General features: G+C 36.9%; 2 protein-coding genes and 1 long non-coding RNA gene across 3 annotated transcripts; 2 read left to right on the top strand and 1 right to left on the bottom strand.

Annotated features, from left to right (window-relative positions):
• Positions 1–2,425: 2,425 nt before the first annotated feature.
• LOC140148737 (large ribosomal subunit protein uL24-like) lies at positions 2,426–8,573 on the bottom strand. Its single transcript, XM_072170784.1, has 4 exons — positions 8,549–8,573; positions 4,666–4,838; positions 3,987–4,127; positions 2,426–2,810 (listed from the first exon to the last, which is right to left on the bottom strand). The coding sequence occupies exons 2-4, from the start codon at positions 4,831–4,833 to the stop codon at positions 2,688–2,690; spliced, it is 432 nt and encodes a 143-aa protein (XP_072026885.1). The 5' UTR covers positions 4,834–4,838; positions 8,549–8,573; the 3' UTR covers positions 2,426–2,687.
• Positions 8,574–8,742: 169 nt separating this feature from the next.
• Positions 8,743–56,069, top strand: LOC140148736 (short/branched chain specific acyl-CoA dehydrogenase, mitochondrial-like). Its single transcript, XM_072170782.1, is given in 10 exon segments — positions 8,743–8,849; positions 31,906–32,193; positions 33,633–33,839; positions 34,347–34,517; positions 35,795–35,920; positions 50,438–50,530; positions 51,682–51,771; positions 52,936–52,980; positions 52,982–53,174; positions 54,456–56,069. Coding segments are annotated over 10 exon segments (1,335 nt in total). The 5' UTR covers positions 8,743–8,810; the 3' UTR covers positions 54,539–56,069.
• On the top strand, positions 40,133–42,903 carry LOC140148734 (uncharacterized). Its single transcript, XR_011858518.1, has 3 exons — positions 40,133–40,598; positions 41,719–41,837; positions 42,860–42,903. It is a non-coding gene; the product is annotated as an uncharacterized lncRNA (long non-coding RNA).
• Positions 56,070–59,548: the final 3,479 nt, after the last annotated feature.

Below are 59,548 nucleotides of genomic sequence, written 5' to 3'. Positions count from 1 at the left end.
AAATCAGATACCCTCTTTCAATTGTGCGCAGGCAAGTGTACAATGATTCCTGTACAGGTTGCTTCGGGCCACATAATAAGCCGATACCATGCATTGGCTTTTGTGTGGTCATTTCGTAATTTGTCATTTTTAAAATTGCACGAATTTCCAAACAACGGCTCCTATGCTCACAATGATTAAACTTTTGATATCAAATTTGGTATCAACCTTTGCAGGAAAGTGTAGAGAAAATTATTATATAAATTATTTTGCCATAAACTCATGAGACTCTGATTAAATGGGGATGGAACTAGTGGAGACTTTTTAATTCGGCTGTGTTTACAAACTGATATCTCGGCATCCAGCATACCTCATACAGTGGGTCTATCCTTCATGCAAGCACACAAAACTAGCCTATCGTCAAAACTTCATTGAAGGATTAGACAGCTTTATTCTGTAAGCTGTATAATCCCCGTCTTGATACAAGGCTAAATGAGTTTGCTTACATGAAGGAATACACCTCAAGTGTAACTTATTGGCATGATGAATGAATAGATAATAGCATATTCATTTTATCATGTTTATCGTAATGATTTGCAAGTTGATATTGTTCTATTTGGGAATGTTGTCAAAAAATGCACAATAAATGCAAATTTGTTTTCAAATGTGTCATTGTGTTGAACTTTGTGTAGCGTGATTTTACAACCAGCTTCATATTTGTATACTTCTTCATACTTTATCAAAACAGGAATTGTCATTTAGTCCTATTACTATGCACAACTTGCGATTTTCAGAGTCATTTGGGAATATTCAACCAAAGATGCATTTATTGCCAAATTATCTGTTTTCTAGTTTACACCCCATTCATGTTCAATCCATGTCATTGATAATCAAAATAGAAGATTATAGACTGCTTTGCAGTCTTTATTTCTTTATGTTAAAAATTGACTAGCCTGCCAAATTGAAGATGGCGCTAACACTACCACAGCACTAACTGCATTGATTATGCAAGCTGTATATGCACAGGTCTTGGAAAGTATAACATGGCTATTTCATGCCTGGGTTTAGTAAACATCCTTTTGATACACAGGGCCTAAAAATAAGTTGGGAAAACTGCCGTATTGGATATGCAGCGTTCGAATCGGGAGTGCCAACAATTTTTTTTAAGGATCAAGATTAACAAAATTCTAACAATGCATGTGAACAGGGGTTTTGTTCTCTGTACCACTGACATATTTGTGGTAGCAAGTGTACTGGGTACATTTTACAGCAAGGCATCTTTGGAGTAGCAGACTTGCTGCAAGCACACAGAGTGACACTCTAAATAGTATGGATTGTTTTGGCCCTAGTACTGCAGATTAGTGAATCGATTGAGCCCTAGGTGATACAAGCAACAGAATAGGCAGATTCTCTTTGTAGGAAAAATATGTTAGCCAACATAAAGCCGTTATTTGTGCAATCCCATGTCAAAGTTTATACAGGGGTCAAAATGCAAAGTTGCTCAAATTTTGTTAAAACCAATTCCGGAACATTCCTGCGGTCAAATATGGTTGATAAACCATAGTTTCACCTTTCCATGACTTATCGTTCTGGAGTTATGAGCTCCACATGGGTTAAAACAGAAAATTTCCTCCGTTGTTCATGAAAATGGTCTCAAAATGTTGATGTTGTTATATAAATTTGAATAAGCAGGGGTGTGAGTTGGAAAAAGAGGAACTTTGTTCAAAAAAGAGGAAAAGCACTGAAATATGCTCAAAATGGGCTGAAAATGAAATTAAAAGCTTAAATTTTGCCTCGAAGAAATTTCCAAAAAAGAGGAATTCAGCTTAAAAGAGGAGATTTCACAACCCTGAATAAGGAATACTTTGCAATTAAGATGTTTTGATACCCAGGTATAAGGTAACATTGTGAAACAGGTCAAAACCTATCAGTTCTATTGGAACCTATTTTAACATGTTTCCTAGGTAAACCAAATGCCCTAGATAGTGCAAACCTTTCTTTTTCTGGATTACAAGATGAACAATTTTAGACTATTTTCATCAGAATCTGAGAAAACTTTCTGTTTTGACCCATTGTAGACCAAATGTTGACCTCGACCTTTTTGCTCGTAACTCAAGAATGATAAGCCGCAGATAGGTCAAACTATACGGTTTCTGAATCCTTATGACTTGAGGAATATTGTGAAAGTTTGAACAAAATTTGAGCAACTTTGTGAAATTTGACCCCTGTGTAAACTTTGACCTCCGAATTCAAATTCTGGGATTGCACAAATGGCCCACAGACACACAGAGAGAGCATAGTGCCAATTCTGTTCCTTGTATCACCTTGGGCTCAATAAGGACACCTAAATTGATTAGTCTTCAGTACTACCCGGTTTCAAACGGGAAATTTGCCTACCTTTGATCTAAATAAGACTACAACAATAAATGTAAATAACAGTAACAAATTATTTTGTTTGTCATCTTCTGATGGCACTTTTATTTCCTATTGATCAGCACATGATGTTATTATATTGAATGGTCAGAGCCACAACGCCATTTGAAGTGCATTTGGCCATTTTGAGAAACGTGAGCTTTGGAATTTTTTGTGTGTTTCTGGCCCTTGGTACAGGAAACAAGCAAGTTTATATGAGTTATAATCTTGCCTCCAGTAACTGAATAATTTTATATATTGGTTCTGATTAACACAAATCTAAAGAGTCAAATGATCTATTCAGTTGCCATAGCAACTGACTCCTGAGTGTGTTTTCCTTTGTCATCAGCCCTTGAACGTGCTTTCCTGTCCAGGATCTTCTTCCTGTCCTTGTCCATCTTCAGTTTTACAATGACTACCTGTAATGGGTGATAATAAAGCACAAAATGTCCAATTAGAAAACGATGATTACAATGGCCGTTGAAGCACTTTATAAATAATTATATTAATAAATGGATGCAAGTAACTTGGAACCTTGTTAACATAAAACACCTGTTACGGTGAGAAACCTGTTCTACAGGCCTAACCAACCCAGATCAGGGGTGTGATTGGTGCTTTAAGAAAAAACCCCCAAGGCAATGAAATTGCGAAGCGGAGCGAGCGGAGCTGTCGCCTGTTGTGGCCGGGGTCCAGGGGCCCGCTTAAGGTTTTACACACTTGAGCACCACTGGAGATGCAATTTCATGGGGTAAAATGCAAAAATGAGAAACTGTTAAAATATTTCACTTTATAGTATAAAAACATTTATTATCTGTGAATACATACTTCCAGTATCATATCATTCACATACACATGAGAAATTGCATCACCATTTTTGCACAGTACAGTGTGTCTATAAATCATCCAGTCAGGGTTCTAAGGAATTTTCATTTTAAAATGAAAACTGAAAATTCCGGAAATGTGACATCTCTTAAGCATTTAGCTCTTGGTCCAGGGCCACTCCAAAAGCGACAAAAAACAAAACAAAACAAAAAAATCCGGAATTTTTTTTTTTTTAATCCCAAAAATCTGGAAACCGGAAAATCACACCCCTGCCAGATTTTGTGTTTGGGAGGGGGGGAGGTTTATAAAACTTGCCCAAAGTGTTAAGTGTATACATTTGTTGATTGAAAAATATTCTCAAAATTTCCAAGATGTTTGCCATAAAAACAATGATGATTGACGACTGACCCTACATGGCAAGTCTATCCACCCGTAGAACAGGTTTATTTGTTGCTTACAAGTTACAGCAACATTCATAGATCTGTTACTCCAAGCGACACTGTTCCCCGCACACGTTAATTTTTTTGCACTAAAGAATATTTACTAATAATAACCAATGTCTACAATGAGTAAACTAGACACTACAGGTAAAGTAATTCTTGGCCAAGCTGGTGCATTGCGTCCATGTAGCGTACCCAATGCATAAACACATGTGTGCATGTGTTTATCGCAGAGCCGCTAGCATTGATAGTGTTCGAGCTTGGCCAAGAATTACTTAATTTACCTGTACTGTTCATCATTTGCAAATGTTCATTTTGGCTAAATGTAATTACCTTTGAGGGGTGGATGCCAACGTAGACCTGTGCTCCATTGGCTTTCTCACGTTGAATTCTCTCAATGTACACCACATACTTCTTTCTGTAGCACTGCACAACCTTGCCTACTTGTTGGCCCTTGTAGTGACCCCTTGTAACCTGTACGAGTGGGAAACATTCAGAGAACAAAATGTTAGCTCATATTGCAGGACATCAGTATTTCAACCGACTTATTTTTCCACCACAAATATATTTATCTCATTGTTGATGAGATTTTGGTATCATATACTCAATTATATATATCTCATTACCATCCTGAAATCTTATGTTCCAACTCATATGTGTTTCTCAAGAAATCATGAAAAAACAGTCGATTTGTGGTTACCACATAATAGCGAATTTGAACACGATCCTGTCCTGTTTTGTTTTGACAAAATGTTCAGTGTAGGGCCTACTATTTGAAAAGTAGAATAATCAAAAAAGGCTGAAATGTACAAATGAACAAGAGGAAATTTCACACGCACAGCTGCACTGGTGCATGTATGTGTGCACGAAGTAAACCGAGCACTGGCCAAACTAGTCTATCAATGGGTGGGGTGGGAAGAGAACTCCCAAGCTTTTTCCCTTCCTTTCCTGGTTAATTTATTCTTATCCCACCGGACATGTTTCTGCAAACCACTTTTACCCTGGTCCTTACCTGCACTTCATCATCCTTACGGATTGGCATGTTCCTGACATTGTATTTCTGTCTGAGTTCCTTGGACAAAGGACTACTCATCTTCTTACGCCTGATGTGTGATGGCGCATTGAAATGACGTTTGCGCTGCTTCCTCCTGGAGGATGACACAAATGGATTGCGCTTCATGATGTCTGCAACAAAGAATAAAGAAGAAAATCGTGAAAAAAATAGACATTTAAGTTGTTTTTGTTAAACTTCCGTGGTCGGGGTACACGCTGGTGAATTGCGATCGCGTAAAAGTGACAAGGTCGCCTACTACGTGCCGAACAGACAACCAATGGGTCAACCCACTTGTTGTCAAATGCGTTGACCAGCCAATCAGCGTGATTGCTTATTTTTTCTGTGTGTACGCTCGTAGACGCTTGGCGCACAGCTCGGACCACGGAGGTTTAAAAAAATTAACTTTGGACAAGTTTGAAGGTGACACACCTAGACTCGAGATGGATGGATGGATTATTTTGACGAATGCGTGAGATTTTTAATATTTTGTCTTTTGACTATTAAATTTTGTGTTAGTACGTACGTATAGTACGAGGAACCCATACCGTAGTAGCTCTGCACAACGGTATGGGATGAAGTGTATACAAAAAGCTAGTGCAACTTAGTCTGCGCACTAAAAAATACAAGGCTCCTGTCATGCCTGTAGCTAAAATAGTTGCATGTTTGTCATAATATTAATTACACAGCTTCTTGTACTTCTTGTCTAAACTCTTATGCTTGTAATTGTAATTAATACCCCATCCAGAATAAATAAAAATTCATTAACACATGATCCACATCGGCGCACCAAAACTGAGAATGTGAGATGGCACTTCAGTGCAAACTTAGATAGGGCAGCACCAATATGAAAATGTCATACCGATAAATGATGTGTCTGTTTTGCCTAGCCCTAGAACTCTGGCCATAGTATCCGTTTTTACTTCCACTAGGGCCAGAGGCACTTACATTGAAAAATTGTTGGAGATGCTTGGACGATCCAGTACAAAAAATCAATGCTTGATCGAACCAATACAAATGTGTGTCAGGTCACTAATTAACATGATAAAACCCACTTGAGAACACACAATCGCCAGTCATTTCTAAAGACGCATTTATACTCAATCGCTTTTGCAGAAATCTGAATCGCACGCATGATCAGCGATTAAATCGCTTGTCGATTTGCCTGCTGAGCATGCGCATGAATCGCTGTTTTTCAAAAGCGACACGTAGGCCTATATTGACACCCTCTGTCGGTCAAGGATTCAGTCTGATGATGAGCAACCCATGGGTATAAACACAGCTTTACACAATGACTAATTTACATAGGCACAAAAGACCGTGTTCATGTACGTTACTCAGCCAAACATGGCAGAGTAGGTCCCGGATGACGGTACATGTTCCTATCTCCTCAACGTTATGCACAAATCAATTGCAGTCCCGGCCCCCCAGGGGCCGGGGATAGCGGGGACCTACCCGGGGACTTGGCCAGGGATGTAACAGCTCAAAGTGTCCCCGCAGTGCGGGGATGTAGCGGGGGCGTGTACGGGGATGTAATGCCTCTCAAACAGGCCGGGATCTACCCCGGGAGTGTACCCGGGACGTAATAGAAGAGTACTCACAACTGTGCCGGGTCCTATGCGGGGGAAACACTAGCCTGTTCTAGCGATTTACCTGGGGAATGTACGCGTTTTCGATAATTTTGTTTTGAGCTCAGTAAAATACAGGCGATCGCCATTTGGTTCATTTCCTATCAAAATAGGAGCACCGATTCACGTGGTTTTGTTTTTCAGACAGTGGCAGACAAGCAGACAACACAGCCAGGGTTGCCATAGTACTAGCCTACGATTTTTCCGTATTTCGTACGGAAATGGTCAAGAAAACGGGAGTATGGATAATGGATTTTTGTCCTAAAGTATGTTTTTCAAAAAGTTATTAACAAAAAAAATATTAAAGGCTATTCAGAGATTTTTACTGCTCGTATTTGGCGTTGAAATACAGACCTGCACTGTACCACTGTCCCGCATTCCATGCAAAGTTTTTAAAAAAACGGGACGTGCCCTATTTCCGTCATTAATAAAAAATATTAATGTGCATGCGCGATCCGAAAACAATGTCGGAAACCGATCTTATAGGCCTAATCTTTTGCACAAATAGAGCTATAATGAAAAAAAAAAAAAAAAATATTAATGTGCATGCACAATCCGAAAGTCAGGGAAAAATATGTCGGAAACTGACCATCTTGTAGGCCTATTAAATAATTTGTTTTATTTGTATTTTATGTGTATTTTTTATTAATCATCTAACTGCTACATATTAATGCTATGTCTTCTGAAGGTATTTAGTCCGAACTATTTAGCTCTACTGGTGCAAAAGAATGGGCCTATACAAGATGATTTCTGTTATTATTTTTCATTAACCATCTTAAGGCTGTGTCTTCTAAAGGTATTTAGTTAACTATGTAGCTATATGGTGAAAAGAATATTTAAGCCTATAAGTTGGTTTCAGAAGTCGTTTTTGCTCATGACTTTGGCACATTGATTTTTCTTAAACCATAAATAAATAAAGAACTCCATTTCGGTTTATATAAAATTATATTAAGACAGCAAGGAGAGGAGCAAAGGTCTTGTGGTCGTCCCATGTATACGTGGAGGGACCCGGGAGGGACTCTCCGAGAGGGTTTCCAGAGTTTTTAAAAAACATGACTTTTCCACCAGTATGAAACCCCACCGCACGATACGCAACATGTTAGATCACCCGAAAGACAAGCGTGACCCATTACAATCAGCAGAAGTGATCTACGAGATCAGCTGCCCCAAAACTTACATCGGAGAAACAGGCCGCTTGTTAACAGAACACAAGTCAGAAAGCGAAAAAGTAAGCGCCAAGAGCTTCACCCGGTCACAACGAAAAGCATCTGCTTCAGAAATTCATAAATCTGCCTTTGCCGAACATGTTGCCAACCAAAACCACGTAATTGGGTGGGAGGAGGCGCAGGTTATTGATCAAGAATCCGACAAAACTACACACGGGCTAAAGGAAGCAATCTGGATCAGGAGTAGGCCTAGAGGAAAAGATACTATGAATAAAGATGAGGGGCCATCGGCAAGTTGATGATGTTCTTGCTCGACACAATCACAAGATTGAGAACCTGTCCCAGCCCCTTAGGGCCGGGGAGTATGCGGGGACTTCGAACATGGTGCCCGGGGCTAGGGGGCGGGGACTTGGCCGGGGATGTACCCCGGGATGTACACGGAAATAGTGCCCCACCCTGCGGGGACCAAGCCGGGACTGTACATGTTTGTAACAGTTTCCAAAATTACATCCCCGGGTAGGTCCCCGCTATCCCCGGCCCCTGGGGGGCAGGGACTGCAATTGATTTGTGCATTATACCTTTCCAACAAGGAAAGAGATACGAAAAGCGAACGTCTAGTTTTGCCCGTTAATTTAACTTAAGTTTGTGTTGCGAACTAACGTACGTAGCAGTTTCGCATGTTCGTCCGTCGCATTTTATGGAACATTTGGCCCTCAAAGGCTCATTATCGGGCATGCGGGTGATGCTGAGACTTTTTACTGATTGCGATTGGTCTGCGTTTGTTTTTCCCCCCATGCTATTAAAACTTACAGGCGATCATACTTTTCAATACTGAATAGTGAATACACGTACACGGGATGAGTGTTAGCTAGGTTGACAATGTTTGAACCCCTAATTTGGGCATCCAAATACCATTAAAAATTGTAATAAATACATATTCAATCTCATTTATCTATTGTCTAGTTATGTGATTCGGATATTTTGTTGGATGGTAAATCAATGAGGGTTAAAAAGGTTGATTTTAGTTGTGCTTCGCATAGGTACACGAACCTGTGCAGATCAGATTGACGAAAAGGTCGTTACATCCGGGATATTGGCTGACCTTAGTTGTTGAACTTAGAAAAGAAATGTCTAAAACTTTGCTTCTAAACTCATATAATACCAAGTTGATCACCAATATAATATGTTTACTGACAAACACGTATAATTACCTTTATTAATACTAGTTATGAAAATACCATATTTTTCAATTTTAGGTAAAGAGATTTCTGTTGGAAAGGGACTAGAAACATCACTTGTAAAAACACGAAACATGGCGGCCCGCATGATGATGTCCAGCAGAACTCTGAGTGTGAGTATTTACTATTATTATGATCTAATAATCCATTCCGAACCATGACACGGTAATATAATGATGTTTGTAAATGTACCTTGTATTAAGCTAGTATATTCATTTAGATTTCTTGCTTGTTCAACTAGCACTGTTAGTGTTCTGAGACTGTGTTGTCTTGTCAAAACTCTCCATGTCTCAGACTCAGTCTCACTCATCAGGTCACTGCAGTGCAGTGCAGGTGAACTGCATGACTCATGATGACTGTAGCCTATTTTTGCCAATCATTGCTTGGCCTTGGCTTCAGTGTTTGAAGGTTCTTTATTCATCATTTGGTGTGTTTTTTTCTGCTTAGTTCTACATGAATGTATGAAAGAGAGTGGGGGTGTTTGTATGTATGTATTAATTGTATTTTATTAGATAAATTTTTATTAGATAAACCAAGGCTTAGCTTAGCTTAGGTAGACACGCTCACATTCGATCGTTGCGATGGCGCCCTAACGATTGCCAAAGTTCGTCGACCTTGACCCCCGTGTCCCGTTCAGACATGCAATACCGCGGAACTCAAGTGCGAAATCCGAAAAAACAACACGGATTAAAAGGCTTGGTAAGTGTTACCTTTAACTTCTATTGTAGTATTTTTGATGTTTGTCGATAAATATATGTCTAAAAAACATGTGTAAACCTTATTTTTCGTGCGGGGTATGAAATTTGAAGCAAAATGACTTTCGGTACTTGTTCTTTTATTATGTTTCAATATTTAAAACATGCCATTCATCAAACTTAAATTTCAATCATGTCCTTGTAAAATCGACGCCATCGGGTATGTCACGTAGCTATTTCGACTTGGGCGCACGCCATGTGCATGCTGTACGGTTGGGTGCATTCAACTTTTGCGTGTGCACTGGCAATTGAACATGTACATGTACATGCCCATACAACAACACGGCGCGCTGAATGGGTATTGCCAACTCTGTTTACACTTGTCAAATAGCGCACGGATTTGTTTTTTTATTGGTGGGGGGGTAAGATGGGAGGGGGGGGTAAGATGGGAGGGGGTGAGGATGGGAGGGGTGTTAAATTTTTAGCTTCCATTATTATTTTCATTATTTTGTGTTGAATAGTTAGCTGTGCTATGTGGCACCTATATTTATTTGTTTTTTAATTTTTTTGTTTTTTATTTAATATTTTTAAATCATTTCCAATAATTGTATTATAAATTCAAGACTAGGTGGTGTAGTCAAGGTGGGCAGCCCCTCCCCCTCCCCCCGCCTGTGCAAAGTCTTGTAGACTAGGCGGTGTAGTTTTTTTTTGTGGGGACATATGGTGGTGAATTGGGGGGGTGAATTCCAGGGGGATCAACCAATTATGCACAAACTTGCCACAACAAAATTGAAAGGTTCATATTTTTTTAGGGGGGGGGGGAATGGGGGAGTGGGTGTTTATATTTTAATTTCCATTATTATTATTTGGTGCTGGAATAATTAAGAGGTAAAGGTAGACCACCCATTTTTTTTTTTTTTTTTTTAATTTAATATCAAAATCATTTACAATTGTAAAATACACGCGGTGGTGTAGTCAAGGGAACAGCTGCCCCTCCTTCTGGGGGGCAATCTACCAAGAGTTACGACTGGGGGTTATTTGCCCATACCACCCCACCAGCACCACCACTGCTTGTTAATTGCTTGGATTAGGACTGTTTTTTTTTTTTTTTTTGGAAATTTTTCTAAACAGTATTCAAAAGTGAGTATACAGTTCAAATAGAAACATTTTAGCCTATGATTGCCTAAATAATTTTCGTACATCTCGTACATTGTATCTAGTGATGGGTAATATTATTATGAAGCTAAATAATCACCCGGTACAATTTTCTTGTTTTCCTTGCAGTAACATTCTTGAATATGAAGATAACCTGCTATAATGAGACAACCTTGGGGAACAACCTGCAGACTACATACATCGAATGTATGGAGCCGGTATATAAACCATCTCCATACAAACAAGGTAATATAAAAGTTCTCCAGAGAGTGTGTACTAAATGTGTATACGTTAATATAGGAAGATTGTCATCACTTTTTTTTACATCTTACCTCATTCCTTTTTTATACAAATGTTGATTTAACAGGCTCACTAGAGTGTTGGGAAGCCACCTGCACTAGGATGTAAAATTTAATGCAGTTAAAATGAGTAAAAAATTGATGGAAATCTCTGCATCTCTCGACAGACACCTACACGAACTGTTTATTTACATAGCATGTTGTCTTCCCATCATACTTTATTCTTGACCTCGGAGCTATTCATAACTCGTATGCTTTCGTGACATATCGTCATTTAAATACAATATCCTTACGCTCAGTAAATTGCTCGCAGTGAAAGCATGATTTATATTCAGTTGCAATATTTTTAACAGAACCGATTGTTTCTATGTGAAATAATGTGATTTTGTCTACAATACATTTCGATTTTTTTTCCTTTTAGTGACTGCACTTACGAGATAATGTAGATCTACTTTTCTAGTCGTATTGACATATAGGTTGTTATGTTCAATCTCGGGGTTAGCCTTCTTCGCCGCTTAACTCTTTGTAATTAATTATTTTATTTAAATGGTCGACCGCCAGGGGTCGATAGACGGGATTTCTTAAATTTATGAAATAATTGTATTTTCATAACCATAATATTTGTGTACGCTGTAAGAGCTGGTAAGACATAATTTGAATTGATTTAAATGATAATAATTAGGCCCTGCATGCTTTTAGGACAAACAAACATTGTTCTTCTTCCAAACATTTTTATAACTATAGGACAATGTTCGCACGGTTGCTGCTATCATGCTTTAGGAATAATTATCTTCATGTTATGAATATAGTGGTCAATGAAAATAAAATGTCATTTAAAATTTGTCATATTTAGTGAGGACGATATGACATAACTTCATGTTAGTATTAATTCATTAATTTGTATTAATTATACAATAAGGATATTTATAAAAGGATTGTCTATATTTCTTGTAGAAGTTCGAGGGCCACATGCAAAATGCGTTTTGGATCATGGAGGCTATAATAACAAGATCAAAAACCCATCATACATGCGGCTGCTCATGCTCGGCTTGGCTTGGTTCTCAGTCGCTTTTTTTTTTTTTTTGGGAATTGTAGTCATTGTGGTGGCTAAACTTGACGTTGTTGTACGCCTACTTTGTTACCATCCTCTCGAGGTCTAGGTTGGCTGCGTGCAGACTTGTACCGGTTGGCCAAATTTTGGCACCAGGTTGTGTTGACGTGTCATCACCAAAGGCGAGCGGCATTTGAAATCTTTCCCTACCCCTACTCCCCGACGCTTCTTCTTGCTGCAGGTGAATAGCCTGGAATCGCGATATTTCGCCAGTAAATTCCTTCACCCTCTCTCTGTATTTTTGTTTCTTGGAGATATCCTCTTCCGTGAGGGTGGTGCTGGCCTACTAGAAATAGCGCACTGATACCGTGCTGGAAAGACCCATTCATCTGGGATATACGGGCCAGTTGCTGTTCAGTGTAATTGCCATGAATGGCACGCAAGCCGCCTGTGTATTGAACAACATATTGAATTGTTTTATTTATAGGCCTGTACCACAAAATCGCGCCATTTATATAATTTGTTAATATTTCTAATTTAACTTAGTCCATTGTCTTTAAAAAAACATTTCCCTCACCTTGGAATCCACGATTCTCCTTCTCCATGGCATGTAGTCCAAAGACACGCTTTTTGCCTCTGCCACCCGTTATGTTTGCGGTGCGATTCCAGACCATATTGTGGTGTAATCTGGCAGGTAGCCAGCCGTTGACACCTATATCGTAATAGAGTAACATGATACAAATTTCAGTTTTGTGTCATATCACTCTCTTAATTCGCTGTTCATGAATTTGAAAATGTAAACATGCCCAAAATACATTGTAAGCAATCAATATCCTTCTGTGTAAAGTGCGTTCATGGGTGAATTTGTGAATTGGGTTGCAGTTGTAACAAAAGAGTCAAGTGCGCCTCCTTATACACAACCCATTTGCGAGTTCAATTTCAACATTACTTTATCACCAATTCCATGTGCAAACGGCGGACTTTGTTCAAGTCTATAAAGTTTTTAGTCATACAGCAATGAAATGCAGCATTTGCTCCTTACAATAGACTAGGTGCAAGACTTGTATAGTAGCCACTGATACTTTTGATACTTTTTAAATGTAGGAGATACGGGAATAAAAATTCCTTTAAAAGGGAAACAGGCGTACTCAAAGAAAGTGCGCATGATGTAGGATATTGTGAACGTTTGACATAAATATTCGAATTAATAGTAGGAATCTGTGAAAAAATAAATTATAATAAATTTGCATATCGTATAAATGGGATTGAATTTTTTTAAATTTAATTTATTACATATTCATGTTATTAGTGTGCATATACCTGCTAATAATCGATGAGCTAGGGTGAAGTAATTGGTATTATTGTTATTTACAAAGCCAATCTGGCGCCACTTTCCATATATTGATCAAGGCAGGGCCGTCATTGTGCCTCTCAGCGTCTTGGTGACACAGTATCAGCAACCCAAGCCAAGTGGCGAACCGGCTGTATTCCTGCACTGCGCCTGTATTGTTGTTCTGCCCATAGTGCCTTTCACACTGCGGTGAGCAAAACCATTTGCTTGATGGTTCTATTTAAGAAAGTGCCATTAACAAATGTGTTACTTAATGGTGACACTATTAATTTGTATACCACCTTATCACTACTCATTCTCTAAGAGATATTATCAATTATTTGCTAACGTTTTGGTTAGGGCATGTTATTAGTTCTTTATAGAGGAAAACGTGTTTCGATACTAACTTGGCACGTTCTGGCTATATTTAACAATACACTCCATGTGAAACCGCTTGTAGCCAATGCAGTTACTGTTGCTACATATGATGGCAGCACTTTTGCCATGGGTGTATGTTTGGCAGTAGCAGTAAATAGAGGAGTGGTGACAGCCATCTGAACACCACCACTCCTCATCGCCGCTCTATGGCTGGATGGTCGATGGCAACATTAACGCACTGGAGATGAAACCACCATCCGTTTGGGCATAACTCCCCTGCAGAACATTCGACCATGGTTTGGTCCACTTTAACAAAACATAAAGAAAATTTTGTTACTTAGTGTGATTTACATTTAATTATTACAAATCTGCAATGTGCAATGGAGTAGAGTTAACAGCATCTATGTCACATAACATTTTAGACAATGATTTGCGTCATCACTTTACCTTTTGACTTCTTGCACAGGCAGAAGTCTTTTCTAGCGGCTGCCGCGATGATTTTTGCCTGGTTGTCGGCGGTGTTAGGCCATATGGCGTTAACTAGCCTCTCGGAGGTTTGGTTAAGGAACTTTAACTTTCCTTCTGCCGACTCTGGTAGGTCTTTTGGATCTTTATCTGTAGACCTTAAGTTCCACAATTTCATATAGTGGACTAGCAGATAGCCTTCTGTTGCGAAGTTGGTAAATTCCATCCACTGGTGGACACTCTGTGTCGGGTCTCCTAGGTTTAAACTCCTAAAGTGGAAGTTGTCTTTTATATTAAAAAGACTTCCAGGTTGCCTGGCCATGTCGGGGTCACACAGCTTACTGTAATGCTTAAATTCATCACAAAAGAGTCGCCAATCAAAGGCTTCTTTGTTAGTGAACCTGTTAATACCGGTGAATTGCGTGAACAAACATTACAAAAGACAAAATCTGTATAACAAGTGGATGTAACATTTTCTTAGTCATGTTAGTACATATACATAGCATTCTTACCTTGCATCTTATTTTGAATCACATACATTATTGCCATCAACTATGTCTTCAATCATCATGATCATCACACAAATGGTAGTCATTCAAAGGCTTCTCTGTTAGCATGGTTAGTGGAGCTGTTATCGGTGAATTCGTTACAAAACCTTACTACAACATAGTGTATGGATTTCAAAATTAAACATACACAAATGCCGTAGCAATGCTTAATTCACGGATATTGTGTTCTAGTGCAGTGTAGTGATGTGCAGAATGTCGTTTTCCATGACGTTTTCCATACGAACAATCACCAGCAAAATACGCGTAACACTGAAAACTGTGATTTGGTGCAAACATATAATTGATACACAAGACAAAACGTGTGTAATGTTATAGTTATGTCTATTTTCACAAATAATTATAGTTTTTGCTATGTGAAGTTTGATAGTAAGAAAATATAAATGATATACCTGCAACAAAATATTTCTCATATGCCACTCCTGTGGTGTTGGCTCTAAACCCTTAAGCCGTTGTAGCTCGTCTTCTGTGGTAGAAAAACCCATTCTGGCTTGTATCATCCGCCACACACTCATTTGATCTCCGTTGGTCAGTAGTGGCCAGTGCATGCCACTTGGGGTTACGGGCACATGTGGTGATAGCCACCCACTTATCTCCATTACGCCTCCCAACTCGATGGGATTTTTCTCGACAACCCCCAGGTTGACCTGAAAACGTGTAAGGCCATTAATTACACACATAATATGTAACAAAGTATATAAAATTAACAAGTATACACCATTTGAAAATAGTACTTACTATTTCACTTTTTTTGGATGACTCCTTTGAGTATCTGTGTGGAATGTGTTCCACAACTTCGGTTTCTTGGAAACACGGGATGAATTTGGCCAGTGTCCTTGATGTGAGGGTTACCATCCGTTGTTTGAGCATATACCAGGACGTATGGTCGGGTAGCAGGTTTTTGAGTGGGATGTCTCTCGCATTTTTGGTATCATCCCAATCATCAAGTGCACACCGATGTGGAATTCTGTCAAAGACAGCGATGGCATTTGCCCAGGTTCGATATTTCTTCCCACCCTCTTTTGCTTTGCTGTCTACTTGGTGTCTGGTGCCAACACTTTTCCCAACGTTGTCCCACGTAATGGAGAATGTTTTTATATCTGCATAAATAATTTAAAAACACAACCAAGAAGAACATTATAAACACCATTTCTGTTATACCGCCTGCGTTTCTGTGATAATGGATGATCATGCTATCTTCTGTAGATAGCAATAAAAGAGTTTCTGTAAAGAAGATAATAATAATAATTATAATAATAATAATAATAATAATAATAATAATAATAATAATAATAAATACTAATTGTAATAATGATAGTAACAACTATGAAATCATGATTAAAAGGATGTTATTGACCATTATGTTCTTCTCCAAACATGTCTTCGGACATAGCTGCCAGAGAGATTGTGGAGGCGCCGTCTGACTCCACCGAATCTCCAACATCCATCGGTACCTCCTCATCGAGTGCTATGTCTATTCCTTCTTCAACAGAGAGGGTCTCCTCACTGTCCGCATCCTCATCATGCTCATGTTGATGGTCATCTGCCAATTCATCAAGCGCTTCATTGCAATCTGCAATATATTGCAGACGATTCTGAAAGTGAATAAAAATAAGTGATATAAAGCAAACTATAATTAAACAGTCATATTTATATTAGCATAATTTCTTATTACCTTAATTTTCGTATCATAGTTAATTACCTCGATCGTAGCTTTGGCGTTGTGTAGAACACGGTCGTGGTCACTAATGTAATTACTGCATGACTTCCTGACATGCTGTATCGACGTACACAGGCCACTTTTGTTGAAGGTGGTGATGACCTGTTCAAAATAATAAAACAATATGTATGTTAATTAATGAAAGCACTATTTTTTAGAAGTAAATAACAGAAAGGACATTTATCTCGTTTTTTTCACCACCGCGATAGAGGAACATGCCCAGCATGGTGGGTACCAAACCAAAGCGGTAGATAAAGCGAGTCTTCAGCCGCATGCTGGCCACCACTCCCACCGTTCGGATCTTTGACCCAACATTTCCTTCGACGCTGCATGATAAAAGAATGAGAACAAACAATTATGTCATAAATGTCATTGTACTTAAGGTTAAACATATTTAAAGAATATATATGAAAAATATTTGACTTACATCCTAACATCATTTCTATGACGATTATTTGTGAGGGTGCCACTGAGCACGTGGAAGAGCGTTAGCAACTCCTCCTCAATACTTTGTACCGCAGGTACCCAGCAGAAACCATCTATGGATTGCCGCAAGGAATCCCTCCCCAAATCGAAGGCAGTATGTTTATTTTCTTTGGCAAACATCTGCAGCTCCTGATTGGCAAGTTCCTCCACGACACGCAAAAACGCGGCCTTCGCCGAGGGCTGTTATCCACAAGCAACTGCAAATGAATGAGAAATGAAATCTCGAAATAAATGAACAAAAAATTCAACACCAAGTTTTATTACCCAAGCAATAAGTATAAATCACAATAATAATAGTATTGTACACACAAAAAAGAGGTTATTTATAGCGTTGGCCCAATATTTCATTTTGTTACCAACTTACCTTGAAAGCTGTGTAATAGCTTCCATCCTTAATTCTTTGCCTTGCTTCCTTGGCAAACCCATATACCTTGACCTGTTTATAATTGAATGAAAAAAAAGTTTCTTTATCTTCAATAATTAATAATGCACCGGGGGTTTACTTTATTTCTCGTTACTTTTGTATAGTTAGGCTCTCCGTATTTTAAAAAACTTCGGACGATACCTGTTAATTTGGTTGCTTGACCTCTGACCGACTCCGAATTGTCGCATTATATGAATTTAAGGTATAGTAACGCACCGTATCGGTATAATAAATCAAACATGGGCGCACAAACTGCATACTCTTTCAGTCTATCTCATTTGCCGCGTACAAATAATGACTCATTGACGTGCATTTAAAAACATCACTTATTTGGTGGTTTGCGCCCTTAACATACACGCAAGCATGTGTACGGAGCGCTAGGTGTGTCGCTGTACTGGACGCTACTACGTCAGGCGGTGAGTGGCATGATGGTCGGAGAGAGCCGGCAAAACCGCTCGGCCGTATGGCATTTTCAATATACTCGGTTAGTTTTGTGTTGTTCATTATCGAACCCCAACGGTTTTAGCTTGTATTTATATTATTTATTAACATAAGCCTACTTGTTTGTGATATTTCAAGCGTTTTGAAATGTAAAAATAATCACATTCAAATACACGGTTGACGATGTAAATTTACTGAATTTAGAGAATGCACGGCACATATACCTCCTGACTACGTGATGACGTAAAGTGTACGTGGTTTTGTGGTGTTAAATTTGTTTTGTCCAAATATGGAGATAAATATCGCATTTGTTTCACTTACTTTTTACTCCTGGCTGTAATAACGAATATTGTCTAAGGACCAGACATGAAACATATAAATGGCATTTTAAAATAGTAATAACTATATTTTTATGATAACGTTGCATTTGTTTTGACTTTTCATATAAATGGTAAAATGTATAACATTACATACCTGTGCCATGACGCAGCTGAAGAAATGGAGAACTATTATCAAATAGTTATAAGTACTGCAATATAAAGTTTTATAACTCGATTCCGCCGTGCATCTATCACCTCAAGCGATAGATGTTGACTGCGACTGAATCTGTAAAGTATCAGGGGTGTGACCATTTGCGCTCATAATCGGACCATTTCAAATGACATAATCAAATACAGGGTGTCCCAAAAAAAACCCACAAGAACATAAAAGCATCACATCATTGCGCCTCTGTTTCTCCTGATAAGTTTATAAAAATATATAAATGCAACTATATATAGCCAAAGAACTTGCATCCCACTTCCATTGCCCATCGGCAAGGGAATTTCCGAAAAGAAGTTGCTTCCGTTTATTAAACCTAAGGATGAACCAACATATAAATATTGTAAAAAATTTGTGTGAAACCAAACACGAGAAAAGAAGGGAGCATTGAATTTTTTGGGACACCATGTAACAACCTGGTATTGTGAATCATTCGTATGTTGCCCGATTGAGATTATTTGCAAGTACAAAGAAAAAGCACAGTACTATCCATTTAGGATATAATGGATGTAATAGGTAAAATAAAAAGAACAGGTGGGTGTGCATAGGTGTAACATATTTTCTCTGGTTTAGGCAAATTACTTATTATCAAATATAGTGGAGGAAAAGTAATCAATATCCTTTTTTTTTTTTTGGCGCAATTTTGGCTACGCCCTGTATAAAACCGCCCCTTGTGTCTAAAAACATACATCACAAAATGTATAATCACGAAGCGAGTCACGAATAAATATCCCGCCATTCGCTCAACTAAGGCCAAAACAAATAGAAATTATAAATTCCGTCTTATCTGGAAAGGATACTTGCGGGATATTGCCAACAGGATACGGCAAAAGCCTTACATTTGTTTTACCCTGCTTAGCGCAACAAGAAGAATCAGTATCACTTGTGGTGAGTCCACTGAAAGCGCTCCAAGATAACCAACTAGAAGCCTTAGGAAAGTGGGGCGTGAGTTGTATCGTTCTTAATGAAGATACAGATGTCGACGTTGTGAAAAAAGGTAGGCATATTAACAATTATTAATTGCATTATTTTTCTTTATTCAGTTCCAATTACTTTATACTGAATTATTTGAACTTGTAAGTATAGCTATCTTGTGAATATGGCTTAATGTTTTACTTTCTTTTCACCTTTCATGTATTATACTTGGCTTTGAAAAGACAGTCACCGTGTACTAGCACTTACATGACTTTTCTTCTTTTCAATGTCTTTACTTAGGAATAGAAAATAACGATTACAGGGTAATCATTGCCACACCTGAGGCTGTAGCAGGGGATACGTGGCGTAAAAGCATCATGGACATTGGAAGGAAGGTGGTGTTGATATGCTTCGATGAAGCACACGTCGTCACCACTTGGTTAGTATATTATGTTGCCTGTATTTTTACCGGATAAATGTTACTTTTACCACACATATTACAATGTAAGACGTTTTATAAATTATTAACAGTTATTTATTTTTCACAATAATTGCACACAGGGGAAAGGAATTTAGGGAGGCCTACGACCATTGCTCGGAATTACGCAGCATGTTCCCGGAGGCACCCTTTTTGTTGTTAACAGCAACACTGACCAAAGAAATTCGCCAAGAACTAGTGTTGAAGCTGCACATAAGAGAAATGACAACGGTGACGGCTTGTCTTGACAGGTATAATATTTTATTTAGTCATGCTGAAAGAGGTAATTTATGACATAACTGGTCACATGTTATTGAATAATATTTCTTACATGTTAATTGTTGCGTGTGTTATATTACATGTTATTTTTTGTAATATTTTATACAATTCATTTCATTATTATATATTAATTTTTCCAGACCAAATATATCTCTCGTTGTCAAGACAGATGCGCCATGGACTTTGTTAAATGTGCTGGGGACTTTTGCAACAAATTCGCAAAAGAGAAGAAATTGTCCCAAATGCATAATATTTACAGGGTATGTATTATATATCAACACCGAATCATTTCATAATCATATTTTGGGTGAAACTTTTAGGGAACCTCAAGCACACTTCCGTACATACCCCTCCCGAAAATAATGACTTATTTTAATATCTTAATCTTTATTGTTTTCTAGAACTATTGCTGCTGCAGTGAATGTCTATCAGAAGATTATGTTAGAATTGTGGGGGGATGCATATGCCAGTGGCATCCCATCGGATAGGCCCAATCTCATGATCGTCTTGTTTTCATGCCAAATTGTCCAGCACAGAAAGGAGAAGAGTCCTGTCAGTTTTTTCTAGAGAAGACAGCGTCATACGCGTTGTAATTGCAACCACAAGGCGTTTTCATTAGGTAGGTCATTCTTATTGTAATAATTACAAACGAACTAGAGTCATAAGTTGTGACCGTCACTAGCTGTCACTGTATTTTAGTCCATCAACTTCAGTTGCAATCTGTAAGAAAAAAGAACGTGAAATTTGTATAATATATAACAAAATACTAGTAAATAAAAGAGGGCGCATGTGTTTTAAGAGTGCATCCTGCAAGTGGAAAACGCACATTGCTTCATTTGATTTAAGAGTGCACCCGGCAAGTGGAAAGCGGACGCTTGGTACATTTGATAATTATATAGTCGTCAGTGGATCATGTACACGGAAATGAAGTGGACGTTTCATTGTTTTTACACCCCGCGGCAATTGGACTCTATGTGTTTAATACGGGGTTATGTAGCCTATGTTAATTATTTTTTCTTTCACAGGTGTACATATTAATGACGTACGGACTGTGATTCAGTGGGGCACACCAAAGGATCTGCTGTCATATTGGCAGCAAACAGGTAGAGCCGGCAGAGACGGGAAGGCAGCAGAAGGTATTTTGTTTGCCACCAGAACAACTTACCACAAACAGAAAGAATGCATCAAACAAATGGCAGAGAAATTGATGGCCAAAGAAGTTGCGTGTTTGCGTCATTATATCTTACGGCATCTGGCCAACACCGTCAATACATCTACCAATAATGACGCGTATGTTGCAACTTATGTCAACCTGCCATGCAATATCTAAATGCAGAGTAATCTTCACCGGTCAAAGCATTTGCACAGTCAATACATGATTATTATGGTTATGGTTATGGTTATTATTATTATTATTATTATTATTGTTATTATTATGATTATGAAGTAGTAGTAGAATGAATGATGATTATTTTTAGAAAATTACATAAAATAAACTTGAATGAAATTAAATTATAAATTTAATGTTTCTTTAATGTTATAACGACTGCGACTCAAGAGTAACATTTCAGACGTCATCTGACGTCATTTCACCCCAAAAAGTAGTTCGGTCAGCTTCCGCAGAAACTCATGTGCGGGTTACGAAAGGTTATGTCATACTGCTGTAAACATAGCTTCGTGACCTGATTTCTTCGTGTCTGTCGGGAATTCTTTTAATTTTTTCTCCTTTTACTTTACGGAGACTTATTACCAAATGAACTAGACTGATCCCTAATATGCTGGGACAACATTGAACCTACCGAATGATTGTAAGTATTATTTGAGGTTAGATATAGTCAAGTAAGTGTATCAAAACAATCCCATTAAAAACTCGTATGCATGTATTTTCAATGTACATGCGTGTGTGAGTAAGGCCTTGTCCAATTGGTAAAAGCCGAAACTCACACATACGATGGGTGTACCTGCAGACATACTTTGAATCTTGAACTTAAATCTTGAACACTGATCGATGCACTGGACTCATCTCATTGTTTGGCAGGAGTTTGTTGATATGAAGCCACTTCCCAAGAATTGAACAAGGAACTTGCCTCACCAAACTACTTGCATACAATTCCTGTTCAAAAATGAAAATGTGTCATCCTTGCTGGAAAAACATGAACGAAATACTACTATACAATAATTATTATGTCAATTTAATAACAATTATTTGAAATTGACTGAACTTTGGAGAATTTTCTAGTTCTACTGGAATAAAAATATTTGTTTCAGAAGATACATCTAATACAAGGTATAAAATGACATTTCATCATGTATCATTTATTCATATTTTATTTTCATCATGATACATAAAACTCAACAAAGTAATACAAAATATATGAAGCACTAATATTAAATACAATCAAGAATCAATCGTATAATTAAGTACCGCACCAATACAATCAAGTGTCTACAATTAAATAAATATTTAAGTCAATACAACAACAGAATGAAAGACAGCAGATGAGACATGAAAATGTTTGGAAGCAGTTATGTATGATATTTAAATAAAGTAACAATTAACGGAAGAAAGAAATCAAATTTTAAGCCAATGAAATTGGAAAAACTCAACTGCAACTTTGTAGAAAATCATTAAAAATAGACATTTGAGCATATTTTCAAGCTAGTATGTGGGGTTTTGTGCAAATTAAAGCATCTTGGCACAACATTATGTATATTTTTGACCTAATAATACTTTCTTTGTGCTTGCCTTTCAAAATCCATTCCAAATCTGAAAAAAATTACAACAAATTGACTTTTTAAAAGATTTTAAAGCCAATTTTCAATATTTGGGCGGAAAATAACAATTATTTGGGTGTTTTGCCAACAAATTGGGTGCCAAATGTTGTTTATTGTACAATATTATCTATAATTTTTACATATTATAGCCTCCTTTGTCCATAGCTTTAAAAATACAGCCCAAATAAAAAAAATCATAAAAAAATGACTTTTTAAGACATTTTCACGTTAAATTCAAACATTTGGTAGGAAAATAGCTAATATTTGGGTGTTTTATCAACAAATTGGGTGCTAAATGTTGATTTTTTACAAAATAATGCTTTTTTGGCACAAAATTATGAAATTCTTGGCCCATTATGCTTTATTGAACATGCCTTTGACAATTAAGGCACTTTTTATGACAGAAGATGGACTAAAAGTGTGCTGAACGATAGTTTTCAGGCTCCTCAGTAAAATATTGGGCGGAATTTGATAGAATTTTGGGTGCTTTTTGCATAAAATGCATATTTCAAATGAAAATCATCGATTTTGTCTCAAAAACGTATTTTTGGGGGATGAAAAGCAAATAAATTCAATCAAATGTATATACTAATAACTTCTTTTGTATATTTATTGTTATTTTGGGCACATAATTGATTCAAAATGGATTTTATTTCCGCACAAATAAGGCAGAAAATTCCTAAAATTGGACTGTTGCGGACATAAAAGGGCGTGGCATGTAGAGGTGTGGTGCGCACGGAGTTTTGATACTTTATGGTAAAGATCTCCGATGACTTAGAGGTAAAATGTGATGGATTTTGACATGTTTTGAATCAAATTTTGCTTTTATTAAGTGAGAAATACATTCACAAATTGAGTGGATACCACTTTTAGTGCTTAAAAATCCCTTATAATGGCCGCACTTTTCAGTACAAAGCCTGTGTTAAAGTATAGGGCAATTTTACACCTTTTCACGACGCTTAAATTTGTTCTAATTTCATTATTTCTTACCCTAGAGAGCTGGTTGACCCCTCATCTTAAAGGAAATTTTATGATCTTTCCAGCTAAAGCATTTCTGTCATGATTAAACAAAGTTCAATTTTTTGTGAACATCCCTAGCTTAGGCTAAGGTTAAAGGGACCATTGAAAGAAAATATTATTTGGTATCAAAATAAAGCCCATAAAATATAGAATCAATATCTAAAACAATTGAAGAACTAACTATTTTAGAAATAAAAATACAATAAAAACAACGTACCGTACTCGATTTACCCCCTTCCGACGCTACATCGCGTCATTTATCAAAAAGTAGAAAATTGGGCGCTTTCGGATGACGTCATTGTGGTTACGCGTTTAGAGTTGCGATGACATTTTTGCCGAGATAATTTGACAACAGCGATCGCGATCTAAATATCAGATGCAATAATCATGATAATACAACCACTTATAAACTACGCAAAAAAAGTTTCTTTATGGTTAGGAAATTTACCCACTATTAAAATCTAGCGACCAATTGTGTGCGTTTGCTAAATAATCGCATGCGGGAGATTGTCCTGCGCATTTTGACACCTCAATCACTACTCTACGACACTCCTGAGAAAAGATATGTTTAAGTAACACAAGGTCGAAAAATGAAAATTGCAAAGAAGCCTATTCAATGGTTTTAGAGCTGATTCACTGATCCAAGACGGTTTCATTATTCCCGCCTTTTCAATTTTAATTTAAAGCATTTTAATTGATGCATGTTGGATAATCCATTGATTATTGTGCAGATGAATGATCAAAGACAAAGGTGAGTGGGTACTAAGACATTTTCCTTTTGAGAGATGGATTTGGAAAAGGGACTCAAAACAGGTCATGATAACAGCTGCATTCCTGGAAGCAGAAGGAATTGAGACACTTGACTGGCCCTCCAGAAGCCCTGATCTTAACCCCTTGGAGAACCTTTGGGATCAGCAGAAGAGGCGAGTCAACAAGAAGATAAAGGCAGATACAACTCTGGTGGGGTTGCGTCGCATCGTTATCAACGAGTGGAACGGGGTTGGGCAAGGTAACATTCAACGCCTCATTAGGAGCATGAGACGCCGCGTGGCTGCTGTAAGGGAAGCCAACGGTGGACACAGAAAGTATTGAAAGACTGGTAAAGAAAGAGATTAATCTCAAGTGAAGTTGGAAGCGGCAGTATGATGCCTGAAATGTGCTCAGCAATAAACAAAATATGTTATCTGCATGTTTGTTGTTTTTTTTGTTTTCTTTTATGCTGAAAACTTGAATAGGCCTTTTTGCAATTTTCATTTTTCGACCTCGTGTTACTTAAACATTCATATCTTTTCTCAGGAGTGTCGTAGAATAGTGATTGAGGTGTCAAAATGCGCAGGATAATCACCCTCATGCGATTATTTAGCAAACGTACAAAATTAGTCGCTAGATTTTAATAGTGGGTAAATTTCCTAACCATAAAGAAACTTTTTTTGCGTAGTGTATTATTTAAAGGTCAAGTTAAAAACAAAATATCCACATGTTATCAAAAAGAGGAACTGGGGGGGCCTTTTTATTTATCATTTAATATTTTTTTACAATGCAAATGGATTTAGGCCTACATGTATTATTCCCGGACATTATTAGTTGTGTAACTTGTAGAGGAGGATGATAGGATCGAGGCTCTTGTTATTTGATGGTTCTCTGAGCATGCTGCAGTGGCGTAACTTTGGTTCCGGGTGCCCGGGGGCGAAAGTAGATCGGGTGCCCCTGACCAAGGGCGGGACCAAGGGTGTGCATGGTGCAAAGCAGTAGAGTAGCAGGTGGGGTAAATGCCACCCCCCCCCCACCACTGGACAAAATATGAAAGAGAAAAGTGCTCTTCCGACAAAAATGAAAGAGAAAATCGGGAAGGCAGGAAAAGAAAAGAGGCAAGAAGCCCGTTTTCCACCAAAATTCATCCCGATCATGGGCCAAAATAGTGCAAAATACAAAAATATTTATGCGCTACTCGCTCACAATGTCCCTATTAGGCCCTTTTACTCAGATCATGGGCCAAAATAGCGTAAAATACAAAACATCTTTCTTTCCAGGATCTATGTCCAAATAAAGCCTTTTTGGGAAGATCAAAGACTTTATATGTACATACTCTCTCTAAAAAAACGGTATATAATTCCCTCCGAAATTACCGGGTCAAAATTATGCAAGCGAAATTGTTTTGGTTTTGCCCTCGAAAATATTATCCCCCCCCCCCCCCCCGACCAAGAAAGCTAGCTATGCCCCTGATTGAAAGCCATATATACCTGAAATGTCAGACTTAAATACCACTAATTTGTTTAGTCTCGGTCTTTAAATGACAACTTATGGTGCACTGTGCGCGAAGCGCGCGAAAATTTTGTGTTGAGGAGAGCACCCAAATGAAGATTAATTCTCTCTATGGTTGGGAAAGGTGTCCACTTCTTTCCTATAATAAAGTATTATCGTGTCGAAATTGTATCCAGGCCTGGCCAGGGTGCCCCTTAGCCCGGGTGCCCGGGGGCGCGGCCCCCCAGAGCCCATAGGAGTTACGCCACTGGCATGCTGAGAGGATGATTAAAACAGAGCCTCTAAATTGAAATGCTTAATGGACACCCAGCAAACACAAAAACGTTTTAAATAAGTTATATTTTGGCTTTTGGTTTAGGTAAAAACCTTTTTAATAACATTAAAATGTCGGGTTATATAAAGGTCATGATAATGTTTTAAAACATTTTGTATGAAAACACACTACAACAATATTTTTAAATGTTTTCAAAAAATGTTATTGTAAACTATTTTTGCAAACATTTTTGCCAAATATTGTGTCAATAACATTATGTTAAAATATTTTAACCCAGCAAACACAAAATGTTCTTAAAATGTTTTTTCAAAACCTTTTAATAAGATTTAAATGTTGGGTTATAATAAAGGTCATGAAAACGTATTTAAAACGTTATTGAAAATATTTTGGGCAAACATTTTTCGCAAAATATATTTTCAACCCCAAAATAACATTATGTTTTGTATCAAGTTTTCAAGAATGTTTTTGGAATGTTATTAAAACGTTTTTATAAAAACCCTTTATACCCGACATTTAAACCTTTTCTGTAAAACATTTTTGTTTGCTGAGTACATGTAGTACATTATCAAAAATGTTTTTTAAGGTTATGAAAACGTTTTATACTCTTAATATACCCTTTATATAACCTGACATTTAAACGTTTTCTGACAACCTTTTATAACCTTTTGTGAATGATGTCGAAAACGTTTTGTGTTTGCTGGGCAGAAGCAAATCTAAAAAATTGACAATATTATTAACTTTTGAAACAGTGAAAAAAAGTTTTCCCTTATAATAAAGAAAATAGCATTAAACATTTCAAACTCCCTCAGTGGCAACTGGCAATGTCATGCGAAAGGAAGCGGGCCGGGCAGGGACGATCAATTGTCTTTTTTTTCATGCAGCTTCCTATTTTACTTATTCATAAATTCAACCACCGGTCAACATGACCAAGATATGATTCCGATGACTTTATGTAGGCCCTACATGGCATGTATAAAACCATAGAACTAATTATTATGAGTAGGCCTAGGCCTATGATATATATATAGTGACGATGACGAAGGGAATATCGCCAAGATTTGCCGCAACACATAAATTGCAGATGATGTGCCGGCGCGAACACCTCAAATGGGTATTATTATTATAGGCCTATGTATAGGGCCTACCTTAAAATATTCAAGAGATGACAATTGGTTTAAAAAAAGCCTTTTCTTCCATAAGTTAACTTTCAATTTAAGCGCTTGTTTTCATACCCCAAACATGCCAAAGTAGGCCTACATGTAGGCCCTTTTATTTTGCAAATTTATTCCCCTAGATGCCATGTGTTATACGGGACACTTAATGCCAATATTATTTGAGCCGTTGGCACTGGGCATAGACCGTGAAGAGATGGACGGTCGTCTGGATAGTGATTCTATAGAAATTTCACATTATGCTGAAACCATGTACATCTCACTCGCACCTGTTGGATTAGCGTGTTTGAAAGAAGCGGCATTCAATCGAAGTATACACGTTGTCTCTGACACAGTTACGACTGCAATGTAAACTCTGTTGTCGCAAAACAATTATAGTTACAAGAAGTGAAACGGTAAAAAACCCTTATTTGCTGCAGTTTCAAGTTAATTAAATACATACATATATTCACCGTTTCGAATTTATCTAACACTACCTGTTACTCTGGCATTGAATGAGTTTCAATTTGCGTTATATAAGCCTTGGTCTCAACGTCACACTTACACGGATGCTCCGAGCGCAAAATTCAGTTGGATTGCGACTGATAGTGCAATTGAGTGGACGAGAGTTGGGTTATTGACCTTTTGTACGGTAAATCGATTCGATGGCAGGTTTGAAGACTATATTGCCTTTGTGTTTGTGCGAGACGATCATAGCTTCAAAGGATATGCCGCAGATGACCGTCCATGTCTTCACGGTCTATGCACTGGGGCAGTAGCTGAACGGCAGATGAAGAACATGACATGCAAGCTGTTCTTGAAATAAATTACGAGGAGCGCCTACAAGCATACATAGGCCTTCAAAAAGCCTATATGCTACAAACATCAAATGGGAACTATTATAGGCCTGCACTTATTTTAATCTATGGATGGTTAATTAGGCCCGGGGTAGGCCTAGGCTATGCGAAATTGATGTCAGTCATTTCTAAAAAACGAAATATCCGCCAGGCGCGCTGTATTTTACAAGATTTACCCAATCAACATAAACTTTGTAACTGTAGGCCTACCTTTGATAAAACGCTCGGACACTTTGCACTTTTAAGTTTCAGTGGGAGTTGAGATTGGATTAGGCCTATAAGCATTTCTGAAAACACAAACTAAAGGCTGACAGTTAATATTGTTCATATGATTGTTTGGAGTGGCCTTTATATGTTCCTCTCGTGGTTCTTCATCTTCGAATTTGTTTCTCGTTTTTCATAGGCCTTTAAAAATAAATAAAAATAAATTTCGGCTATTATATATTGCGCCTTTTTCCAGATCTTGGAGGGTTCAAAGCGCTGTAATTTTGCTGCCATGGTACTGCCACAAATCAGATCGCATCATCTAGGCTGGATGCTGCCGAACCTGTCGCAAATCTAGCCGCACTTGGATTGTAACATCCACCAATTATCTTTTCAGCTCCCCAAATTTCATTGGGTGAAGGAACTTTTTGATAACCAAACAACTAATCACCGATTTTTGAGAAGCAGGAGGAAACTGGAGATCCCGGAGAAAATCTGCGAGCATGGATCCGGGATCGGGATAAACCAAGTTCACATTAGTCTTTTGGCCGCGCGCAGGGCTTTAAGTTGAACCCGGGACCTCAGTGTGCTCTCCCGAGCCTGACTTTTGTTTTGAACCTGGTCCTGTCCCATAAGTGTGTCTCAACACGGAGCGAACGTTTAGAAACAAACAAACACACTTTAATCACTCGCAATTCAGCTTCCAAACTTGGGAGTCAGGATCGGCTTGCGTTTTAGGCCCGGCGGTTAACCTAGGCCGCACGCCCACAAGGTAGGCTAATTAGGCCTGAAGAAATTAAGTCGCATGTCATTAACCCGAAACATCATTGCCTTCTCTTTCCTATCCTCACCAGATATTTCAGAGTAAATAAGTAAAGAGTTGCCTCAGTAAAAACAAATGATACTCTGAGTCTCTTGCAAAAGCCGAGCAGCTAGCACTGACAGCTTTGACTTTGTCAATATGATGGCCTAGGCCTAACTTACTTATGTTTCCCCGTTGTTGGCCAATTTTGTAGGCCTAGCTAGAATTTATATATAGGCATATCATAGAAGTCATTATAGCTTTGTAATTTATATTATAATATCCTTTTTAATATTATATACTTGTTAGGCCTAAAAGGCACAGAAAAGTTCATTGCTGTAAACACGTTCATGCGTTGGTTTAGGACCAAGTCTGGACTATGCAGTGTTGCCATGCAGCGGAAAGGATAACCACTTTGACGTCACATGGGTTGCCACGTGTCTCTGCACATATGAATTGGGCGGAGCGACGCGACATTGGGCGCTTTGTCTTTATTTGCTGATTTGGGGGGTAAAATAAAGGAAAATTGTGTTTATCATTTTAGAAATGGATTCTATATGTTATTAGCTTTATTTTGATACCAAATATGTTTTTCTTTCAATGGTCCCTTTAAGGTATGTTTAGCGAGGTCACGTCACACACTCGGTGTGACGTGCCCTGCACTCCCAATAACTTTAATAAGCGACAGACAAATTGCAGGAAAGCGTGCCAATTTAAGCTTCCTGTAATATCTATTGCACATAACATACGAAGTCACAAACTTTACAAACTTCAATATGTACTTCAAATACAGCAGACCAGCTGTTAATTATTACGGTACCGATCCTGTAGAATAACTTACATAATCTTCAATTTCATGGAATCCCGTTGCTCAGAATTGCAAATGTCATTTTTATCTGTCAAATGCGCTGTGGATGTGCTCAGAGATTTTATGATATGCTCCATAAATCACAGGTGTGAAACTGACTTTATGCCACTCGCTCGCTTTCCCAGAAAAGCGAAGCCTCCGGCTACCTCGTGGCACTGGGCATGACGTCATCATGGACATGTACACAATGAAATAATGAATTATTTATGACATGCATGGGCTGGATTTAACGATCGAGGTAAGGTTTTCGGCCTGTCCCTGCGTGAATATCGTTAGTTTTCAGCATCAAAGATACTTGCGATGACCAGTTTTTTGCGGACACTTTGATAACAGGTAACTTTTATAGGTCATAGGGTAGAAAATATAGTACAATTGTACGAAAATATACATTTTGTTATAGGCCTAAAATGTTTGCAAAAATATATTGGTCCACACGTTGTGCATGTATTCAGTTGTTCAACGTACTGTGTATAAGGTTAAGGGGGTGTTTGTTCAGGCCTTTTAGGCCTTTCTGAGCATCTCCTCATTCAAATGTGTATGTTTTGCTGTTATTGTATTGTTGTATTTTTGAATGAAATGAGATGCATCATGGCAACTGTTGAAAATATGAGAAGGGCACCAAGGCAATTTCTCAAAAGTGAAGAAAACACTCACAAACATAGATACTGGTATATGATTTTATAATGAAGGGGCAGGGCTGGGGCACCGACGGCAGCTTCATTAGAGGGCACGGTAAGTGACTGCCTTGGGTAAAGGACATATTTTGAGAGCATTACAGCAGTGGGGATGAGCACCCACAGCAAAATGCCATGGGTGCCGTGGGTTAATTCGAGGGCTGTTCAGGGTGCCCCAGCTTTGAAACCCGGGCTTTGAAATGGTTCCGTGTTCATAGCCCTATGGCGAGGAAAGAACATCTAGGGCCACAATGTTTCATGCTATACTACATTGTACAATGTGAATGATGATGAATAATATGAATAGACCATGTATGACCATGGCATTGACTGAAGACTGAGACAACACTTGTATAAAAATAAAAAGGGAAGTCACATCACAGCAGATTCAAAGATCAAGTCAAAGTGGAGTGCGAAATTTGCTCTCTTTTTTTTAAATGGTCTCCAAAAAGATTTGTGTATGTAGCAATGATATTTACATGTATTGGAAATTTATACCTGCAAAATATAGCTTTGTTTGACATTGAACTCAATTGAATTTCAACTCATTGTGGACCATTTTACTAAACTGTCACGCAAAACTTGGCCAGTGCAAGGCTGGTATATATTATAAATAATGACTATCGAGGTGAGGTGGTTTTTGTACCTGGGGATCATAATTTTTGAGCAGAACTTGATTTCCCGGGAATTACTCCCAGCCTTACATGTACAGTTGCTAGGCAGTTGAGTACACATATTGACATTTAAATCCTAAAATTTATGTATCACATGTGTCTGCATGAACGTTGTGCGTAAACTGCTTCAGTGAAGTAGACAATGACAGACCTATATATCCGGATTAACAGTTGCATGCTGGGCATTTTCAGTAGAAGATCATGAAATTGAGTGCTATATAATTAGTAGACCTTTTCCAGAATATAGAACAATATATTCTGGGCTGATATTAAAAAACTCCAATTTGGACTCTGCTAAAGCCTCAATGACACAGCCCTGGTGTAAACTGTAAATTTAGTTCAATTAAAGTTAAATTTTAATGGTATGAGTTTGTTTGTTTTTTCAGAGTTTTGGTGCACTGAAATTACCTCTACTAAATACTATAGCCAGAAAAACTGTCACACCATGTACACAAAGAATAATACACAGGACATTGTCTAGCTCAGGTCTTCCACAACAGCCTTCTCTCAATGTTGAGAATCCAACAGCAGCAACACTACTCTCTGATGAAGAACAAATGCTGAAGGATGCTGCAGCAAAGTTTGCTCAGGATAAAATGGCACCACTAGTCAAGCAGATGGATGAGACAGGAGTAATGGATATGGGAATCATTGATGGCCTCTTTGAACATGGGGTAAGGTTGGGACTCTTAAGCTGAATTTATACTCAATCGCCGAGCGATTGCGTTTAAACGCTTTTGAAAAGCGATGGGCAATAGCCGAATTTTGCGATGCATCGCCCGCCGCTTTTGCATTTATACTTATCACGGCGATAGCGATTGCAGACGACAATTAAAATATTCTAAATGCCATAAAATACATTTTTAAAACATCAGTTGCTGTCAATAATTATTGTTTTGAATTAATTCATCACCAAAAATTAATAATCGAGAAAGTTAAATTAGCAAAATAATAGCTCCAGATGGTTGTATATGATTGGTTGACGATTCACGTGTCAAGTATATCGCAGGGAAGTTGAGATTTCTTCAACTTGCAAAAGCGACGTCGTTTTTGCCTCGGCGATTTGAATCGATTGATCGGCTTGACGCTCTGGAAATGTAGGTAAACTTTGAGCATGCGTGAAAATCGCTTTTCTGCAAAAGCGATCGAGTATAAATTCAGCTTTAATATTATGACATAGTAAATCCATTCCAAGACATCTGTACTAGAACAAAATGTGAAAATGACAGCATGTAAGCATCCAGCCAGAAATGAGATCATATTGATACAATTTAAGGGCTCAGATAGCAACGTTTTCACATATTTTTTGTGGGACCTGGGAGCACATCAGACATATCAAATTGCTTAAAATGAGGAATGTCTTTCTGCTATCAAATAATTTTTTTTTTTTAATTTGTATAATACACATGGCAAATGATTAAAATTGATATTTTTGAAATTAGCCATAAAATGTGTATTATATCGCAAATTTCAAAAATCAAAATTATTTGATATTAGAAGGACATTCCCCGTTTTCAAAATGTAATTTGATATGTCGGATGTGCTCTAAGGTCACACCAAAAAATATGGGAAAACATCGCTATCCGAGCCAAAATGAAATCAAACATTGTGAGAAGCATCGGTTGCACCTTGCCTAGATCTACATGTATCTATGTGTTTCTACTGGGGAAAGGACTGATACTGGGTAACATGTTCAGTAGACACAGATATTTTCGGAGTGATGAGGTACCTTATGAGATATTACGGTTTGTGACACTGGGCATTTTCCACAGTAGAAACACAGCAGAGTAATGGTTGTCTGGTCGGTGAATTGTAATCCGACTGGTTTACCAAAGGGTTTTCAGTACTTGGTGTGCGCCAGTAACATTGTGAAGCAAGAATAAAATTAAACTACAAGTCTTTTGCTTTAAAGTATTTATCCAGATAAAAATTGTAAGTATAAAATATTTTACTCTCATTTAAGATATTTTATGCCTTCATTGGAAATCATATTCTCTAAAAATAACTTTCAATTTGGTCTGATGAAATTATTGTGATTATGGTCTTCAAGTCTAAATTGTGTATGTGTATTGTACTGGTGGTAATTTCCTTTTTTTAAATATTTCTTTTACAGTTCATGAGCATTGAAGTTCCAGAAAAATATGGTGGTCCAGGATCATCTTTCTTTGCATCCAATTTAATTGTGGAAGAATTGTCTAAAGTGGATGCATCTGTCGCTGTTGGTTTAGATATTCAGAACACACTCAATACAACTTTATTATTGCAATATGGCACAGAGGAGCAAAAACAAAGATATCTACCACGATTTATAACGGACACAGTAAGTGCAAGTATTGTTTAAGTTTCATTGAACAAATGTAGGTTGTTTGTTTGAACATTACTTTTAAAATTAGACAGTTGCAATATTACTGCATGTTAGAGGGGAAATAAGGCAAACTATTTTTCCCGAGGTGCTGGCTACCGGCCTGAGTGATCTGTAGCCAGTGCCGATTGGAAAATAGTTGGCTATTTCCCGGATAAAAATCATGTAGTATTTGTTTTATTACACCAAACTTTGGAATATTTTTGGCACTTTTTAAAACTGAACATGATACTGATCTTTTTGTTGCATCCCCATATAAGTCCAAATGAATGATAAAGATTAAGCAACATAACAACTTTATTTATGTCTTCATAATTGTGTGAAGTAGATACTAGTGGCTATTGATAATATTTCCACATGAAAGTGATGATGAGGACCCTTCTGAGAAAACAAAAGTAATGTTTTTGTTTTGTTTGTGAGATATTATAATTGTAAAATCCATTTTTATTTGTGTTTTGATTTTAGTTCACAAGCTTCTGTCTATCTGAGCCTCAATCTGGCAGTGATGCCTTTGCCATGAAGACAAATGCAAGAAAAGATGGTGATCATTATGTAATCAATGGTAGCAAGATTTGGATTAGTAATGCAGCTTTCGCCAAGGTGTTCTTAGTATTTGTTAATGCTGATTTGACAAAGGTAAGTTGGCAGCACAGCAGCTGAAAGGAGTATCCCATCATGCATTGTAGATGCAGTATATCTGCTTGCTCCATAGCAAATGTATACAAAATATAAACAAGAACCGCTTTAGCTATTGATAGATTCACAATACTCTATGGGTGATATTTTTTCAAACAAAAGTCTAAGCTTCCCTGATTTAAGAGAGTAATTGAAAGTTGAAGTGTGGGATTTTGTGTACATTTTCTATGGCACAATCAGTTCAATAATGGTACCGCAAAGCATAATGGGATACTCCCTTCAGCCTGCTGTGAGTTGGCAGTATATAAGTGTGCTAGACACTACACGAGGGGTTTCCAATCAGTGATTGAGAGATAAAGAGTTTGTGGTCGCAAGGATGAGATAGGAAAGGAACCAAAATTTGGCATGGGGTTGCATGTGGTTTGACTTTCAATAAATTTGGTTGTAGTCCCCGATAAGATTTGAAACTGCTGCGCTAGACTCTTTTATATTCTTTCCTTCCTTTCTAATTAATTGTTGCCAGTCTAAAAAACTACTCTACAATGTAGATTATAATAAATATAAAATTACTTTGAAATGTCTAGAAAGTTTGTAAAATTCATTAAGTGATTTGCTCCACAGCAACGCCTTCAATTTTTCTCAAATTTCTACTTTTTGCATGATTGCAATGCCCATTGGTGTGAAAGACTAAGCCTGAAGTGCATTAATTTAATACAGTAAAAATTTTTATATTAAATCTGAAGATCTCCGGTTTTATTCCGAATTCGCTGATTGAGTGATGGCTAAACACATCGCGTGCATGTATGTCATTGAATCAGTGGTGTATAAACTGTATGCATATCGCTATTCGTTTACGTCTTGACATATAAACTGTATGCATATCGCTATTTGTCTTACGTCTTGTTTGTACGTCCCAGCTGCGTGAAGCTCTGCCAATAATCATGATTATATGATTGGCAAGCTAATACACGCATTGTAGGCGCTGGAATGAAATAGCAATTTTCTTTGAATTATCTCATTTGTTTGGCTCAAGGGGACAGTGTTATCAGTAACTAACATTTAAATAGGAATCTATTCTTTATGGAAAGTGCATATTATTGCTTTAATTACAGCTTGTGTCTTGATATCAGACATGTTAAATTTTGTGTGGTGGTATTTTATCTCTGTCTCCTTGAGTTCATACATTAACAGAAATATTGCAAATGTAGCTTAACATGTATATTGTAAAAGTTAAGGAATGTTATCCAACTATATTTCTCTTTTTGTTTGTATATCAGGGTTATAGAGGAATCACAGCATTCATTATTGACAGAGACACAGAAGGATTTAGCATTGGTAGAAAGGAAGATAAACTTGGTTTACGGGCATCACCAACATGTGAAATTAACTTTGATAATGTCAGGGTAAGTCAGTAGAGGGCCTCGGTTTGAATTGGCATAAAAACATGAAATATGCCATTTTTAAGTTTCAGCACATATATATATATGCACGAATGGAAATACCCATCCGATCATCTACCCAGGGTAAGATTACCCAGGGTAACCTTACCCTGGGTAGACTCTATATTATTTTGTTACAATCTGGATATATATCCGTGTGCTGTTACTAAACATGCTATTAAAACACAGACAGGGTATATGACGTATGACTTATTGCCAACGTGTAATGTCTATGAAAATTATACGCCTATGATCATTTCTAACATTCCAAACACCCCATCAATTCTCACTCTTCATTCTGAGTAACACCATACAACAACTTACACGTGTTATGAATTAATAAAACTGTACTGAAAACGATAATTCTCAAGATATTCATGCCAAAGGTTTAAACAATGGTTATAACTTGGATGATGAACAAACTAGTAATAGTGTTTATAAAGTAACAACATGTAACCATATTGAATGTACAAACAAGTGTTGTAAGGTAAAAGATACTGTAGTAGGTGCAGTTAATTCTGGTATTAATGAAAATGTTTATAGTTCTACTTTATGTGAATATACTAAATTGAATGATGATACACAAAAAGTTGCTAAAAACGAAGTCAAAGATGCAAATAAGGCCATAAACCATCTTGTTGAAATTAATAGCGTCAAAAATGAAAATACATGTACAATTGTGAGAAATAATGTTCATGTTAACGTAAAGAATGGTAATAATGTTGATCCTAATGATAATGGTGACGAAGTGATCAACGAATTAACAACTAGCATCCACCTTTTAAATGAAAATAGTGCTGAAAATAGCAATGACAGTTATACTGATTATGTTTTAAATGATATTAGTGAAGTTTGTATGGGCATTGAAAGCAAAAATAGTTCGAATATATCAAGTGACAATTCAAACCAAATCAGTAAAGACAGTGATATTAATGATATTAATCACTTGAATAATTTTAATCCCTACAAAGTTCTTAATACACATGGGAAAAATGTTGTTTTAGCAAACCTAAACATATGCAGTCTTACTGGTAATATTGATGAGCTAAAACATATACTTAATGATAATCCCATTGATGTAATGGGACTTGGTGAAACTTTCTTAAATGAACATATATCAGATGACATTATAGATATTGATAATTATTTTTTGTATAGACATGACAGAGTACTAAATGGAAATTATGTTAATAATAGGCGTGGCGGTGTAGCTTTTTATGTAAATAAAAACTGTATTCACAAAGTAAGAGATGATTTAGCTTCAAATCAACTTGAAATGCTTACTATTGAACTAATGCCTCTTAAAAGGAAACCCATTATAGTTATATTATGGTATAGAGTGCCTGGGTCAGCTATTGATCTATTCAATCATCTTAATCATCTTCTTCAAGTAGCTGAGTCAGAAGGTAAAGATTATATACCGTATTCGTCCGAGTATAGTCCCATGCTCGAGTATAATCCCACCCCCCATTTTTCGAAAAATTTCAGAAATTGTAAAAAAAAAAAAAAATTTTTGAATTTGAATGCATTTTGAAATCATTAATAGAGTATGACATGAAAACAAAGTATCAATTTTCATATTAAAAATACAAAATATCTTGAAATTTTTTTTTTTTTTTTTTTTTAGGTCAACCATGAATGATCCTAGCATCTAGGTCTAGGTCCAGGGACACTCCAAAACCGAAAAAAAAACTTTTAAAAAAAAATAATTTTTTTTTTTTTTTTTTTTTAAAATTCGAGTATAATCCCACCACCCCAATTGTGAAAAATTTTCACATAAAAAACGGGTGGGACTATACTCGGACCAATACGGTACTTATGGGTGATCTAAATTGTGATCTATTAACAAGCACTCCTCATTGTTACACAAATAGACTCAAAGAAATTTGTAGTAATATGAACCTTGTACAATTAATTAAGGAACCAACCAGGATAACTAAGAATAGTAAAACACTCATTGATGTTATATATTGTACAAATCCTTCTAAGATATGTGATTCTGGAGTAATTCATGTTGGTTTAAGTGACCATTCAATATCATATGCAATATGGGGTAAAAAACACAGGATATGTAATGAACCAACAAATGAAAATGATGATGATAAAAATTTTATCATCATGCATGCAGATAAACATAACTTCAGAACATCTCGTTCTTACAAAAAATTCAATGAAACTGACTTCTTAAATGATTTGTGTCAAACAAACTGGGATAGTGTATTTAATACTGGTAATGTTAACACTTCAGCTGAACTATTTGAAAAATTATTTCTTGAAGTAATTGACAGGCATGCACCTTTTAAAAAGCATAGACGTCGTAAAAAGTGTTCTCCATGGATCACCGATGATGTGCTAAATATGATGCGTAAACGTGACAAACTTAAACAAATTGCTATTAAATCAAGTAATGATAACAAATGCTGGGAAAATTTCCATAAAACTAGAAACGAAACTAACAAACTTATAAAAGATAAAAAGAAAGAGTTTCTTCAACAAGGTTTTGATGCACACAAAAATAATATTAAAAAAAGCTGGGAACATCTACGGCATATTGTTCCTTCTAAAGGTAAAAATACAAAAATCTCTGTTATTAACTCTGAAAATGGCCTGGCACTAACTGAACCTAAGGATAAAGCAAATGAATTGAACAATTTTTTTTTTTTTATAGGCCCTAAACTTGCAAGTAAGATTGCTAAAAATAACTTTTGTAATTATGAAGTCAATGAAAAGCAGCAAACTGATCAGTCACATTTTGAATTTGTAAATGTATCAAATGACTATGTATTCAATCAACTCAATAAGTTAGCAAATGATAAAGCTACTGGTTTAGATAACATTCCATCTCGACTACTGAAAATAGCATCACCAGTAATCACACCAATTGTAACTTATTTAATAAATAATTCTTTTGCATCATGTACTTTTCCTACATGCTGGAAACGTGCAAAGGTGATTCCTGTATTTAAAGCTGGTGACCCCAATGATCCTAGCAATTATAGACCTATCTCAATTCTAGCTGTTATCTCTAAAATTATTGAAAGGGCCGTGTTTGATCAACTGTACGAGTACTTAAATGTAAATTGTTTAATTAATATAAACCAATCTGGTTTCCGCCATCTCACTCCACTTCTTCTTCTCTTATAAACATCACGGAGGACTGGTATAATGAAATTGATAAAGGTAATTTAATTGGATTATGTCTGCTGGATCTGAAGAAAGCATTTGACACGTGAGACCATAATATCTTCTTGAGTAAGCTTAAAATGTATAAAGTAGGTGAATATTGTATTAAGTGGTTTACTAGTTATCTTTCTGGTCGCACCCAATGTACATCTGTAAATGGGACTCTATCAGACTTTAAAGAAACTGTTTGTGGAATGCCCCAGGGCTCAATTGACGGACCACTCGCTTTTCTCATTTATATAAATGATTTACCAAATTATGTTTCTCATTGTAAAGTTAATATGTATGCAGATGATACTGTGTTGTACTATGCCTCTAACTCATCAAATGATATCACGGAATGTATTAATAATGATTTAAAAATTATAAATAATTGGTTACAAAGTAATAAACTTAGTCTGAATACTGATAAAACTGAATTTATGCTAATAGGATCTAGACAAAGACTCAATACAATTAAGAACAGTGTTAATGAGTTATCTATCAACATAAATGGTGTAACTATAAAGAAAGTTAATAAATGTAAACATCTGGGTGTAATTATTGATGACACATTAACTTGGAATGAGCAAATCAATAATGTACGAAAAAAAAGTCTAAAAGGTATGTTCATGCTCAAACAATGCAGGGCAAATAGTCTCCCTAAGGATATTTTATGTACTGTGTATAATGCTATTGTTCTGCCGCACTTAGATTATTGTAATGTTGTATGGGGAAATTGTGGTGTTACTGTTTCAAAGAAACTTCAAGTTATTCAAAACAGGGCTGCAAGAACTATCTGTGGTGCACAATGGGACACACCTAGCATAGATGTCCGTGCTGAACTTAATTGGAAACCATTAATTGACAGACAAAACTCAAATTGTTTAATTTTAACCTACAAAATCTTAAATCATCTTGCACCTCCTTATTTGAGTCATATTTTCAGTCACGTAAACAATAGCTATAATTTTCGTCAAAGCCAAAGCAATGTAACCACACCACCTCAATGCCTTCGGCAAAATATTTCCCTAAGTTCAGGTGTGCCATTTGCGCATGCGCGAAAGTAGTTTGATTGACAGATTTCACCTCTGACCTCGATCAGCTGTTTTTGCGACAGTCATAACACTGACACAGACAGAAGTATCCAGTTGCGAAAATCGAACTATTTGCCTCATTTTAGCGACGTGCTTGGACTAGTTTGCAATAGTAATATTAGTATTCAATTCACTGAATATTTAGAGAAGCAAATGACATGATGGATAAGGACAGTTATGGCCACGGACATCTAATATACCACGAAAACATGACGAGATTTGTCCCATTCACCACTGCATCACACAGATCTGTTGTTCATGCACTGTCATGACTGTACATTCATGATCATTGCAATACAGTGTATGTCGTGTATGTCTATACCGTTCTCCTGGCTGAGTATGTTGGGTGTGTTGTTTGTACCTCGACTCTGCAGCTCTGCAAGGTGAGTTTCTTTTTATAACTCATTAATTTTTTTAATGCACAAGTAAAACTAAACGACACAACATTAATTTTAACTGGCAGTGAGGATTCGCTATAGTATAGACGAATCCAACGAGCCAAGTCATGGTCAGGATTTGGTCGGCCAATAGGCCAAGTAAAATAAAAACATGTTTCACGTCCGGTTTTCGAAAAAAAAGGAGGAAGAGGGTCTTTTATTTTCTATTTTTTATCACAAAATTGGTGTAAATAGCCATACTTAGAGCTCAGTGTTTTAGCGTATACAATAATGCCTGGAAAAAGGAGGAGAGTTACACCCCTCAAATGATCACAAAACCTTCCTAACGTGTTTCTTGTATCTTAACAAGGCTATAGAAAGCATCCTAACTTCCTAGACATATATTTTGAAAAGTTATAACCGAATTTCAAAAAATAAAATATATTTGAAGAAACCTCAAAAAAGGAAGCGGGAGGGGACGTGAAACATGTTTATTTTTTTATTTGGCCTTATTAGGGTCCCTGCATGCACCAAACAGGTGTTGTGAGTGCCCAATTGGGTGGATTAAACCCGCTTAAAATTTGATGTGAGATTCTTTTGTGTTGTAAACTGTCATCATTCTTTTGTCTGTGTGTAACACGGGTGGTAGAATGCAGTTTAAAATATCCTTCAAGGCCGCATCATTTCACATTTTAGGTGAGATAGTTTGGTCCCCGTCGCGGCTATGGCCGCCATTGAGGTGCAGGAATGCGTGAAATTTGATTCGTCTATAGGAAAATATGATTTTGACTTCATCTTCAGTCTCAATCCCAACCCACAGCAAGTGAGCAAACATAAAGTCTTGATTTTTGCAGAGTATGTAGGCCTACTATATGTTTACATTCAACTACATCGACTGTGTGGCAAGGGACGTCAATCAAGAAATTAATGACCTCCCAAATCTGATGGCTGATAGAGATTCCTGGAAAAGAATTGTAAACTCTTTCTCGGATGCGTCCGCAAGATAGATAGATATGTTTACAAAGCAATCGTGTAAAAACAGAATTTTGAAAAATATTCAGGGCTTTCCCCTTAGCAAATGTTACAATGGCTTTAATTACAATGTCATACTGTATTGTCTTTCCAGAAACTGGCACACGAAAGGTCCATTCTGCAAGGCATATCTTCCAAAAATCTGAACTATAAACACACGCTGAAGCAAAGCACCTGCAACCGAACAGCACAGCTTTCCTTATTGAGGAGGATGTAAGTAATTTCATTTACAAAGTTGTAGCCAAGGGGGTGCCGCACACCACACAAAATGCCAATACCTTATTCCTATGTGTTCCTATATTTAATTCTCAGGCACGAAAGGTATATATGAAATGAAAGTGCCCTCTGACAAAAAAAAAAAAATAAAAGAGAAAATCAGAAGGGCAAAAGAAAAGAAAAGGGACAAGGAACCCGTTTCTACCGAAATTAACCTGATCATGACCGAAAATAGTGTAAAATACGAAATTTTTGCGTGCTACGTCCCAATAAAGCCTTTTTTAGAAGCTCAAAGACATACAACCTCTCTATGTATAATTGTATGATGCAACTTTTTTGCAATGCAGAGTTTTTTTGTGTACCACCTAAGTTTTATTTTGCCCTCCTTACTAAAAAAGATGGCTATGCCCATGAAACTATGCACGACTAGTAGACTTAGTAAATTACTGCTTTAAATCTGTCTCCGCTCTCACAGTTCATAAAAAAAATTTAGAGCATATCATGACTCTGCTACAATAATTTATCATTTTGGAAGGAAAATCTAAAAATTTAAAAAGATAGTACATTAAGGCTTTAAGGGAGTACTACACCCCTGGCCAATTTTGTGCTTATTTTTTGCATTTTTCGCAAACATTATAGCACATTGGTGACAAGTAAGATATGTATAGGGGCAAGGACTCCCAACTACTGTACTGAAAATTCAGCAACTCAAAGCAAGTAGTTATTGATTTTTTGATCAAATATTGGTTTTCCCTCATTTTTGACTGTAACTCCACAACTGTTGTCTGTGCTGATATAAAATTTCCAGTGCAGTAGTTGTAGTCCTTGCCCCTATAATATACATATCTTACTTGTCCCCAATGACCTATAATTTTTGAGAAAAATGCACAAATAGGCACAAAATTGGGCAGGGGTGTAGTACCCCCTTAAGGCACACAAACAGCCTAGATACCATAATCCTGATAATAATGTGTAATAATTAATCATTGGCTATTATTTTATTTTATTCCAATTTCCAGGTGCAGCAGTACTACTGAGGATACTGGTTTCTTGAAAGTCAAAGCTGTTTTTGGTTTGGAAGTCAACAGCTGGCATCTGTTATCTGTCGCATCACTCGCTAGCCGTACTATAGGGCTTTTTAAACACACTATATCCGAGAACTGCTAAAACCCACTAACCGCTCCACCCAAAAGGGGGAATTAGCAGTCTGGGTTTAGCAGTTCTCTGGATATAGCCAGGTTTTACGATATAGCATGGTTTTGGACCACCACAGTCAAAAGGCCGTAGTAGGGCTATCACTCGCATGCATTGAAAACTTTCCCAACATTATGTCAACAATTAAATTTTTTGAAGAAAAACTTTTCTGGAGGGTGAACATTTGATGAGAACTTAAATACTTGCATAGTAATTTATGTGGTGCATAAACTAACTAGTAAATGTTTGCTCCAATTATTAAAATAATAAGGACCTCAACAAATGACTCTGACATCATGTGATGTAATCGTAATGCATAGTTCCTTACAGGCTGTAAAAGTTGCATGGAATTATTGGAAATGTTCTAGGCACTTTTCTTTGGTTTGCCTCAAATTCAGCAGTGACGTCAATGTCTTTTCATGGCTGCGCCACACTAACCAATTTTTTGCTACACAATTAACTATACGCACAGTCGCATTACGATTCAATACGGCGCCCACTAAAATATGCACCTACTTCACTACTGAACTTGAGCGAAACCAATGTATAGCCAATGTTCCCTAGTCCAAAAATACGGATCGCTAGTCCGAAAAAATAGGAAATGGTTCACAAGTCCAAAAATAAATAAGGTTTACAAGACCTTAGCAATGGAAAATCTGCAGCCATTAGGACTAGCGACCATTTTTTTCTTGGACTAGTGACATTTATGACTAGCGCACCTTAGGATTAGCGGATGCAGGATAGAGTAATTGTAGACCAAATTGTTTAGTAGCTGCTACTGGTTTACCTTCATCCCCGTAAATATGATGAGTATCCAGTCCACTAATCAAGGGTTTAGGACCAGAAGGCCTAACTGCAATAGCTGCCCCATAGACATTTTGATAATTTATCTAAAATATGACACTTGGCAGCTATTGCAGATAAGGCCTCGTTAATGTCTGTTATTTATTAAATAAATAAAAGAAGACCCTACATGTAAACCCTTAACATAAAACTAAAATAAAAGAAGGCCCTACATGTAAACCCTTGACTTATAAATGCTTTTAAAGGAGTGTAAGTGTTCATAGTTTATTATTGGCAGACACTGTTTCTTTCATGAAAGCTGTGACTGTGCATCAATGCATTCACACCCAAAGCCTTCAGGAAAGACTAGCCGATGTCAGTCAATGCTACAATGTAGTCTTTTGTGAAGGCACCATATTAACACACAAGCTGGACTCGAATTTCAGTCAGGGCCATTGCCTGCAGTTTTTCAGTTTTGGCCTTTGTGCCCCTGATCTTTGTTAACTTCAAGGTGTTCTTCATTCCTCTTGACAAGTGGTGCCAAATGGCCTTGACAAAGGGTCCCCCCAAATGAAGGTCTGAACAAAAGCCTTCTCAAAAGACTAGTGGCTGCCAATAGACTGTAAATAAATGGTCTTTTTGCACTCATTATCTCATACTTCATTACTAAATGTATTTTTACACCTATTTCTCTGGTACATAATTATTAGAAAGACAAGAGTTCATGAAATAAACAAAAATGCATGGTGAATATGTAGCTTTGATCATTGTTTTAATTTATTTTGAGATCTGTAAGGAAGTGAAAAAATAAAAGCACTATTTTTTTCATTAAAAAAGTATGAAGAAGGAAGTGGTCCAACAAACCAAAACAGTTGAACACACCTACTTAATAGATAATAAATGATGGGGATTTTTTTACTACATGTATCCTCTATTGTGTGATGGAAGATATCCAATAAAAAGTCTGCACAAAAAGTAACACAGCTGAAATACGCCTATAAGTTCAGAACTAGTAATCGTTTCCACAATATTTCTACATAGAAAGAAGGATGATTTATTTACGCTCATTTTGATACCCCATTTGTCAAATGTCGTTCAATACTGATAACACAGTACATAGTGCTTTTAAAGAAAAACCACAAATTTAAAAGTTGCCATTTACAGCAATCAATGGTTTCAATCAATGACTTCATATCAATACAAATAACCGCAACTTTCAATTCGGTATTTTTCTTTAAAAACACTGCTGTGTTGTTATTATTGAACGAGATTGGACTAATGGGGTATCAAAATGCGCGTAAATAAATCATCCTTCTTTCTATGTTGAAATATTGTGAACACAATTATTAGTTCAAACGCTACAGGCATGTTTATAACAGCTGCGTTACTTTTTGTGCAGTCTTTATTTTATAATACAATTCAGCATATTCCCTCTAAGTGATTGTGATCTGGGACAAATCCAAAATTGGATCTAATCTATTAGAAATATTCAATCTAGAATTCAATCTTATTTGATTTTTAATCTAAAAAACATTTGGATGGATTTAAAAAAATCTAATTTGAATACATCTAATTTGATTTTAATCTAAGGGGTTAAAAATCAATCTAAGCAATTTTAATCCCATATATTAAAATTGAATTAGATTGAATTCTAATCTATTGGATTGAATATTTCTAATAGATCTTAATAAATTTTCACACATTCTGTTACACCTAATTTATGAGTCCCGACTTTCAACACAAGTATTGTTCTTCAATTAGTGAGATTGAAGTGCGTTTCTGAATCCGGTCATTATTTCAGTCCTTTTTAATATTTCATTTGTTCCATGACTTCCATCTGCCTCCGCTGCAAAATGTGACATGAAATGGCTCACAGTGGCATTGGTTAATGGTGTCTGGCAGTTGGTTGTTACTTGTACAGTGTAGCTCTGACCTTTTAGTAGGCCTGAAAAAGAAAAAAGAGGATTTTAGAAAATTTGTCAGGGTAAAGCTGGGACAGTGGCACAATCCCCAGCATGGGGCTGTTACAGCTGCTTGGTTTGAAATCCTTGTCCACCCCCTCCCCCCAAATGGGCCCATGCTTCTGTATTCCCCAGCCCCCCCCCCCCTTGGCGGTGGTGACAGATTTACCCCCAGCTAGCTGTTCCCTTGATTGCAATGAAAGTGTAGTTTTGCCACTGGTGCCCCCAATCCCCCCTCCACCATCAGTTGCACACCACAGGGTTCATTTATGTGCCATATTAGGGGCTGTGCAATAATTATCGGGGGGTAATAAAATGTCTGAACGACCCACCAAAAATAGCTTCCCCCCTCTCAGCCTGCAAAATAATCGCTTTCCTCCTCTTTTGGCCTGCCAAAATCTTTGCCCCCCCCCTACACATGCCAAATTTTTGGGATCCCAATTTGCAAACCTTAAAAGGTCTAGATATGTTATGAGCACAGCGTAGCATGAAAATTTGCATATTTCAGCGTTTCCATACTGTTTTCCTAAGCCTTTTTAGAGCATTTTATTTAAAAGGCACCCCATGAATGTGTGCCAAAAATTGCTTGCCCCCCCCCCTCGGATCGCAAAAATTGCTTGCCCCCCCCAATTTTACCCTCCTTCCAGGGCTCATAATTATTGCACAGCTGAGCCCCTTATAGGTATAAGGGCTATCATTTTCTTCAGAAGGGGGTCATGAATATACTGGGGGGTCATAGAATTTTAAGACCAAAAATAGGGGGGTTATAATTTTTGTAGCAATCAAAATAGGGGGGTTATAGAATTATTAAGGGCTGGCGACTGGTGTAACTTTTCTTACACTTTTTTTGAACAAAATGTGCACACAATCTTTATACAATGCAAGATTTTTGCGCTCTCCGTGCGCCTTCTTAACGCTTATGGTCAAAAAAATTTAACGCGTTTCGTGTACTCCGCTCAAAAATTTTGACAGAAGGGGGGTCCTAAAATTTTTGACCCACGATAGGGGGGTCGTAAAAATTTTAGCCCGCGATCCGCGATGGAGGGGGGTCATAAAATTGACTTCAGTCACCGACATATTCATGACCCCTGTCGAAGAAAATTACATCCCCTGAAAGGTGAATTCAGTCAAATTTTGCCATCAAACACTGCATCATTTTATATCAAATTAAACTCCTTGATAAAGAAAGCCAAAACTGAAAACTGTTTTGTCATAGCACTTTCCGTAGCAAAATTACATCTTGTCACAGATTGACTTTCATGATATCATCAAAAACATTCAGCCAACATTAGAAGCTTCAATTGGCAAAACAAATCAGGATCTAGGCTCATGATGGAATTTCCGGCTCATGACAGAGCAGCTTTTCTACGGTGCGGAACTGCTATCAAAATCCTCTAAAATTCCATGTGCGATTCTCTCATTACAAAAATAAATCATATATTTGGGTCAAGTGAAGTATTGACAACATATTCATATAGGTTTCCTTGACCGATCTTTTCTTTACGAGGAAAATTTACAAAATATTGTTGTATTTTAGCCTAGTCGTAAGAGATTCCCATTGAGTTTACATGTACGAACCTGTTATTCCCACCTAGACCATGCCAAAAACATGCCCACATTTCAACTCGATTATCTACCAAACTGGTCATAGATCTCCTACAATTTTTTGATATGACATAAATGAAAGTGTTACTTACCTAAATGTATCCATTTCAGTCGAGATCTATGACTGGAATTCCTGTAATTGTTGCCAAATATTGGTATTTTCCTCATTTTGCACCACACAAACCAATGGAAAAAGTTACTTCCGGGTTGCCGAGAAGGCAGGGAAAGTAGGCGGGGCTTGTGAGAAAAACTTCTAGAATCGTTTGAGTCGGGACGGTAGAAACACCGAGTGCATTAAAATATACGAACCCAATGTGGTGGTGTGCAATGTAACTATTCCCCTGCCAAGAACAGAGTACAAAAAGCGCAGTCTGTCATATAGAGGTGCTGTAAGCTGGAATGAACTAGAAAATAATATCCAAAACTCTCCAACATTGTATACTTTCAAAAATAATCTTTAAAAATCATAAAGCCATGCCTGTAAGCATGGTATGTATGTAAGTATCATTTTGGCTTGACAATTAATAATTAATAATTTTGAGTTTGTAATATGTTTAAGTCTAGATAATAAGCTTTTGTAATTATTTGTTATTTTGTACATGTATGTTTGTTTATGCACGGCCCCAAGGAAGAACAACTTTTGTTGAATTGGGCTTTCCGTGTTGAAATAAAGTCTAATATACATAATTGTAAATACCAACTTTGACTACCGGTACATGTACCACGGCCACATCCACGCTACGGATATTCCGTGCTGTGTAAACACTGGGAACGCTGCATAATGCCATACTCATGAACTGGTCATGCTGGTAGGGGTTTTCCCACACAAATACCACCATGTTTTCCCGGTGCGGCATTGCAACCAATGGCCTTGTCAAGCTGCACGCATGTAATGATATTGTATGTTCTTTTAATACTCAGACCCCAGTCCCATCATTCTGTTCTAGCACATGAGTGCCGCATACCGGTATTACTTGGAGGCCAATTGATGTAATAGTTGACATGTTCGTTATTTATTAATTTGGAAACTTGACTTTTTTGTTTTGTTTTTGTTTTGCTTTTAACCAGACCGCTTAAAATTAATTATTTGATTCGCTCCTTATAAGTTTATCGATGCATTAATATTGTAGTCCATCCGTCTCGCGGGTCAATTATTTAATAGCATACATGTACATTCAGCTTGCCCCTATCCACATCATAGAGCTGTATGAGAACAGTGTACATACATCGTAACTCTATAGTAGAGTCTACCCAGGGTAAGGTTACCCTGGGTAACCTTACCCTGGGTAGACGATCGGATGGGTATTTCCATTCGCAGCATAGGCGATCGGATGGGTATTTCCATGCACGAATGGAAATACCCATCCGATCGCTCTACCAGGGTAAGGTTACCCAGGGTAACCTTACCCTGGGTAGACAATGTGATAGGGACTTTGATATAGAGTTACGATGTATGTACATTTGTGTACACCCTAGAGCTGTTCTTATAAATTTAATTCCCGTTAAATAAGGACATGTGTACAGTGTGCGCAGGCCTACATCTTCATTTAAGTTTGCACATTAATAAATAACAAACATGTCAACTAGAACATCAATTGGCCTCCAAGTAATACCGGTATGCGGCACTCATGTGCTATAACAGAGTGATGGGACTGGAGTCTGAGTATTAAAAGAACATACAATATCATTATTGATGCATGCAGCGTGACACGCCCGTTGGATGTAATGCCGCACCGGGGTCAAAGCGTTAATGTTTGGTGGTGTTTGTGTGGGAAACCCCCGACCAGCATAACCAGTTCATGAGTATGACATTAGCAGCATTCCCAGTGTTTACACAGCATGGAACGTCCTTAGCGTGGACATGGCCTTGGTACATGTTACGGTAGCCCAAGTTGGTATTTACAATTTAATATGTCCAGTTTTATTAATCCATAACCATGATAACACCACGTGTAAGTTCAGAATGAAGAGTAAGAAGAGATGGGTTTGGCCGGTGTTTGGAATGTTAGAAAGATATTAAGAAACTAAACAGATAAGGGAAGAATAAAGTAAATATATACAAGTACCGGGTAATATATCAACTTTCTATTACCCTGTAGTTGTATATATTTGCTTTATTCTTCCTTTATCTTTATCGATAATGTATAATGTTCATAGGCGTATATTTTTCACAGACATTACACGTTGCGTTGGCAAGAAGTCATACGTCATATACCCTGTCTGTGTTAGCATGGTTAGTAACAGCACACGGATATATATATCCAGATTTTTACAAAGTAATATAGAGTCTACCCAGGGTAAGCTTACCCTGGGTAGACGATCGGATGGGTATTTCCATTCGTGCATATATATATAGACTTCTTAGAGGACAAAATGGTTAACTGCTGAGGCTGCTTTGTGCACAAAAAGGTTAAACAAAGGCAGTTTCACTGTAGCTTCAACTAAAAATTTGGTAACCTCAAATATATTGGTTCTAAAGATTTAAGTTATGAACATCAAATTTAAAGGTCCACAATCATTGGCCTGTCCAACTTAGGAATGTCAGGAATGTCTGTGCTAAATTTGTCGCATTATACCTACCACATAGCAAGAAATCTCAAACTCGGATAATATCCCATCATGCATGCACTAGGACTTTACACATATTCTGCATTAATATAAGTTTACACCACCTGCTCTCGAAGGTCACCTGAATCAATCTGCAATGTGGGATATGGTGCAATAAAATCTCTGTCTTGTAGGTGAATGTCCTCATAAAAATAATGTTACTGGATTAAATGGACTTAAACATGCTACATTTCCAGATGTGTTGGTTCTTCTTTAAGTTGTGACTATAATTATAGTAAATTTCCCCCATATTTCACCCAGGGTTTGCAGGTTTTTGCCGCAGGTGGAAAAAACTGTGGTTTTAACCGCAGTTTTTATCACTTCACAAAAACAGTTTGATAAATAAATTAGAGTAGACCTGCGTTCTACATTAGATTTTAATTTTGGAAGAGCTTTGAGACAAACTATTAAATTAAGATGACCTTGTGTATATCTTTGTTTATACAGGTACATGAGAGTCAAGTTCTTGGTGAAGTAGGTCAAGGTTACAAATATTGCATAGGTGTGCTTAATGAAGGCAGAATTGGCATTGCATCACAGGTGGGTATAATGAAGAAATATATTACATTGTATCATCATCCGATAAGGTTTTACTTAAAGCCATAAGTTACAATCTTTTAAAATGAGTTTGGTCAATTTTTTTCAAACCTGATTATTAAATAAGTGAGTTTTTTTTGGTTTTACCTCATTAATTTGGCTTTAAATGAGTAGAAAACTTTCCTGATAGTAGTTACTAAAAATACTTTATAATATTTTGCAAAGGATAACCAAATTAAAATTGCACCAATTAAGACTTTAAGAGATCAGAACAACATGAACACGTGTGCTAGGCATGTAGCTTATAATAAAGATTCATACAGGCATACTCAGGGGTCCCAGAAAATGTAAAAAAAAATCATAAAATCTTAAGTTTAGTCATGGAAACTAGCAAATTGTGAAGATCATGGAAGTACCTTGCACACCCTGCTTAGATTGTTTATCTTTGAGCCTGAAATGTGTATAACAGGTGTTATATACTTCATTAATATATTCTTGTTCATTGATTGATTAAAAGTGGATCACATGACCAAAATAGTTCTACCATCAGTACTCCAACCGTAAATAATACCTCTAAGCCAGTAAATAGTATTTGCAATTTCCGGATGAGCCGTAAATAGTATCTCCAAGCCGTAAATAGTACTTTTGACCATGCCTTCCGCATGCGCGCATTTGATGCGACAGAACAGTTCATGCACGTGAAACTGCTATAGCGTGATTTCGCGCTGCTGTAATTGGTTAGCCCGATTTTAGCCTATTTGATTTTTTTGAAGGGCAAAATATACATGTAGGTTGTGCTTAAATTGGACTCAGGATAGAAGATAGAGTCAAAACGTCAAATAATTTTCTTTTAACCAATCAATGAACAAAGAACATATTAATGAAGTATATAAAACAAATATATACTGCCTTTATTCGAAGTTCTGGTTAAAACTATGATCCCTCGTTGAGATCAATAAATACTATTGATCTCACCTCGGCCCATAGTTTTAACCAGAACCTCTCATGGCAGTATATATTTGTATACTATAAATAAGTATGGAATTCATAAGATTAATAGTAACCCTGATATACTTTTTGATGACATATAATGTGTGTCTCAGGAGGTGCAGAAAGATAAGATCCATAATTAATCTTCTTCTTTTTTTCTACAGATGATAGGTTTAGCCCAAGGATGTATGGATCACACAGTCCCATATGTGATGGAAAGGGAACAATTTGGCCAGAAACTATGGGATTTCCAGGTAATTACTCTGTTGCTTTTGGTGCAATAGATTATTGCTCATTATATACCTCATATATAGATTCCTGTCATCTGATTGGTTGAAAGTGCAGTCATTGAATTAACTATGCCCGCAAAATGAACTATGGACCGGTCCATGGAAATGAACTATGGACCGGGCACGTGCGTCACGACCTACCAGCGCGTTTTTCCCAGCGTGAAATGATATTACGACGCGTTAATGTTTTCGTTAGGCCTATAATTACGCAGATTGTAATCTGTGTGCCGCTCGCATTGAAACTATTAATTTCTCTTCCCAAAATCGATGCTTTTAACCAAACAGATGACAAGAATCTTAAGATTTAGATATAAAACAAATATTGACTGCTTTTTATTATTGGCATGGCTAAAATTATAGGCCAGCGGTGATCTCAAAACCATGACTATATGCCTCGGCCACGCCGGGCATAGTCATGGTTTTGAGATCACCTTGGGCCTATAATTTTAACCATGCCTCTCATAGCAGTCAATATTTGTATAATATTGCCCCTGTTTCTTATTTTGCATGTTCCAATTCTGTGCAAGATATGTTGTGTCAGGTGTCTATAGTGTCTATACCTTGCTCGAGTCAGTAATTTAGATATTGTTTTTTATTATTTTTTTATGTCCAAATATAATGATGAGAAGTAGATAAAAGTATACATTTTCAGAAAGGAAATGATTCAAGGAATTCATCTAGCATAACAGATTCCTGCAAAAATAAACAGTTTTTAAGAAAATCTCAAAATTTGATTTCAATTTACTGACTCGAGGAAGGTATATGGACTATAAAGATTTCCAATACCTGAAACATTTATACATTGTTTTATAATAGAAAACTATAAAGGGATGAGATTGAAAAGTTATAATTTATGTCTGGCCATATAATTAGGGCTTTCACTTTTATAACAAAATTATAAAACCAAATCACTGACAACTTTTCATCATGGAAGAAAAATGCCTTACAATCAAGGTGTTAAAAGCTGTCTTTCATTTAACAGCTAAACATTTTAACTTTCATATCTGGGACCAAAGCCATCTTTTTGCTGGAGTGGAATTGTTGACTAAACTGTGTTAGTGATTTGCAGATCAAGCTCAGAATACCAGCATTATGTGAAACTGAACTTGTTTGTGTTTAACTCTACAGGCCATGCAACATCAGATAGCCCATATACAAACTCAAATAGAGGTACGCATTTACGATGGTGTATAATGCAGCCAGACTACGAGATGCCGGATATCAAGTGATCAAGGAGGCTTCTATGGCCAAGTATTTTGCTGGAGAGGTTGCTACACAAACAACATCCAAGTGTATTGAGTGGATGGGTGGGGTTGGCTTTACTAAGGATTATCCAATTGAAAAATATTACAGAGATTGCAAAATTGGTGAGTAATAAGCATACCGGTATATAGTTTTACACAAAGGGACTTAGAACAAGTAATCATGTTGAAGTGCCACCTGTTTATTTGCACTCTTTGTGTCCATTGTACCTTTAGATTTAAAAGTTAACAATTGATGATGTGAAAAAATCTAAACTAATCCCTACAGTACTGTCTGTCGAATGCACAATATTTTGGTGATTAAATTATAACCATTTACCCCCCCACAATAAGCCCAATCAGCATTGTAACTTCCAGTTTTTGAGAGCAGTTTTGGGACACTTTAACCTCTTACATATCGGAAAAATTGCTATAATTATTACTAATTAATTTAATATTATCATAATCTTATCATTATAAATAATCCATAACAATTATGTTTTTTGGGTTTGTTTTCATTCGTGTAAAACATTTTAGACTATATTTAGTATACACAAAAACAAATATTTTTTTTTTTTCCCAATAGGTCAGATGACAAAGTGTCCCAAAACTGCAAAAACTGTCCCACAATGCATTGCAAACTTCAATGCTGATTTGGCTTATTGATCAAAATTTGATGTTAGGTGATGAAAAAAAGTCGTCTGCTACAGGCCCAACCAATCAAGATTTTTTGATTTTTTGGATCAGCTGTTTTTGGCATAATAAAGTAGATTTATTTTGACTGGAAAAATGTGAGCGAAGCAAGAGAAAAATTTTGCCATTTATTTATAGATTTTGGTTGATTTTTAGAGTCATTTACTAATGTCTTGTCCAAAGATATTTGTATTAAGCAGAATTTTGGGATACAAAATAGGAATACATGTACATTCTAAGAATTTAATATTTTTAATAAACAGGCACACCTTTGTTAGTTGATATGTGACACAATCTGGTGCATGGAGGCCAAAGGCGGCAAATTTGAAATTGAGATAAAAGTAAAAAAACCAATAAAATACATAAGAAAATAGACATCACAGAACGTCATAACCAAGTATGCTAGACCTTTGAAGTTTTCAGTAGATGATAGCTTAATGTTTGTAGGAGGTGATAATTCTAGTAACTCAATTTTCAAAAATACCGCCTTTGGCCCCCATGGACCAAATCATGTCACACATACAATTGCCCTCTCCACCCACACATTATGAACAAAACAAAATTGCGGTCTGTAAGTAATTATAATGTGTCCTTGTGGTTGCTTATCACAAGATGGTCTTCATAAAGTGTAAAATCACAGGTGTGTAAAAGATATTGAAAGGGTTATGACTGACATGGTTCTAATTGCATTCAATTTGTTTTATTTATTTCTAGGTACAATATATGAAGGAACCAGCAATATTCAATTGAACACAATAGCAAAATGCATCAAGGATGAGAAAGCAAGAGGAGTGTGATTGCTGTAGAAATAGAGAGGACAGATTTAATTTATGACAGGTGGTTGGTCAAGGAGGAATGTGAGGGTATTTGGACATGTTAAGAGATGCCCCTTTGCTGTGCCCATGCTAGTAAACAACACTGGTGCAGCATCAAAATGTGATGTGATCAAGCAAAATATTATGTTGTTTGTTGAGTAAAATCAAAATTCAGCTCTGTTTCATTTTAAGTGCCACTTTCACAATTGGACTGTTGGAAGTTGAATATTATCATGGCTCTATCTGGGAATCAGTGTTTGTGATAAATGACTCATTTAGCTTGATTAAATCACAGGCCCCCACAGGGGCACTTCTTATTACTTCATCCAGTCTGCATGTAATCCGCAAGAAAAATATTACCTTTTACTGACAATGTCAGTCATACAGAATTGAAAATGGAGTCTTCATTCTCTTTTGTGTTGTATAGTTTTGTGTCAGATTATTTGCACATTCTTTGTATTTACAAACCTTAGTTGTGGGCCATCTTAACTGCACAATTCTAGTTGTGACCTGCATCTGTTGAAAAGGTGGTCAAATAAAGAGGAATGCAAGAAAAATGTTTTCCCTGTATGAGCATTATACCCGCACTTTATGCGTTACCGTTCATTATCCTGGGTTCAATTGTGTATTTAGGACACGCCAATATTTACAGTGATGAATTGAAAACCATTGAGTTTTAATTTGAATAAAATTGTTACAATCTAAACCAACCAGGCAGGCCAGAGGCGGCAGCTGAGAAATTGCAATACAAGCAAACAACAATAAAATAAAGCATTTAGGAGAATTGGCATTGTAATATGCTCATATAACTTTGCTACCAAGTGAAAAATGCTACATGTAGGGATGTAAAGGTTGCAGCAAAAGTGAACTTGTGTACTGTACAAGTTGATGATGATGATAAGTCAATTTGCAAAAACAGTACCTCTTTTGGCCTGGTTGAATCAGATTCTGTCATGTATTGCCTATCTTCAAGGAGTTGAATTAAGTAGCAACATTGAGATTCCTTCAACATTTTATGCTCTGGGAGGTTTACGGAACATGTGCCATGAATACACTGCTTTTAGAGGTTAACAAACAAGCTATGTTCAAGGAGCATGTAGGAGATATGTCAACTATTTGGTTGAAGTAATGATACACTGCAAATATTAATTTTAAAAAGCCAGTGAGTGTTTTTTGGTTGTTTTTTTGTAATTATTTATATCAAAATGTACAGAGTGCATTGATATGGCATCCAATTACATGCGATATATTGGATGGCTATTGCTTGAAGTAATTTTAACATTTTGGAGTGTGAATCAATTTGGTTGCTTCTGCTTTGCAACATTCTTAAAGTACTTAAAATAAGGCTCAAAGAAGATTGTAATTGCTGCCCATAATGCACCAGAGCCAATATGAAGTCAAGATGTAAAAGTGTTACCAAGGAATTCGTTGAGCATCCCTGAGCTGTTTGATTATGCATGTGATGACAGATAACTGGATGGTGTCAAAAATTGAGGAACTGATGTATCGGTGTGTCAAAAAAGTGATCTATTTCTGAGTTTTCTACCAAAGGTTTATTATTGGGGGTTATGAAAAAAGCAAAGGGACATTAAACACCACAGTTATTACAGAATCAGTATTAGATTAAGCTCAGGTAAATGCCAGCCAGTTACAAAGGCTTGTGAATGCAAAAGATGAGGGAAGCTCTGTGAACAAGGATATAACTGGTTGGTTGGTTTTAAAACAAGCTGCATCAATGTGTTAACGTCACTGACTTCCCAAGATAATATAAACATGCATTCTTCTACTCACTTTGGTTGTTGTATTTAGATTTTGATGGGTGCACTCATGCTTTTACAGTAATGAATTACAATGAAGAAAGTTAAAAAGTTATTCAAAGCATAAATGTGTTCCCCTTGAGAGCTTTCGGAATGTATCACTTCCTTGATGGACAGATGAAAGATGCATTGTTTAATATTAAACATCCATTGGGAAAATTAGCTCGGCAGAAATGGGAGAAGTAGTCTTATAGAGTTAGCAGGTTTGTTGAACCATGGGCTCACATTGACAGTGGAAGTTTGTAAATTATGTACCTAATGCTTCGGCACAAATTATCATTTATTTTTAAAAGGGGTTATATTATATGTATTGTATTTAACTTAACCATGTTATATTCATTTTTGAGACTGAAATGGGATAACAATATATTGTTCATTTTAAATGTATAGACCGTATCCAGTATATTTTAATATTAGTATATATTTCTTTTGGGGAACTACCTGTTGAGTGGTAAATACTAACCTGTAACATACAAAGGGAGATCTATTTATTTAGAGAATAAGCGATAGAATTTTTATTTTGCCTATCCTCTATCGTGTGATAGAGCGACAGGCAGGTCCAATATTTTGAGTAGTGGATGCGGCGCACACCACGATAAAAATATTGGACCTGCCTGTCGCTCATCATAGGTAGAGGATAGGCAAAATAAAAATTCCTATCGCTTATTCTCATTCTTAGTCAGTTAAATATTATTTTAATAACTGTAAACAAATTTTTTAAGCAAAAACTAAGTTACCGTCATATAAACTCCCCTCATTACAAAATGAACGAAACTTGTTTACAACTTCACGTGTTCTGTTGCGCCGTATTGCTAGCGCTGCTCGCGGTATTCCGCACTAGTTCACGCATCCAGCGCGATACATACGCCAAGACTTCCTCTACACGCGCTGTTACGCATTATCAAGACGCGTGATGACGTGGGGTCGCTTCACGGCCTGATAGACGGCACCGGAATCATGCGATTGTCCAATCAGAAATGTGTCTACGAACTAGACCACTCCCACTGACTAAGAATAAGTATTGTAAGGGTCCAGGGGCTTGCATATTGGTTAAATATTTTGATTACTTGATGCCTGTAACCATTCAGAGGCAAGTGCTTCAACATTAATTAAACTAGTTTGCACTTGATACTTGTTGTGTAGAGCATGGTTTATTTAATGAGAGAAGTGATTTGTACTGGTTCTTGTGTGCTGTATAATTGAGATTCCTTGCCTCTGATAGGTATTCAGAAGAAGTCACAAATATACAACACTTGGAAGCGTTTATGTCACTACTGAACCATTTTTCATCCTGATGTGGCAGTGGCATCAACACCTTGAGGCAGCTGTTTCGCACACACATTTGTGCGATGTCTATAAGTGCGTGTATGTCTACACCAGGACTTAGAGCAAAGACAAGTGAATTAAAGCTGCCCAATGAAATTTGCACTGACACGCAAGGGTAAAAAATTGTATACTTACTATGTTTTTATCCAGGGATAGTGGTGATACAACTAAATTCTCCTTACAAATTTACATTAGGGTTCTCAATTATATTTGCTTGTGGGCCACAGAGGGCCAAAATCATGTCAAAGATTTTTGTTTCAGGGGTTAATGGGGTTTGCCATGTTTACTGCACATTTCAGAGCTATTCAAGCGCCAACCACAATTGGTCGGCGGGCTTGATCTGGTACATGGGTCACTTATTGAAAACACCTGATTTACGATGTCTATCTTTGGAACAAGTAAGAACAGAAATAACCCTACACAGGTTACAGAACAGTCCTGAAGTCTTTACATATGGCAAAATAGTGGAGGTACAAACCAATTTTGTCACATTTTATTTTTCTATATGTACCTTTTAAATTAAAATGAGTATAAACATGAGTATAAAAACATTATATATATGCATATGGAAATTGCAGTTACCAAACAAGTGAGAAATAAAATCTGGTTTTTTAGGAAAGCAAGAAGGAAAAAAACCGAATGAGATGTGTAAACGTTGTGTGTAATGTTGTGTTTGGTGATGACATGGTGGTAGCATTGACCTTTCTTTTATTTATATTGTGCTCAATAATCACAGGCCTCCAAAAACCGCGGGAACGGCGATCCCAGAAAGTACTTGAGGTCGCAGGGAAAAATCATTTATATATTTTTTATTTTTTTTTCAAAGTTTTCGGTGACTTTGGAGAACTACTGGACCTATTATGAAATTTCAGGATCATTAACAGTTAATTTGAAAAAAAAAAAAAAAAATTACAGTTTGTTATCCTGTATATGCAAACCATTAACTAATGTTTACCTCTTCATCTATCACAAATTTTTTTTTCAAATTAACTGTGAATAATCCTAAAAAAATGAGAGAGCATCTAAACCCTGAGAGCTTCCAGGGCCCTTTAGCTGGACCCCGGCCGTTAGGACTTCGCGCTCGTGATGTCCGCTACGCGCACATAGACCTTGCAATTTCAGTTATTTCAAAGAAAATTTCCAGCACTTGTCATCAAGTTCCCAGACAGCAGAGAATTTTCTGGAGGCCTGGGGTAATGTTGTTTATGGCAAATATCAGAATCACATCCTCCAAGCAGCAACCTTTAAACATTTGTGATATGATCAGGCAAAATCAGTCAGAAGTCAGATAAACACATCAACAAAAATAAGTCCCCCTCCCAATATTTCGTCATAGCATTGTAAGGTTTCGTTTTGTACCAATAAAACTAACTTTGAAATAATTATATGACTGTTTACTAAATGTTGTGTGAAAATGAAAGATGTCCACGACTTTAGGGCTGAATGAGCCCATATTGACGACAAAAACTGCCCTTTTCAAAAGTCACAAAGTAGGCCTATGCTTGTCATAAAAGTTGATTCATGGCTTGTTACTAATGCAAATGTGGACCACGGTTGAGTGCAGTTTAAAATCCGCACCAAGTGAACATTCTTGATCATTCAGCCATGCAAATCCCCATCTCGATGCAGAGCTCAGCACAGTCCCAACACACCATGCAGTTAACAAGCATTATGCCTACTGTGACTTTTGGAATGGGCAGTTTTTGTCTTTAATTTGGGCTCATTCAGCCATGAAGTCATTGACATCTTTCATTTTCACACAACACTTAGCAAACAGTCATATAATTATTTCTCAGTTTTATTGGTACAAAGTTTTATTCTATGATGGTATGACGTAATTTTGAGAGGG

This window comes from Amphiura filiformis, chromosome 3 (assembly GCF_039555335.1).
Source record: "Amphiura filiformis chromosome 3, Afil_fr2py, whole genome shotgun sequence".
Taxonomy (NCBI): domain Eukaryota; kingdom Metazoa; phylum Echinodermata; class Ophiuroidea; order Amphilepidida; family Amphiuridae; genus Amphiura; species Amphiura filiformis.
The sequence above is the reverse complement of the archived record's forward strand: the minus strand, read 5'-3'. Positions and strand labels throughout refer to the sequence as shown.

Excerpts from the sequence above, each read along its gene's own strand:
- LOC140148737 (XM_072170784.1), bottom strand. The coding sequence starts at position 4,833 with ATGAAGCGCAATCCATTTGTGTCATCCTCCAGGAGGAAGCAGCGCAAA. Across the intron at positions 4,128-4,665 it reads GTAAGGATGATGAAGTGCAG|GTTACAAGGGGTCACTACAA; the intron begins GTAAGGACCAGG and ends CCACTCGTACAG. Across the intron at positions 2,811-3,986 it reads TTGGCATCCACCCCTCAAAG|GTAGTCATTGTAAAACTGAA; the intron begins GTAATTACATTT and ends CACCCATTACAG.